The 72,089-nt window shown below is 36.1% G+C and overlaps 3 protein-coding genes across 9 annotated transcripts; 1 reads left to right on the top strand and 2 right to left on the bottom strand.

Moving 5' to 3' along the window:
* The first annotated feature begins 29,652 nt into the window (after positions 1–29,652).
* Positions 29,653–31,251, top strand: LOC107807083 (uncharacterized). Its single transcript, XM_016631372.2, has one exon. The coding sequence runs from the start codon at positions 29,764–29,766 to the stop codon at positions 30,940–30,942; it is 1,179 nt and encodes a 392-aa protein (XP_016486858.1). The 5' UTR covers positions 29,653–29,763; the 3' UTR covers positions 30,943–31,251.
* An 8,397-nt stretch (positions 31,252–39,648) lies between these two features.
* Positions 39,649–43,917, bottom strand: LOC107807081 (uncharacterized). Of its 7 annotated transcripts, XM_075217615.1 has the most exons (6): positions 43,698–43,917; positions 43,541–43,599; positions 41,670–41,752; positions 40,952–41,539; positions 40,679–40,754; positions 39,649–40,039 (listed from the first exon to the last, which is right to left on the bottom strand). In XM_075217615.1, the coding sequence occupies exons 3-5, from the start codon at positions 41,707–41,709 to the stop codon at positions 40,723–40,725; spliced, it is 660 nt and encodes a 219-aa protein (XP_075073716.1). In that variant the 5' UTR covers positions 41,710–41,752; positions 43,541–43,599; positions 43,698–43,917; the 3' UTR covers positions 39,649–40,039; positions 40,679–40,722. The 7 variants fall into 7 exon arrangements, with proteins under 7 accessions (XP_075073716.1, XP_016486852.1, XP_016486854.1 ...); XM_016631366.2 differs by lacking the exon at positions 39,649–40,039 and having other exon boundaries at positions 40,526–40,754; XM_016631368.2 differs by lacking the exon at positions 39,649–40,039 and having other exon boundaries at positions 40,526–40,754; positions 41,670–41,723.
* Positions 43,918–45,574: 1,657 nt separating this feature from the next.
* LOC107807082 (putative protein disulfide-isomerase A6) lies at positions 45,575–51,259 on the bottom strand. Its single transcript, XM_016631371.2, has 11 exons — positions 50,935–51,259; positions 50,269–50,353; positions 49,227–49,324; positions 49,065–49,120; positions 48,449–48,566; positions 48,274–48,301; positions 48,098–48,189; positions 46,915–47,071; positions 46,698–46,822; positions 46,407–46,506; positions 45,575–45,941 (listed from the first exon to the last, which is right to left on the bottom strand). The coding sequence occupies exons 1-11, from the start codon at positions 51,087–51,089 to the stop codon at positions 45,876–45,878; spliced, it is 1,080 nt and encodes a 359-aa protein (XP_016486857.1). The 5' UTR covers positions 51,090–51,259; the 3' UTR covers positions 45,575–45,875.
* Positions 51,260–72,089: the final 20,830 nt, after the last annotated feature.

Here is a 72,089-nt window from a genome sequence, read left to right as displayed (position 1 = left end):
AAACTACTACGAAACCCTTCTCTTCTCATCTTCGGGGATGTGATCGCTGGTCGAGACTCCCTATTCTGTTAGTGTCATATCTTAAAATAAGAAAGAGGCTCGGACAAGTTACTAAGCCGGATGGCCTTTTGGTTCCCGGTACGTGGCCCTCTCCTCGGCTCGAGTTGTCCGCTCAGGTACACAGTCTAGACACATACCCAGGTTTTGAACCTAGAATAACTCAGCCTCATACCGAATTCCTAGTAGGAACGCTTGTTTGCATCATGTACATTTGACTTTGGAGACTCAACACAGGGGCTGGGTCTGTCTAGGACAGGTGTACGTGGAATGAAAAGACCATCCTGATGCATCTTACTTGCTACTTGTGCATTCATTTGCTTCGGATTTGCATGTTGACCGGCTCATAGAGGAAAAGTTGAAAAGGAAAGTCCATGTGGGGACTGAGAGAGATAATTGTCTGTTTTTGAAAACCAATGTCCCAAATATACCGAAACTCTGCCGAAATCTTGAAAAAAAAAAGAAATTTTTTATGTTTTAAAAAAAAAGAAAAAGAGTTGGTTTTTGTTTTGTCAGAATTGCCCGTACTACGCTAGTTTGATTCTCACCGAATGTGGGATATGTAGACAACCCCCATCGGGTCACTTTCCTTTTGCAAAAAATTGCCTAAAAAAACCAAAAAAATTTTTGTTGTAAATAAGTAAGGGGATGCCATTCTTGTCAAAATAGCCGAATGTCCCCAAAAGGACGCCAGAGGGCTGTTTTTGCAAGAACATCCGCCTTTGGTCTCTTTCTCAAATTTTTGGGCCGTTTAGCAAGTACAACCTTAAAATCTTCCTCCGGAAGTGCTGAAAGGCCGTATTTGCAAAGCCGGGTTTATACTTTGAAGGTCTGAAAAAAAGTGTTTGCTTTGAGTTTGAGTCAAAATGAATTGTGATTTTTGCTTAATCACCATAATAAATGTGTAGAATGAGCACGAGTAAAAATTTGCCAATAACATTCATGAACAAGATCCCTTTGGAGTTTCATATGTGGTGGGATGATCTGGGTAAATCAAGGCAAGACAAGGTCAATCATTATTTGGGAGGTCTCACCGTGTTGTTGAAGATTAGGCCTAGAGGAGATACCATAAAGGCGTTGGTTACATTCTGGAACTCGGCCCACAACGTGTTTCATTTATCGGATTTTGAACTCACCCCAACTTTGGAAGAATAGCTGGTTATATTGGGAGCGCTGAGCTTCCTCTAAGACACAAGTATCTGGTTGCTCCAAGAGTCGTCACTGTGCACAGATTCTTAGACTCCTTAAAGATAAGCAGGGGGTCCACAACCCAGATTTGGCAGCCGATTTTTCTACTCCGCAGTTCATATACCAGAGATACAGCCACATATGAGGGTTTAATAATCCAGAAAACAAAACTTGTAGCAAGGGTAACCGCCTCAAATGGGAAGAACACAAGTGTTTTGATTTTATGGTGGTCTTCTTGGGACTTTTGGTGTTTCCTAGGAAAGATGGAAATATCAACATACGAATAGCTGGGGTTGTCAGTACTTTGTTTACTCAAGCCAAAAGCACCCTCGCACCCATGATAGTAGCTAAAATCTTCCGTGCTCTCACAACCTGCAAAGCGGGAGGAGACTTTTTTGAGGGGTGCAACTTGTTGCTGCAGATGTGGATGATTGAACATCTATGCCATCGTCCTTAATTCCTGAGTTATGGGTCGACAGCGAAAACCTGCGTAGAGGAATTTTATACGAGGGTTGATGGGATAAGCTTTCCAGAAGGGGTTATAGAATGGGTATCGCATCTGTGTTCGCTCAGTGCAAGTCAAATAGAGTGGATGTTTTGGGTAGCTTCCCGTAGATGAGATCATATACATGCCAGCTACCGGGCCTCATTTCCTTTTGATAGGTCTTAGGAGTATCCAGCCTTATACCCCATACCGGGTTTTGAGACAATTAGGGAGATGTCAAATGGTTCCCAGGGATGAAGACATTAGTCGCCATGTGGTCGAGATTGGTCCCGATGGTCAGTTTCATGAAGCAGTAGTCCACCAAATTTGGAGCGAATATCAGTACATGACGGCGAACACTCGAGTGCGTGATCTGTCCAGAGGTGAAATTGCACCAGGATATCTTGCCTGGTATAAAAGGGAAGTTGAGTTTGGAAGGCCGGCCAAAAGACCCCATCTTCAAGAATTTGTCGGAGCATCACAAGAGCAATGGGATTGGCTGGCCAAAGAAAATGAGTACAGAGACACCATAGGCAGGCTAGAAAAGCAAGTCATGGACCTTCAATTTTAGAATGGTTTACAAGCCACCGCAGATGAAGGCGAGAAGAAAACGCTAACTCGGGAAAATGAAGCCCTCAAAGCCCAAATTCAGAAAATGAGAACAGTTGCTAGAAACCCGGAAAGAAGCCGAGCGGATGAAAGGCTTATAAACGATCTTAAAAACAAAGCCCTTGAGTGTCAAGATGACCTGGAAAAGTCTGAGGCCAACCTAGCCAAAGTCTGGGCACAATGGGCAAAGGAGGCGTAAGACCGGGCAAAGTTGTTCAACAAATGAAAAGAAAGTATGAAGGGACAATCACCAGCCTGAAGAGAAAAATGACTACCCTCGAGAATGAGGAAGCCAAGTAGGCCAAGGACTTTAAAGCTGATAGGGAACACTGCTATAATTTGATGGCTCAGATGGAGGAAGAAATGCAACAGTTGCAAAATCAACATCTTCACGACACTCAGGTGTTAGAAGCCTGGAATCAACAGGTCGGGCGTCTGCTTCAGGAAAAGGGTAGAATCCGAGAGCGGGTCAGCGTCATTGCCGACAACATTGTTATGAAATGCCAAGCATATGAGGATATGACTCGCACCACTTTCTTCGTGGCAGTGATGATGTTTGTCCGACAGATAATGAGTGACTTAGAGAGGTTTCAAAGGGATCTTGCATATAGGCCCGTGGCGAGACCGAATGATGTCATGCGGGCCCCAGGAGCATTTGAGGCATTAATGTATTCATGATTTTTACTTGAGTCTGTATTTTCTTTCTATTGGAGTCTGTCAGTTTGTTTTCGAGCCTATATTTACTTTTGTTGAAGTATGTTAGTTCGTTTTTTTGTCTTTTCATCAGAGTCTGTTAGTTTCTTGTTGAGTCTGTTAGTTATTGAGTCATTATAATCAAAGTATTTGTTTTTTTTTTAAATCCCAAAAATATTTTACTACTTATTTTTATACTTATACCCCAAAACTACACTCGGTCTGATTCATGCGGGGTCATGATACGTAGGCAATCTCCATAGGATTCGACCGAAACCCAAAAGAAAAGAGAAAGAAAATAAGAAACCGTGAGAAAGAAACGATGGCAAAATAAGAGAGGGAAATGAGAGAGTAAAAACAAAATAAGTCAAGCAAAGAAAGGCATGAATGAAAAAAAAGAAGGAAAGTTGCAAATGGAAATAAGGAAAAGCCGGGATGACACAAGCAATCGAACAAATACATGATAGAAATGATTAATTACTTAGGTGCATTGCATTCCACAAATATGTGGTTACCAATCTGTTAAGCTCTAATCACTAACGAATTTGCTGTTGATATCAGAACTAAGGCAGGTGGTTAGTTTGTTGAGCATTCTGGCAACCCATCTATACAACACCAGGTCCAAAGGCAAATTGATCATGTCTAACCAAGAACTTGATGCAAGTGTCATCGATCCTTCAAGAGAGGTGGAAGAGTTGGATGTTAATTCGATGAAATTAGAGATGTATAAGCTGAAGCAGCAGATGGCCGAAATATACCATGCCTGGGCAAAAGGGCAACCACCACCAACTTACCCCGCCAACCCTGCCTTCATCCCGCCCCTAGCTCAGTCTCAAGGTCATCCTGCCACCGATTCGTCCCCGAGTTTTCCCATTTACCAACACTACCAGAGCACAACTTCCCAAACACCACCAGCTCCACCAGCCAAACCAGTTCTACACCCTTCTCCACCAGCCACTCGTGTCTTCGTGGCTCCCCCTCCCGCTACACTCTATAGATCCTCCAGCGAGCCTTTATTCCAAGCTCATGATAACCAGTATTACCCCCCGGAGCCCACTTTCAAAGCTCTGGGACCCTATTCTTACACTCCTCGTTTTGATATTCCTGTGGAAGCTGAGAAACTATCCAAAAATCCCAAACAGGAGGAGATGTTCAGGAAAGTTAAAAGCTTAGAACAGTCATTCAGAGACATGCAAGTGTTGGGAGGTCAAGTAAGTGTGGCTTACAAAGACCTATGTCTGTTTCCAGATGTGCAATTGTCAGCAAGGTTTAAGATGCCCAAGTTTGATTTGTACAATGAGCATGGTGATCCAGTAGTGCACTTGAGAGGGTTTTATAGCAAAATGAGGGGAGCTGGAGGGAAAAATGAATTGCTAATGGCATATTTCAGTCAAAGTCTGAGTGGTTCAGCGTTGGAATGGTATACCCGGCAGGATCACGGAAGATGGTACAGATGGGATGATCTAGCCCAAGCATTCGCTTGTCACTTCCAGTATAATCTTGAGATTGTCCCAGATCGTCTGTCTTTGACAAAGATTGAGAAAAGGCACAATGGAAGCTTAAGGGAGTATGGCTTTCGGTGGAGAGAACAGGCAGCGAGGGTTGACCCTCCAATGAAAGAAAGCGAAATGGTAGATTATTTTCTGCAGGCCTTAGAACCTACTTATTACGGCCATCAATCAGCTATAGGCAAGTCCTTCAATGAAGTAGTAAAGATGGGCGGTATGGTAGAAGAAGGGCTCAAGTCGAACAAGATCATGAGCTATTCTGCTATTAAGGCAACTACTCAGGCCATTCAGGGCGGCACCGAAGGAATAATCGGAAAGAAAAGGAGAGAGGATGTGGCGACGATTGATTCAGGAGCTTGGTTTGGACCTAGGGTCTCATATCACCACTATAATCAGCTTCGACCCCACCAGCAAACTTACCCCCATACCCCATATAATCCACCCTAACACTACTACCCTCCACCAGACCATCATTTTTCTGTCCACCACGCCCAAACATACAACTAACCCCCCACCCATGCACAATGGTGTGCGCCCATTCCACAAAACACTTACCCACCCCCACGAGCCTACCAAAACCCTCCTGGACCAGGTTTCCAGCCCAACCAAGCATTTAAGAGTGAAAGGTTGTAGAAAAAGAAAACCTTTACTCCATTGGGAGAGTCATATACCAGTTTATTCCACAGGCTAAGACAATTGTATATGCTAAGGCCGATTGAGTCGAAACTGCCAAATCCTTCCCCAAAAAATCAGGATTTTTCTGTAAGTTGCGAATATTGTTCTGGTACTCCGGGTCATGACACGTAGAAGTGTTGGAACCTAAAAAGTACTATCCAAGAGCTCATTGATATTAATAGAATTGAAGTTCAAGCTCCAGAAGCACCCAATATCAACTGGAATCCGATGCCAACCCACCAGGAGACAAATATGATTGAAATAATGCATAAGAGAGGGGAGCCCAAGAAACCTTCACAGACCGTCATAATGATTTGGTCTAGTGAGGTCAAGCCAATTGAACAATCAACAAGTGAAAGATCAGTGCTCAAGTCGAGCGAGAGGAACGGTGAATCATCTATGATAGTTAAGAAAGGGTCTTCAAGTGATGTGGCAGAAAAACAAGAAAGGTTGAAAGTGGTTGTGCCAGGAGTGGAGAACAAACCTGTCGTAATCGTGGAGGTTGCCCGTATAGATCATGTCATTATCAAGCCGGTAACCCAGTTACCGATAGTCAACAACAGGGATATTCCGTGGAATTATGAACGGGTGACAATGACTTACAAAGGAAAAGAAGTTAAAGAAGAAGTCTATGAAACCCAGGGTTTGACTCGTTCGGGGAGATGCTTTGCCCCCGAAGAGTTAAAAAAAGCTAAGAACTCCAAAGATAACCCAGTGCTAGTGAAGAAAGTCGTAACTGAAGAAGAGGTAGAGGAATTTTTGAGAAAGATGAAGATGCAAGACTATTCAATAGTGGAACAATTGAAAAAGACGCCTGCTCAGATTTCACTGTTGTCATTGTTAACCCACTCAGATGAGCACCGTCGAGCCTTAATGAAAATCCTGAATGAGGCTCACATTCCCAATAAGATCTCAGTGAACCATATGGAAAAGATAGCCAACAAAATCTTTGAAGTAAACAGAGTCACTTTTTTCGATGATGAATTGCCTGTAGAGGGTACTGAGCATAACAGAGCACTTTACCTTACAGTGAAATGTGGGGACTCTGTGGTTACCCGGGTATCGGTCTATAATGGTTCCAGTGCGAACATTTTCCCTCTCTCCACTCTGAGCAAGTTGAAAGTAAAAGATGAGAGGATTCATAAGAACAATATCTGCGTGGGGGGATTTGATGGCAGAGGCAAAGATTCAGTTGGTGATATAGTGCTAGAGCTGACGATAGGACCAGTTCAGTTCACGATGGAGTTCCAGGTGTTGGATATAGCTGTTTCCTACAATCTACTGTTAGGACGACCCTGGATTCACGCCGCTAAAGTAGTCCCATCTACATTACACCAGATGGTAAAATTTGAATGGGATAGACAGGAAATTGTTATGCACGGCAAGGATAATTTGTGCGCTCATAGCAATGTCGTTGTACCGTTCATTTAAGTGGAATATGACAAGGGGCTGTGGGTCAACCAGGTTTTTGACACGATGTTGGTCGAGAAAATTCCAGAGGGGAAATACATTCCAAATCCGAAGATAACCGCCGCATCAGTCATGGTGGCCTTTGAAATGTTAAAGAATGGTTTCGTACCAGGCAAGGGTTTGGGTTCATCTCTGCAGGGCATCATACAGCCAGTATCTCTCCCTAAAAACTTGGGAACATTTGGTCTGTGATTCAAGCCCATAGCCACAGACATAAAAAGAGCCAGAAAATTGAAACATAGGGCATGGGTCCTTCCAAAGCCGGTCCCACGTCTCTCCAGATCATTTGTCAAGCCCGATACCAGAAGTCGCCTAGTAACAACAATTTCCAGTTATGTGATTGATCCTGACAAGGAATTAATTGAAAAATTCGAGAAGTTGTTCGACGATATAAACATGGTGGAAATTGGAGAAGGTACTAGCAACGCGGAAGTGCAATTTGTCGGGCCAGAAACAAAGCTTAACAATTGGAAGGCTACTTCTCTCCCCACTCGGAAAGAGTTTTGGTAGTTTGTTTTGATTTTCCTTTAGTTTGTCTGGGTTATTTCGGGGTTGTAATACAGATTTTTATCTTTCAGTCTGTTTGAGTGTGCCAACCTTATTATCTTTTATCCTTCAATGAAATGCAATTTCCCTTCTTCATCATTCCTGATAGTTTTCTTTTTTTTTTCTTTTTTGTACAGTTCTTTTTACGCTGGTTCTAGTGATATGACATGCGTAAGGAATCCTCAACCCAGTCTTAAAAATCAATCTGATTCTAATAATATTCAAGAAGTAGAGTGTGGTGACGAATCAGAATATGATGAGGATGAGGCCTTTGAAGAGATTAGTAAGGAATTAAATCACTTTGAAGGAAAACCCAAACCCAACCTGAATAATACTGAAGCCATCAATTTAGGGGACACAGATAATATCTGAGAGACTAAAATAAGCATCCACATTGAACCAAAGATCAGGGAAGAGATAATCAAAGCACTGATTGAATACAAAGATATTTTTGCATGGTCATATGACGACATGCCAGGTTTGAGCACTGATTTGGTGGTCCACAAATTACCCACTAACCCGGCATTCCCTCCCATCAAGCAAAAATTGAGAAAGTTTAAAACTGATATGAGTGTGAAGATTAAGGAAAAAATTACCAAAAAATTGGATGCAAAGGTCATTCGGGTCACACGATATCCCATTTGGTTAGCTAATGTTGTGCCAGTACCAAAGAAGGACGACAAAATCAGAGTATGCGTTGATTACCGCAATCTCAATAATGCAAGTCCAAAGGATAATTTCCCACTACCCAACATCCATATTTTGATCAATAATTGCGCCAAGCATGAGATTGGATATTTTGTGGATTGCTATGCAGGATATCATCAGATCAATAGATGAGGAAGATGCGGAAAAGACAACATTTATCACGCCATGGGGAACTTACTGTTATCGGGTAATGCCATTTGGTTTGAAAAATGCTGGGGCAACTTACATGAGGGCAATGACTACTGTGTTCCATGATATGATACACAAGGAGATTGAGGTATACATAGATAATGTAATCATAAGTCGAAGCAGCAGGCCGACCACATCGGAGATTTGAGGAAATTTTTCCAGAGGCTTCGCAGGTACAACATCAAACTTAACCCTGCCAAGTGCGCATTTGGTGTTCCATCCGGAAAATTGTTAGGATTCATAGTTAGCTTTCGAGGCATTGAGTTGGACCCATCAAAGATCAAAGCTATCCAAGAATTGCCGCATCCGAGGAACAAGACTGAGGTGATGAGTCTGTTAGGGAGGTTGAACTACATCAGCAGGTTTATTGCTCAGCACACGACAACTTGTGAGCCTATTTTCAAGTTGCTAAAGAAGGATGCTACGGTCAAGTGGACTGATGAGTGTCAAGAAGCATTTGATAAGACAAAAGGATACTTGTCAAACCCACCTGTGTTGGTTCCACCAGAACCAGGGAGACCTTTGATTATTTACTTGACTGTCCTGTAAAATTCATTTGGTTGTATATTGGGTCAGCATGACATCACTGGCAGGAAGGAACAAGCCATCTACTATCTTAGCAAGAAATTCACGGCTTATGAGGTTAAGTACACTCACCTGGAAAGGACATGTTGCGCCCTAACTTGGGTAGCACAGAAATTGAAACATTATTTGTCATCCTACACTACTTACCTCATTTCGCGTTTGGATCCGTTGAAGTATATCTTTCCAAAGCCTATGCCCACAGGAAGACTTGCGAAGTGGCAGATTTTGCTCACAGAGTTTGACATCATCTATGTGACTCGGACTGCAATGAAAACCCAAGCATTGGCCGATCATTTGGCCAAGAACCCGGTCGATGAAGAGTACGAGCCATTGAGAACTTATTTTCTCGATGAAGAGGTGATGCATATCGACAAACTAGAGCAGATTGAAAAACCAGGTTGGAAACGTTTCTTTGATGGGGCTGCCAACATGAAAGGAGTTGTAATAGGGGCTGTGCTTATTTCTGAAACAGGGCATCACTATCCTGTTACGGGTCAGCTTCGTTTCTATTGTACCAACAATATGGCTGAGTACGAGGCATGCATTTTGGGTTTAAGGCTAGCTGCAGACGTGAATGTTTAGGAAGTCTTGGTCTTGGGAGACTCGAATCTTCTGGTGCACCAGATTCAAGGAGAATGGGAAACACGGGATTTAAAGCTCATACCATACCGACAATGTTTGCATGATCTTTGTCAACAGTTTCGATTAGTAGAGTTCAGGAATATTCCAAGGGTCCATAATGAGGTGGTAGATGCTTTGGATACCTTGGAATCAATGTTGCACCATCCGGACAAAGCTTATGTCGATCCTCTACATATTCAAGTCCGAGATCAACATGCTTACTATAACATGGTGGAAGAAGAACTTGATGGTGAACCGTGGTTTCATGATATCAGGGAGTACATCAGAATGGGGGTATATCTGGTGCAAGCCACGGGGGATCAAAAGAGAACAATTCGATGGTTGGCAAGTGGATTTTTCTTCAGTGGAGGAGTTTTGTATAAAAGAACAACAGACCTTGGATTGTTAAGATGCATAGATTCTAGACAAGCTACGACTGTCATGTCCGAAGTACATTCGGGAGTCTGCGGACCACAAATGAGCGGATATGTGTTGGCAAAGAAAATTCTCCGAGCAAGTTATTATTTGCTTACCATGGAGCGATATTGTATCAGTTTTGTGCGTAAATGTCATCAGTGCCAGATACACGGATATTTGATTCATTCTCAACCATCGGAATTGCACACAATGTCAGCACCATGGCCCTTCGTTGCTTGGGGCATGGATGTCATTGGACCAATTGAGCCAGCAGCATCCAACGGGCACAAAGTTCATTTTGGTAGCCATTGATTATTTCACCAAGTGGGTTGAGGCTAAAACTTTCAAGTCTATAACCAAGAAAGCAGTGGTTGATTTTGTTCACTCAAATATCAACTGTTGATTTGGAATCCCAAAGGTGATCATCACGGATAATGGTGCTAATCTTAACAGTAATTTAATGAAAGAGGTATGTCAACAGTTTAAGATTACACATCGCAATTCCACCCCATATCGTCGTAAGGCGAATGGAGCAGTCGAGGCAGCCAACAAAAATATAAAGAAGATACTTCGGAAAATGGTAAAAGGTTCCAGGAAATGGCATGAAAAATTACCATTGGCGTTGCTGGGTTATCGCACTATTGTCCGTACTTCAGTAGGTGCAACTCCTTATTTGTTGGTATATAGCACTGAAGCAGTGATACCTGTGGAAGTTGAAATCCCGTCCTTTCGGATTGTCGATGAGGCTGAGATTGATGATGATGAGTGGGTCAAAACCCGTTTGGAGTAGTTAAGTTTGATCGATGAGAAAAGATAAACAGTAGTGTGTCATGGGCAGTTATATCAAAAGAGAATGGCAAGAGCGTACAACAAAAAGGTGCGTCCCCGAAAGTTTGAAGTGGGTCAACAAGTATTAAAGCGCATCCTTCCACACCAGGCCGAAGCGAAGGGCAAGTTCGCCCCAAATTGGCAAGGGCCATTAATTGTGATGAGAGTATTGTCCAATGGTGCTTTGTATCTAACAGATATCGAAGGTAAATGTGTAGACATGGCTATCAATTCAGATGCAGTCAAGAGATATTATGTATGATTTCTTTGGTTCAATTGTCGATTGTTTGTACTTGGCATTGTTTCGAAGATTGGAATGACGAAGGCAATTTGTTCTTCTATCTAAACACTTTACCCTATGTTACCCCTTTGAGCCGTATTTAATTCATTTCATACCCCTCTTTTGGAATCAGTAGCGAAATTCAGCAAAGAAGCAAAGAAGAAAAAAAAGATAAAAAAAATATAATATAAAAACAAAGCAATTTCTAATTATGAACTACGTTCGACCTGATTCCTTTAAAAGATACGTAGGTAGCCTCACGGTTCGGTCCCATCAAAATAAAAATTCAAAAGTCCCCAAGCAAATAAACTAGGGGCAGAAGTTGCGGTTGTTGTAAAAAAATCTGATTTCAAAAATTGTAATGTTGAACCCAGTTGAGTTACTTTGAGTCTTTTTGATACCTTTTCTTTCTAACCCTATCCAAAAAACCCACATTACGGTCCAAATAAAGACCTTCCGATCAGTTTTCGAGAGATGCCAAGTCAAGCAAGTATAAGTGATCCATATCAAGGGCAACACTCTGGTCCAAACAAGGAAAATGAAAAATGAAAGAGTCTTATTGGTGAAAACCCTCACGGGCACTGTAAGGCGATGAAACCGAGAGAAATAAAAAATGAGAGAGTCTTATTGGTGAAAACCTTCATGGGCACCTTAAGGCAAAAGTGAGTCGAGAGATGAACAAATGAGAGAGGTTTGTTGGTGAAAACCCTTCAGGGCACTGCAGGCCGAATAAGGTCAAAGTTTTGGTAAAGAAATTGGGTTTTGAAGATCTCGGGGCGTAAAGTACAACAATTAAAAGTTGATTGGTTGGACAGACTGGGCCGATTAATCGGACATGCATGTCATGATCATTGATGTCAGCTGCTCCACTCAGATAAGTCTCTTTTTCTATTTCCCCTTCAGATAGTCTTCCAGTTGATTTTTTTTATCCTTAACTCTCAAAGTCATTGCATTTCATTTCTTTTGGGTTTATTTCTCTAAAATGTTTCCAATGTCAGTTCTGTTTAAGCAAACAAGAAAGGATTTCAAAGCTCATTACCAACTTCCAAAGTTGCACGAAGCACAGGACGGTCAAGGCACTACTAAAGATAGTATGGTATGATATGGGACACAAAAGGTCATTGAAAGTTCTATTGGTGAAATGGTTTAGTAATCTCGTGGGAGATACAGAGGTTCAAACAGATAGTTCAGGGATGTAAAACAACGGTTGGGTATAGAACACTCGGGTCATCCAAGGTCATGTGGTATAGAATAACGGTTCTTGGCCAGTTCGGGGAAGCCAGTCGAAATAAAGCACGACGGCAAAGAGACCTTCAGCAAAAATTGCCGCAAACTAACCACCACATTTTAAAACTGACAAGATTTTTCTTTGATTGAAACATGGGCAGAAAATTTCGTTTGTTTCGGAGAAACCATCCATAGGGGAAAAGCAAGCACCAGACAGGTTTGACAATAAATTCTTAGGACCTTCCTGAAAAATGGGACCTAGTTTAAAAATTCAAGACAATCATGAGTAGCAAAATCTAGCATAAATATACCCCAAAGGAAAATAAGTTGGCTTCAAAGTTTACATGTTTGAGATAGGATTCAATTAGGAGTTTTCAGGACCCTCCTGGATAATGGGATGTAGTTTTAAGATTTCCATTAAATAATAAGATTTAGCGTAAGTTTTGCTGTAAGGAAGTATAATTCAGCCTTAAAAATTGTCACTCTTAGGATAAGACTTGATTTTGATTTTCAGGACCCTCTTGGATAATGGGATGTAGTTTTAAGACCCTCTTAGATAATAAGATTTGGCGGAAATCATACCTTTAGAAGATATAATTTAGCTTTGAAAGTGTCATTTAACTAGGAGTTTTCAGGACCCTCCTGGATAATGAGATTTAACTTTCAAATTCTTAGAGATATTTGGTAATATGATTCAATTAACACTCACAGATGTGCCCAACGACCAAACTGGGGTAGAAAATTTTCTTTGTTTTGTTTATTTTTTTGAAATCAGGCACTCACCTGGAGAGCAGGGGAGAATAACACGGGTTTTAAGGATAGAAAGCAGTTCAGGGTCAAGCAAGCAAGCACTCATTTGAGGAAACAAGGAAAGATAATTCAAAGGAAAAGCAATCGCAAGGGGAAATAATTCAAGTTAAGCAATCAGGATCCCACCTGAAGAACGAAGGGAAGCAGCAATTCAAGTGTTGGTAATCAGGAGCTCACCTAAAGAATAAAGGGAAGCAGTTTAAGTTTTGGTAATCAGGAGCCCACCTGAAGAATGAAGGGAGAAGTAGTTCAAGTGATGGTAATAAGGAGCCCACCTGAAGAACGAAGGGAAACAGTTTAAATTTTGGTAATCAGGAGCCCACTTGAAGAACGAAGGGAAGCAATTTAAGTGTTGGTAATCAGGAGCCCACCTGAAGAACGAAGGGAAAACAAATCAAGTTTAAAGGGAGATTGACACAAGTATTGGTAATCAGGCACCCACCTGGAGGAACAAGGGAGAACAAGTCAAAGAAAAGCAGTTTCAAGAAGAAGATGGACCAAGTTTCAGAAATCAGGCATCCACCTAGAAAACAAGGAGAAATAGTTAAAGATTCATTAATCACGCGCCCACCTGGAGAGCAAGGGAATACATTTCAAGTTTCAGCAATCAGGCGCCCACTTATAGAGAATGGGAATACATTTCGAGTTTCATGAATCAGGAGCCTGCCTGGAGAATGAAGGAAAGAAGCAATTCAAGTTCGGCAATCAGGAGCCCACCTGGAGAACAAAGGGAAGGCAATAATAATCACAAGATCAAGCTTGAGAAGTATAGAGTAGATCTTTGTAATGCATAGATTATAGTTTAGTCTAACTTCTTTATTTTGTCATGGTGTAATAAGGAGGTCAGTAAGCAGCAGCAACGACAACAGTGAAATCAAGCTTCATGGTAGTCCCAGCTACCGAAACTTTCCGAACTACATTGACCTGATTCCTTTATAGCCAAGGGTATGTAGGAAACTTTTGAAGCAGAGGTTCGGTCAAATCTTTCAAAAATTCTTCCCGTGGAGTATTCAAACGGGCAAAAATCGCTCGTATCCGCTCACTTTATCTTTGCACGAAAACTCTTCATATTTTCGAACAAAGAGGGGCAGTTGTGAGCACGTGATTTTTGCCTCACATGAATTACTTCAAAGAATTCCCAAAATTTAAATTTTTATTTTATTTAATTATTTGCTATTCTAGGAATTATTGTAGATTTTTCCTGATTATTAAAAAATAGAAAAGATCAAAACTATAGCCATGTTGCATTTTTTGCATTTCTATTTCGAATTTTGGAAGTTTTTTTTAATTTGGTACTTAATTAATTGTGGTAATTATTGTTTAGAAATAATTAAGTTAATTTGGTAGAATAATTTGATTTAGGGATTAAGTTAAGATTTTATTTTAAAAAGGGGGATTTAAAATTGAATTTTTTTTTAGAGGGGATCAGATTTTTTGGGCCAATCCCAATTCAATTCACCCAAGCCCAAACATACCCGTCCAAACCCGTTCAAAACTGGCCCAGATCTGCCCCCAACCCGATCTGACCCCGTCCATAGCCAAACGACACCGTCTTGAACCCCTTTTCATCATATCCGTTGATCTCATTCAATCCGACGGCTAAGATCTCCCTCTCTTTAAATAAAAAACCTAGAACGATCCCACCCTTCAGAACCCCCCTCCTCTCATCGTCTCTCTCTCTCACCCCTCTCTCTCAGAGACCAACCCCCAAACCCTAGCGCTGCCACCATTCCTTCACCGCCTTAGAGTGGCGGAGCCACCTCCAAACACCTCCACAATTACACCCCTTAACCACCCAGACCCCCTTTTCCCAAATCTTTACTCCATCCTCGAACATGGCCTGAACTCTTCGAATTTCAAATCTAGGGTTCGACCCTTAGAAGCCATAGCAAGTTCGTTCATGCAAAGACATCTCTCGAAGTTTTACTCAGCATTCAAGGTCTATTTAGTCCTGAAATAACATTGTTCGCTTGTTCTTGGCAAAGAACAAGCGGATGACATTATTTGGGGATTAAATTAGAGGGTCAGTCATGAGGTCAAGCCGAATCGGTGAGTTTCTTCATTTTTCATTTTGTTCTTCTTAGCTTCCTCTCCTCTTCTCTTCTTCTCTTTCTTTCCGATTGAATAAATTAAAACTGGAACAAATTTTAGCTAAAATTGATTGTTGGTTATGTTGTTCCTTTCCCGTTTTTCTTCTCCAAGTTTTGTTCTGTGATTTTTCTTGTTTGGTCTATTTGATTCTATCATTAACAACATGTTTAAATTCTGATTTTTTCAGTCATATAAATAGTTTAATTTAAATCTTGCTAATCTGATAGTATAGTCTAATTACAGCTCCCTAATCAATTTTAAAAGGAGAATCAGTCATTTAGCTAGAATTTTTTTTTGAAACTCGTTTAGTTGTTTCACTCGTCCGGTCTTTCATAAAGTAGTCGAGATAGAATTTGAATTCTGTGTGGGCCCTGGGTTCAGTTCCGACCTATTTATTTCAAAGAACAACCCATTCATTTGGGTTTAGTTTGGTCCATTTGGTTTTGAAGCAATTAGCAGGGAGTCTCACCTAATTTAGGAAGCTTCCCATAGTGGTAGGGTTTAGGAAAATGCACTACTAAGTAATTTAAAGAACTAAGTTAAGTGGAGTTAATTAAAAATTGTTAAAAGGGCATTTTGTGAATCCAAAAGGGCATTTTCTACTGCCTATATAGAGGATCACACAGGGAGAAGAGAGGGAAGGAGATGGAAAGAACAAATGAGAATTAAGAAAAAAAAGAGATAGTTGAGAGAGATAACTGAATTCTTTGGTTTGGTTGAAAATTGCTCCAAATGGGGTTTTGTTTCTGGTTGTCTGGCTTTCTTGTTTAGCTATAAACTTCTGAAAAATCACAAATCCTTGTATCTGGGAAGAATAGTTTGAGTTTTGGGTATTTGGAAGTTTGGTATAAGCTGCTTTGGTCCTGGGGTCCTGTTATCGTTGTTATTGTTTTACTGTTGCTTCTACTCTTGTTGTTTCGCTTTTCAGCTCACTTCACTTATTTCCATTTGTTGTCATCAGGTACACTTCTGCATTTCACATAAAGTAAAGTTTGATTTGGTTCATGATTTAGCTTACTTGGTTTACTTGCTTAAGTTTATAGTTTATGATATATGGCATCTTGCTAGTTGTTAATAAACACTATGTTGTGAGCTGCATCTGGTTGTAAATCAGTGCGGTAATTCAGTTTCTCATTTAGATCCATCCTAGTTGATTATTGGCAATTTAAAAGAGTGCTGAACTTGGGAATCAGCTCTTATAAAATAATGTAATGGCAATGTGTTGCACCTGAATTGCTCTGCCTGTTAGTTCATTAAGTTCTGCTGTAATTTTAGTTTAGTAGTATTCTGTTTGGATACGATGTATAAAGATATATGTGATGTCCGCTTTATGAACCATATTTAATTCAATAGAAGTGTTATTTTATTCAATTTTGTATGAAGTTAATTGATCGTTGTTTATCATAAAAGAGAAGTTAAAGCTGTTGTTTACATGTATTCAATGTATAACTACAAATGCAAAAGATGGACAGTAGACGTATTAATATTATTATTTTTTAGTCATTATACTTTTTTAGTCATAAAGTGTGGTTAAGCTCAATGATTAAGGGTATGCTTCTGCTCTGAAATATCAAATTCAAGCAGCCTGTTGAATTGTTTGACTGATTATAAAAATTCACAAAAATTCCGATTGTCGTTTAATGTTCAAACGCTGAGGCAGAATATGTTGTTGAAAGAGCATTTTGTGAATCCAAGGGGGCATTTTCTGCTGCCTATATAGAGGATCGCACTGGGAGAAGAGAGGGAAGGAGATGGAAAGAACAAATGAGAATTAAGAAAAAAAAAGATAGTTGAGAGAGATAACTGAATTCTTTGGTTTGGTTGAAAATTGCTCTAAATTGGGTTTTGTTTCTGGTTGTCTGGCTTTCTTGTTTAGCTATAAACTTCTGAAAAATCACAAATTCTTGTATCTGGGAAGAATAGTTTGAGTTTTGGGTATTTGGAAGTTTGGTATAAGCTGCTTTGGTCCTGGGGTCCTGTTATCGTTGTTATTTTTTCACTGCTGCTTCGACTCTTGTTGTTTCGCTTTTCAACTCACTTCACTTATTTCCATTTGATGTCATCAGGTACACTTCTGCATTTCACATAAAGTAAAGTTTGATTTGGTTCATGATTTAGCTTACTTGGTTTACTTGCTTAAGTTTATAGTTTATGATATATGGCATCTTGCTAGTTGTTAATAAACACTATGTTGTGAGCTGCATCTGGTTGTAAATCAGTGCAGTAATTCAGTTTTTCATTTAAATCCATCCTAGTTGATTATTGGCAATTTGAACAGGGTGCTGAACTTGGGAATCAGCTCTTATAAAATAATGTAATGGCAATGTGTTGCACCTGAATTGCTCTGCCTGTTAGTTCATTAAGTTCTGCTGTAATTTTAGTTTAGTAGTATTCTGTTTGGATACGATGTATAAAGATATAGGTGATGTCCGCTTTATGAACCATATTTAATTCAATAGAAGTGTTATTTTATTCAATTTTGTATGAAGTTAATTGATCGTTGCTTATCATAAAAGAGAAGTTAAAGATGTTGTTTACATGTATTCAATGTATAACTGCAAATGCAAAAGATAGACAGTAGACATATTAATATTATTATTTTTTAGTCACTATACTTGTTTTAGTCATAAAGTGTGGTTAAGCTCAATGATTAAGGGTATGCTTCTGCTCTGAAATATCAAATTCAAGCAGCCTGTTGAATTGTTTGACTGATTATAAAAATTCACAAAAATTTCGATTGTCGTTTACTGTTCAAACGCTGAAGCAGAATATGTTATTCTCAATTCTCCATCTGTTGAAAGGTGTGTGGCTTGATGAATGTGTGATTTTGTATATGTAATGCGTAAATCAGAGGGAGTACGTAAGTCAATAGGTGCAAAGAATTAAAATGTGTGTGTAAGTGCTAATGGATAAGATAGTAAAAATGTGTAATTAGATCATAACAATGTTGGCAGTAACGTTTTTTGTGCCATGAGATTGTAAGTACAAATGATTATCATATTGAGACTACAAATGATTGGAAGATTGATAATCTTCATGTTTCCACAATCATAGGGGGTAAAATAATATGTATGTGAGAAGTTACCCGCCTTATTCTTTAATTTGTACTATATCATGTATCACAGTAAATCAGAAGTTTACTAAAGCAAAAGTTTATGCCATAATAAACCAGAAGTTTACTAAGAGATAGTACATGACATGATAAACTTGAAGTTTTCATTTGCCATTTTTAAATGAGCTATTTGAGAATTCAGATAAGCATATACTAAAGAACTAGAAGATTCTTCAGGAATTCTCATGTGTTGCTTGTTCTCATAATGAATTAATTATACCAGCTAAAGTTGGGGCTAAGACCCCTGATTCTGAAATATATAAAAGGTGAATATGGGCCCGTTCACCTATCATGTGAACCACTTATAGGTGCATATATGAGATGGTTACATGTGTAATTATTATCAACCTGCAGTTTGGCATTTGGAATTGCTTTTCTCGATTAAGAGCAAAATTTTCAGATTATGAAATCAAGACAGTTCATCTTGATAATGCCGGTTTATATCCAAGCTGGTTTAGCATTGAATACCTCCTATTAATGGCTAAACATTGCTTATGAGAACAAAGCTTCATGTGTTGGTCTAAGATTTTTTAAATTGCATATAGCAGCACTTGTATGCATTAGATCAACAACATATGATAAGTCCTCCATTCACAATTGGTTTAGGATCATAAACCAAATATTTTTACTATATTTTGTTGTGTGGTATATGATTAATTTCTCTACCATAATACACAAAGATATATTTCCTAAAGATGATTGGGGATATATGTTAGTTTTTCTAACATTTGGGGAATGAAATAAACAGTTGAAAAATATGCTATATGAATCGAATTATCATGATCCTCACTAGAAGATAATTCAAGTCGAATGCCAGAAGCATTTGCTGATCCAAAATTAAATATCATATTTCAGCTGCAAATGCTCATATTAAAATTAAAGTCCCTGAAGGATAGAGTTTACTGTACGCATGAAGCGTGGTAGACCAATCGGTTCCAAAGGTAACAATCCTTGAAAAATAGTAGGAGCTAATGATCAAAATGAGGAGGAAATAAGCTCTAGAAGAGCCCACGATATAACATTTCATGAAACACCCGAAAAAGTTTAGGTACCTGAAAATAAAGAAAGTGATGAGATCTCCACAAGTTATGTCGCTTCGGAACTGACATAAAATAATCGTCGACGATATATTTGATACAATATAGTGCACAATATTATAAAAGATTGTGAGGATCGGACCAGCAGTCCAGACACTTGAAGATGTCATATCATTTAGATACAAGTCTTAACCTATATGACTTATTTGGCTAAATCTATATGAAGATCCTTGAAGAATTGAAAATGCCCGAAGCATATAATTCAAAGTCTTGAGAAATGTACTCGATCAAATTATTTGTACGGTTTAAAGCAATCTGTGCGTGTGTAGTATAATCGCCTCAGTAAATATTTGCTGAAAGAAAGTTACATAAATTATGTTATTTGTCCGTGTATTTTTATAAAGAAAATGTCATCAAAATTTGTTACACTTGCTGTTTATGTTGGTGACATAAATCTTATTGGAACTCCGGAAGAGCTCCAAGAAGGTCTTAAAAATACTTTTACATGGACAAAGTGTACCCATTAAGTACACCAATGAATATTCAATCACTTGAAGTGAATAAGGATCTGTTCCAACGTCTAGAAGAGGATGAGGAGCTCCTTGGTCCTGAAATACTCTATCTCGGTGTAGATGGTGCACTTATTTATCTTGCTAATGCTAACAAAAGTGTTGCAGATCGTATTGGTAATGCAGATGCAGGTTATTTATCCGATACCCATAAAGCTCGATTTCAAACCGGCAAGCATGGAGTGCATATGATTGAGATTAGTGATTCATTCGAGAAACATGTGGGTTGGAATGTGATAAAAGACCCACAATATTATACGTAGACAATGTTTCATGCATAGCACTATTAAAGGGAGGATTTATAAAAGGAGATAGAACGAAGAACGTTTCACCAGAATTATTCTACACACAAGATCTTCAGAAAAGTGGTGACATTGATGTGCAACAAATCCGTTCAAGTGATAATCCAGCAGATTTATTCACTAAATCTTTGCAAACTTCAACTTTTGAGAAGATGGTATACAAGATTGGAATGCGGAGACTCAAATATTTGAAACAAGGTTTTCATCAGGGGAGTAAAATACGCGATGCACTCTTTTTCCCTTACTAAGGTTTTTTCCCATGGGGTTTTCCTTATAAGGTTTTTAATGAGGCACCTAGCAATGCGTATTACTAAATATGTGTACTCTTTTTCCTTCACTAGAATTTTTTCCCACGTGATTTTTCCTAGTAAGGTTTTAATGAGACACATTATCTTTTAATGAACATCCAAGGGAGAGTGTTATAAATATATTATATTATGGATGTTCATTTAGTACTCCGTTGTAAATAATCTTCCTGAAAAAGCTTATCCATATGGGACGCCACCGCAATTATGTTTATCTATTTAGTACTCTATTGGAAATAAGCTTCCTGAAGAAGTTTATCACTTCAGTACCCGGTTATGGATAAACATTATCCTAGGTAGAAGATTATCCATACCGGGTATAATAAACTTATCCATTCAGTAGTCCGTTATGGATAAACATTGCTCTCAGTAGAAGATTATCCATATCTGATATAGTAGCAGCTTACACAGCAACTTGCAGTAGCAGCTTACACAACAGCTTGTGTAGCAGCTTACACAGCAGCTTCCTTTCTTCTATAAATAGAAGAGATTTCAGTTTATTATGTACATCAGTTTGAATTCGGATAATATATCAGTTTCCCTCCATACTTGTCTTTATTTTATAACAGTTTCCCTAATGTAACTCTGTTTTGAACTGGATTTTTTTAATAAACATTCGTTGCCTTCCCCCCCCCCCCAAAAAAAAATAGGATTTTATAGATGAAAGTAATTAAAGACACCTTCAAAAATTTGCGTGCAAGTTTTTTAACATAATGTGCTGAGAGTTTGTTGGATAGTCCATAATGATATAACAAGAAGGTACAGTTGCAGCACATGCAAACAGATCTCACATTAATATATGTGACTAAAGATGTATTTAGTTTAAGAACAAGTGGAGAAGGAGAAGCAAGATGGGAATATTGTTGTAGTTAGAGTCTTAGAGACTCTCCATACTTTGCCAAACACCTCATGTGCCCTTTTTGGCATTTGCTTATGGGAACTATAAAACAAAAAATAAAATTCACACGCTAAATATCACATGCTCCATCCTTTCATGCATTTCTCTTCAATTCCCTTTTTTCTAATAGTAGTATTTCCCTATTTATTTATTTCTTCAATTTTATTTTTACTCTGAACTTGGTAACCAAATTATCCTAAGTGGATCTATGACATGTATTATGACTAGTTCTTAGTAAACTGTAGTATTGTATTAATTTACAAACAAATGATTTAATCAAAATAATAAATAAATGAGTAAATAAGTAAATTACTATGCAATTCCAATCAAAACCACACTTCAATCAGTATATCGCTATTACTTTTATCTCATTTTATTCTTTTAATTAGTTAATTGTTACTTTTAGCAGGGTCAAATATTTTTACTTGATTCTCAATTAACTTTTGTGACAATTTCTAACTTAATATTGTTCATAAACTTTCTACATGTAGAACTTCACTTTGGAGCGTTAGAAATCAACAAGAAATAAATCAATTTCAAAGGGAGAATTCGAATACATATTTATTGTATGAGAGATTTATATCAGTACCACTAATTCGTAAGTCTGGATAATTTTAGAGCGCATTTAAGATAAAATGGTGAGATTATTTTACAAAAGGATAAAGTTAAATAACTTTTTTTTAATAAACTAAACCTGTCAAACAGTGATTGGCTATGACAATCCTCTCCGCACAATACTGGGTGACCAACTCATTCGTTCTTTTCTTGGGGATAGGAAAGCTGAAAAGTGTCTTCGTATTATGCACTAATACGTTCAGACTTCAGATTAATGGTATGCTACTGCATCTTACTCTTATTCAGATTAATAACAGATTTAATAATAGAATTAATGTTGACAGTTTATAGAATATTGTTCATCAATGATTAATTATTAATTGCACTAACCTTATAGCCTCGTACTGGCTGCATGCCCTAAATCAGAATCCTATGGAAGTTTTGTTCACCTGCTTCTCGAGTGTATGTTTATCCCTTCATTCCCAAGTTATTCAAGGGCTTGTTTGTATAATCATGGGTTCTTTATATTTTGCTTTTTTAATTAGGTTAATTTTTTTTTTCATTCATTCGGTGTCTAGTATCCATTTCAGGGCCCAATTGTTTCGTATTTGCACAAATAAGCCTGATCTTGCGGGTAAAGGATGACTTTATACTTAGAGTTTGCACCACCACGTGGTTAACCATAAATGAGTACTTGCCACTCCACCACCACCTATGATGATCAATGTTTTCTATAGTACTTCCCGAATGAGAATTTTAGACTATTTGCGTGACATGTTTTCACTAGTTTTCCAATAATAACCAATTAAACATTACTGAAACGTATCTTTGTCGAAATATCTTGAGATAGCTTAATTTTTAAGAGATTATCATTCGAATAAGAGTTCATTCGATAAGAGTGTGACTTTTGCCAGTTAAATTTTCTCCAACCACTTACAATTGTGTAAAAGAGAAAAAGAAAAAAAAAACATTTTATTCTAGAATTGAAATATTAGTACTCCAAGGTCCAAACAGTCCTTTAACAGAAAACGTGCATGCACGAAAGGATATGATCTTATGCGACTACGGGGGATGAAGTAGGAAGCAGGGGAAGTTATGGTGAGGCTGCATAACAGAGGAACAAAAACCGTGGAACTTTTTGGCCGCAGGGGAACGTGCCGGCCTCTGTTATTTGCAGGCTAATATTTGTGTGGCCCATTGTCCTTTTTCCCAATTCCCCAAGTCTAACTTTATTCTACTCTATTATGACCCCCTAAACTCTTCTCCCTATGCTCTTTTACTCCTTTTTTAATCTTTTCATGCCAATTTGCCCACGTTGCAGTTCTAAACTAGTGTATTTACCATATTTAACCCTATTCCCCTACCATTAACCGTCCTAGTCATATCCAAAAATTTTATGCTATTTCCAATTAACCCTACAAGCTAGGGAAAATAGGGTTCTAAAACCAACCAAATTCATGGGTAGGACTAGTGGAGTAGTTATCTTTCCAAAAGTCAAAATCATCCCAATTGAACTTAGAAAATTGATGCAATATTTCCTTTGTTTTTCCTAGTTCAAGAATATTTGCAGTGAGTATTTAGTAAACCAATTTGGCTTGATTAATGATGTGATCCACTTGATAACTTTTCCGGTTTTCCCCCCTTCTTTAAATTTTGCTGTTAGTATGAGTTTATTCAGTTGACTGAAAAACCTTATACTATTTGGTAAAGATTATTCAAGAAGGAAAAAGAAAGTGGCCAAGATAATAATCAATTTGTCTTAGAGTTCTAAATTATATCTAGTTCAGTCTAATCTAGGAGTGACAAACGGGCCGGTCGGATCGGATATGGTTCCGGTCGAAAACGTGTAATGAAAAAACGAATCAATTATCTGACCCGATTAATATTTAATACGGATTAAAAAATGGGTTAACCGGCGGATAATATGGGTTACCCATATTATTCATGACTTCTTGTATATGATCACTTTTGGGCGAATTCTTAGTCTCCCTAACTTGGGTAACCCCCTGAGGTTTCACAAATGTAAAAGTTAGATTCATTGGTTATTCATTGGTTACTCATTTTCTAAATGGATAATATGGTTTTTATCCATATTTGACCCGTTTTTAAAAAGTTCATTATCTATCCCATTTTTTAGTGGACAATATGGGTGGTTAACTGTTTTCTTTGAATCATTTTGCTACCCCTAGTCTAATCTTAACATTCCAAACGTATAATAGGCGTAGTTTTTGTTAGTAATCTGTGTTCAAAATCGAAAAATCAAAAATAGTTAGTTCAATAATTAAAACATAAAATAATTTCGAGCCCACAAGTTGTTTGTGTGTCCTTAAGAAATTTAATCTCCTTACTATTGCCGAGGGTTATGGATTAATTCCTCCCGTGATACAACGGAATAACTATTCTGCGATAGTAGCACTACAAATCACAGAACTTCAACAAACTCTACAAACGGAGCAAATCACAGATGACTCTTATATTTATTTGGAAAATAATGCAACTATGTAGAAAAGAAGAGAGAAGTTTTCAGATTTTTTATATATGAAAAATGAGGTTAAGCCTATAAATTTATAGATAATGAAAGGGTGAGATGAAGTGGTGCAATTCAAAAGGCGCCTCTTCCATCTCCCATTCACACTTATTCACGAAACCTAACCGTTTTTTTAGTTTGTCTTTTAAAAAAAGGAAATTTTACCTCATATGGCATAGGTATGCACCATATTTATTTTAAATCAAAATTATTTAAAAATATTATTTTCTATAGCTACCTTTTATATTTTAAAGCAAACTAAGTATTTATGGTATATACTACCATTGAGGTAGGAAATAAGGCATGAAATACGCTATTTATGTTTTTCCTCTCTTTTATACAGTTGGACATACCTATTTTTAAGGTGATTGATGTTGTTGTATTTGTGAATACATGACGCGAATACATGTGAATACATGCGCATATAACTTGACTGCCCTGATTTTAAGCATTTTTTTTATTGTTGTATTCATGAATACATGGCGCGGATACATGTGAATACATGCGCGTACAGCTGGACTGCCCTGATTTTAGGCACTTTTTACTGATGTATTCATAAATACAGCTGCGTGAATACATATGAATACATGCGCGTACAGCCGGACTGCCCTGATTTTAGTCATATTTTGCTGCTGTATTCATGAATATATGGCGCGAATACATGTGAATACATGCTCGTACAGCCGGACTGCCCTGATTTTAGTCATATTTTGCTGCTGTATTCATGAATATATGGCGCGAATACATGTGAATACATGCTCGTACAGCTGTACTACTCTAATTTTAAGCGCTTTTTGCTATTGTATTCATAAATACAACGAATATACTACCGTAACAACTGAACAGTAGCTATATAAAATAATTATGAATATAATACCTTTTGGAAATTAATAACCACTAACTCAGAGTGATTTCTGAAAATTCATCTATAAAAAATCCAAACAATCATTTGGACTCGGGAGACTCTGGAAGTTTGACAAACACTTTGTTAATTGCCTTCTTTCGTTTGTTGTTAATTTCTCTCTTGTTTTTTTTTTTTTTTGACCAAAAAACAAAGTTGTATGAATTACTTAATTAGTATTCCATCTCTTTATTGTAAATTTCATTCATGAAGAACAAAAGTATTTAAATAATACTATGTAAAACACATATATTTCTTTTCAAAATATGGCTTGTATGTATCTATCTTTTTTCTCTTTTTTTTTTTTTAATGTATGAATGTAAATATAAATTCCAATTTATTTAATTAAATCCTTGGAGTGGCATTTTCCACAAATAAGAAAAAGTAGAGGAAGAGTAAGAGACAAGAGGGGAAGAAAGATTATTTGGGAGGAGCAATAATTTAGGCCTTTTCCTAATGTTGGGACATGGCATGGCAAGAGTACTTGGAATAGTTTAGCACAAGAAATGGAGTACCTTTTCCACATTTCCGGAAAGCAAAATCAACCTTTTATGGATCTAATCTATAGTATACTTCTCACCATCATTTGCTTTTGTCTTACCGCATAATAATTCATACCAAATATTCATGCATGCTATATATCCATCATCTCTAAGATGTTTTACTACTTCTTCTTGATCATCAAACAGTTTAGACACTCTAATTGGTCAAAAAGAAGTCTAGTCCCCTTGACTATCATTAGGTCTAGTCCCCTTGACTATATACTAATGATGAATCCCAAATCTAACCTATTTGACTCAAAAGTATAGAAGAACTAGTACAAAAAATTCACCATTCATTGCTTTGAGATATTGCAACAACTAGTATCTAAAAGTTTGTGCAGTATTATCTTTCATCAAGTGTTGCTTCCTTTGAGAAGAAGAAATCAATTGTTCTTGCTGCGCCCCAAAAATTTTAGAACTTATCTTTTGAAATAGAGATATTAAGCCCCATTCGGCCATAGATTTTGTTAAGTTTTTTAATTTTTTTTTGGTAAAACCTATTTGTTTATTGATGTTATTCATATTTTGACAGTTTTTGAAAATAAAATTTTCAAATCTCACTACTAGCTCTACACATTTTTTTGTCGAAAAAGTTACCTTTGGATGTTTTAAATATTTCAAAAATTACCCCAAACTTTTATCTTTTATAAAAAACTCTTCCAACTAATCCACGAGCTAGTTTACGATCAATTTTTTTTGAAGTGGTGGATCTTGTAATATTATTGTAATTTGACGAATTGTTGTAGCTAGTGATTGTATTTTTAGCAGTTGATATTAAAATATCTGGTTATGATTTTAGGATAGTGTATTATGTGGGAGTTTGAATATAAGAATTGTAAATTTTCAAAAAAAAAAAGTGAATTTTTTTTCAAGTGAAAATGGTATTTGAAAATTAGAGTTGTGATTGGACATGAATATAATTTTGGGTTGTTTTTGAAGTTTTGTGAGTGATCTGAGTGAAAATTTTGAAAAATAGCTTTTTGGAGTTTTTCAAATTTTCGAAAAATTCCAAAATGCATCTTCAAGTGAAAATTAGAAATTTTATGAACAAACGTTGATTTTGAATAACAGTGAAAAAATTTCGAAAAGAAAGAAAGAAAAATTTCTTATGTGCCAAACTTATATATTCAAGACTATGGTTTGTGATAATGATAATGAGCAACATTGATGAAGGTTCTGCATTTACAAGATTAGCAAGTTTGTTTGTTTAATATTGTTAGGCATTTTTTATATTATTTAGAACTTATGGGTATAAGTCATATTTCATTTTTTTAAATGTGAAATACATTTTGAAAAATGATGTCCAGACAAGTTTTCATCTTCAAATCAAACTTCACATAAATCAGATTTTTTAATATAAATTTGAAAATTTATGGCCAAAACGCTAGCTAAAACCGGTTACTCCTATGGTATCATTTAATTGTCGCTTTAAGTATTTTCACGCTCATTAGGAAAGTAATAAATACAATATACTATAGTTTATTATGTTATCCCTTTTAAATTTCTTTTGAGAATTAAGTACTATTAAAGAAAATTACTAATTCTTAATACTAAGGATATAATTGAAAATAAATGTAACAGATTTAGTTTTGAATTTCTAATGTAACAATTTTGGTATAATTTTCTGAATAAAGTAAATGTTAATTTGGGACGGAAGGAGTAAATGTCTTGCCAAAATTAGAACTATGTTTCACTGGTGTTACTGATTCGACTAACTAACCATCTTGAGACTAGAGACTGGAAACTTTTATTGGTTTAAAATCTGAAACTACAGAAAATATCCGGTTTTACATTTCAAAATGTTTTCTTTAAATAATTAAATGTTTTCTTAGCCTGTTTATCTGGTACAAATAATATAGCCGAAAATGTGAGCTGTTTGAAATGTTATTCATTTCGGAAAATCTACTTCTTTATGAATTTATGTTGACATATCAACAACTTTTCTGAAAAAACCAAACATTTATAGCATGCTTATGCTTCGCCATAAAAGGAAGTCACATTTATTAAAAAAATTCCAGCACAAACTTTTCCTTTGATTACATTTGTCATTAAATTATTTTAATTTCCAATTCATTAACTTAGTAACTTTCTAGATGGTGGTTGTATCACTAAGTACTTGTCTTCTATTTGCACCAAAATAGATTGTAGGTGCATCGTGTTTCTAGCATGGAATGATTAAAACTTCCTTTTAACGGAAAATTGTCACAATTTGAGTCAGGCAAATAACAGAATTTCCTATTTCTACATAGAAATAATCCAATGTTTCATTATGTACAAATTCCAGGATTTAGAACTTGGATTACTCAGAACATAGTGGAAATACTTGTGTTTACCCCGTACAACATTATAGTTGAATTTATTATATGTATAGACAAGCAAATAGATAAACATGATTAAAAATGAGATTTAGCGGTTAAAATTGAAGGAAACGACAAGTGTGGCTCCGAGAGCAATGTCTTAGAGGAAAGAAATAAGAATAATATAAAAGAGCAAATAAAGTTATCTCATTAAGCTTGAGAATGAAATATAGCATAAGTTCTGCCAAGAATTTCGTGTCCTTATAATGGCCATTGAGCCTATTATTTATAGTTATACCTAGGAAACAAGATCCTAGGATCAAGCCTTAAATGCAACGACATGTCATTGATGAATATGTAACGGCAGACCATAAATACAAATATTCTTTGCAACGACTGTCATTTAATATAAGGAAATATTCTTTATTGAATGTTGTCCGATGACAAACATTCAAACTGCCCTTTGGCTAGGCTCCTTGCGGGGTTTATCCGATACTAACTGCAATTTGTTGTTCCGTATACTGGTAGTTACTTGACTTCGCCTTTTACATGTCTTCGATTTTATGTGGCACGTGGTCATTCGACCATTTATTACGAACCAATTTTACCCTATACAATTTTGCTGGCATTTAAACTTACCTTTTATTTATTAGCTTTTGAATTTAACTATTAGCGTTCTAGTCTCAATTAGTTTTTTAGAAAATATTTTTAGCTACCATTTTTGCTAATTTCTGTAAAAACTTACAATTATTTTTAGAAATGAAACTCCTATTTAGGGCTGTGCATAATTTGGTAAATATCGAATTATCGTACCGATATCGAAAATTTTGATATTTGGTATACAATATTTTGGCATTTGGTATGGTATTTGGTTTAAGTTTTTAAAAAAATTGTTATTAGGTATGGTATTTGGTATTTTAAAATAAAATACCGACATATCGATACCGTACCGAAATATATATTATATTACACAAACACATATTATCAATTATAACATAAATATAAAAAATCTAAAATTTTATTTTCCTTTATTCTCTAAGTTCATCAATTAACTCTAAACAAGTAACAAGATATTTCTAATGATCAAATATTCTTTTATATATAATTTTTTCTATTTGAGTCGATATTTGCTAGTTTTGGACAAAATTTTTGTCAACAAATATTTTCAGTTTTATATTTTTTAGTACTTTAATTAAAAATATTAAAGTCTACGGCTCTATGCACTAGTTAATTTTCAAACCAAATAAATCGTAACCGAAAGGAGAAAAACCGAATCATACCGAATTTAATTAGGTATGATATTAATATAAAATTTTAAAAAATTAAATATCGAAAATAATAAAGTGAAATATCTAAATACCGTACGGTACGATCCGAGGGATACCCCTACTCCTATTTCCAGTTCAAAATGCTATAGCTTTTGAATTTATGATAAGAGTCATTTTAAAAAAGAAACATAAATGTAGAAACATCCGTGCAGGGCACTCAATTAATGCTCATGCCTCATGTAAATTTAACAGTTTTCAAAAATACATCGCATCAATCAATTTTTTAGAAGAGGAGGCCAGCAGTACCATTTTCTGACTCACTACTGCTAGTGGCATTGTCGTTATATATCACAACATTTAAGGTCATTTCTCTTACGTTACTCTCTTCCCCAAAAAGTCCCTTTTTTCTCTCTATTTTTTGCACACATCACTCCCATTTCAGCACAAACCTTTCACAGAAAATTATGAAACCCCTCGAAAATCACACCTCCTCTGCTGCCACAGCTACCACTTCCTCCGCCGTGCCGGAACCCGATATCGGAACCGAAACCGGTTCTGCGGTAGAGTCCGGCATATTCTCTGACGATATTGATAGTTCATGTTCCACTCCGTACGTTAGTGCTCCTTCAAGTCCAGGCCGTGGCCAACCAAATAGTGGCTTCTATTATAGTGCTCCGGCGAGTCCTATGCACTTCGTTTTGTCAACTACTTGTGTGAAGAAGAATGTTGCTAGCACTTCAATTTCTTCTCCTTCCGAAGATTTCGACTTCTCCGCTAGGCTTATTACCGACGGCGCCGCCGCGGATGGATCCATGAGCTCTGCCGACGAGTTATTTCTGAATGGCCAGATCCGGCCGATGAAGCTTTCTACTCACCTTAAACGCCCACAAATCCTCGCACCATTGCTTGATATCGACGAAAATGAGGATGAAGAGGAGAAAGGCTGTAGGGGAAGAGATATGAAGCTGCGTAATAGATCGTTGAGAAGAAGGACTAGATCCATGTCACCACTTCGAACGACGTCGTATGAGTGGCACGAGGATTATGAAGAAGAGGAGGAATTAGAAGTTGTCAAGGAGAAGATAAACGAGAAGAATGAAATAGAAGAGATAATAAAACAATTAGATGAGGAAGAAACTTCGAATGAAACGACGCCGTGTCCTTCTGGCTCTTCTTCGAGGTCGTCATCAGTTGGGAGGAGCTCAAAAAGATGGGTATTCTTAAAGGAGTTTTTATATAGAAGTAAAAGTGAAGGAAGAAACAACGGTCACAAGTTTTGGAGTGGGATCTCGTTTTCACCTGTGAAAGACAAGAAACCGGAGAAAATTTCAGCCCACAAAACTCCAGAAAACTCTGCAACTGACTATGCAAACACCGCTGAAACTAAGAAAGTGAAACAAACAAAAGAAGGGAAGAAGAAGCCTGTGAATGGAAATGTAGCAAATGGGATAGGGAAGAGAAGAGTGCCGCCGTCCCCTCATGAGTTGCACTACACTACAAATAGAGCACAAGCAGAGGAAATGAGGAAGAAGACATTTTTGCCGTACAGGCAAGGTTTGCTTGGATGTTTAGGTTTCAGTTCAAAGAGTTATGGAGCAATGAATGGTTTTGCTAAAGCTTTGAACCCTGTTTCTTCAAGGTAATAAAATTTGTATATCTAATCATTATTATTATTATTACTACTATATCTACTATCATCCGTCAGAATTGATAGATATTTTTAAGTGATTGTATAGATTTTTCTTTTCATTTTATGGTAATGTTTTTTATGTTATTCTGTTATCTATTTTGTATGTAGTAATTGATGGCAAATCCTCTACTGCTTATTGTGATGGGATTTTGTTTAGCCATTCATGGAAACTTTTTGTTAGATCTTCTAATTTTGCTTGTAAAAAAGAGTTTCATGAGATCATCTTTTTCTCCCATGAGATCTTTGGCTATGGAAAGTTAGCATGGACAATGCAGTGCTAAAATACAAATTGCTTAGGTAAGCAATGAAAAGGGTAGTAAATATTCCCCAGGACTCCTCATCTGTTATTCTAGTAGATTTGTCCTTTTCACTTTATCAGATTCCCGAGCAATACCGATTAGTTTTAATTATTTTTTGGATCTTTTCCAAAGGAGCTATTTTGCATATATTGTCCCTAATTTTCTGTTTTCTCCTCTATTGTTAATGTTATTACTTCCTCCGTTTTAATTTAAATAATACATTTTCCTTATTAGTTCCTTCTAAAAGGATAATACATTTTTATATTTAAAAATAATTTAACTTCAAATTTTTTATTTTATCCATTTACCTTAATGATCACACAAAGTTTTTGCATATTTGAAAAGTATCTTTTTTTACTTGAAACGGAGGAATTATATGTTATTATGATTGTGGTACAATGAAAGAAGAGATTCAGCCCAGCCTCTTAATGAGGTAGGCATAAATTCCGGACATAACTCTTACTGAAAAAAATTATGAGGTATGATTTTAAACGGTCGTTTCGGTGAGTTGACTGTTTTACTTTTATTTTCTGGGTTCTGTTAATAATGTGGTGGTTCCACCAGGATCTTATTTGAAGGAAGGCTACATTAAACTGTAATTGGGTGAAGTGTAAAGTCTGGTCCCTAAAAGTTGTTGGAATTATAGGAGGTGATAGGACGCAAGATATACGCATTATTTACATGGTGATATTCCATTTCTTAAAAACCTATGATTTGATGCACATGGCCATGGAACAGAGCCATTTGGCAGGTATAGTAGAGGAGGCCCCTACACCCACACCAAACCCAGACCCGCCTATTGCAAAAGATGGGCCTGTTGCCTTTTGTCAACAATATCATCAGAAGCTTGAGCTGTTCTTGGCTGTATCTTCTGAGGGCCAGCCTTGTATTGAAATACTTAAGCATATGCATATGCATATGCACTCTAGTGATTAAGATGGCTGGTTACATTCCAAGATAAATGGGAGGCGTAATACCACTCTTGAAAAAGCAAAACTAAAAAAGAAAAAGAAAATGTTTGGATGTGATGTATAATACCATAATGGCCTAAGTTGCGTTTGTTTTCCTCTTTGCATCTTAGTGTGATGTCCAAAAGGTGCTTGAAGTTGAAGAAGCAGTTTTTGTCTCATCTTCTTATTAGTTTATAGTCTTGATACATGGACAAAGCAGATCTAGATTAAATTAAAAAAATTGGGATGTCATGGGGTCTCTTTGTTCCTAGATGTTGACATAAAGTAGTTTCAGGTTAAGCAACATACTAACATGGCCTTTTGGCTAATGATATATCTGTTGTCAATGTAGCATACAGTATTTCTTTTCCATTTCCCTTTGCAATTAATATTCACCAGATATTTCTTCCTCTTAACATTTAATATTGTAATCCAACTACTTTAACATCTTTTTACAACCTTTCCTCTGCTTCCCCTCCACAAGAGGAAATTAATTAATTAAAAGCGACCCCCACAGAAAAATAAAAAAGTTATCGTGCTCCATCAGAGCTTATACTCTAATGTTGGGCGAGAGTCTCTCAAATAAGAGGTGTAGATTCCATTGTCCTCCTCCTTCATCAGTCCTCCTATATAATAGTAAAATAAGTTTTATGAGGAAAAAAAACGTATTACTTGTCATATTTCAATGGTCCTTGTAATATGGCCAAATACATAGACGGACACCGGAACTTGGCACCGACTTTCTTAAAGTCGGTTTTTACCGTTGGAATCCTTTTTTATTAAAGTCACGCTATATTACAAGTCAGAAGTTTGTGTTTAATTGGCACACTTGGAAGGATGCTCGAGTGCCTAATAGAAAAGACCCAAATTTTTGGTGCCCATGTAAAAATCGGTGCCAAGTTCTGGTTATATTTGGCCTTGTAATATTAAATGAAGTAGAATATGTACTCAAAATGTTATCCTTGTGTTATATATCTGTCAGTTAATTTAGATGATAGTTGTTGGAGCATAGTACTTGTCATATTAAAATGGTCCTTGATGTAATACTAATCATGATTCTACATAGTACTCTTTCACTTTGTATAGAGATAGTAAATATCTGGTTTTGGGACCATTAAAAAACCAACCACCATACTTGTCTAGATTTGTTTTTCCTGAATTAAATGAATAGGCATAGCTGAAGTAAAATCACTTAATAAAATCACCTGATATACTGTTTCTATGTTTTAGATATAAATGCAAGTCCTTTAATGAATTATTTTTCGAAAAGTTAACCAATAAAAGGAAGACACTTGTTTTTCTAGAAGAAAACTAGGTATATATATTTTGGAAAGTGCCTTCTGATAGATTCACATTTCAGATGAAAGTGCCAGTTTTACTTATGTTACTAACTGATTTTTGATTTGTTGGCCTGAATGCCTGACCAGAAATTAGCTGGAAAAATCTGGCACAAGGGCCTACTACTTTTTTTGTGTGATTGCATCCTCCTGTTTAATTTTGTTTTCTTCTGAATTTACAATGTTGGTTAAGGTCTTAATTTATACCAGGTCAACAAAGACTATAAATACTTATTAAAAAAGACGAAAAATATGTGGGTTAGGTGCATATGTCACGAGTTTAAATTCTATCACAAATAAAACTTGGTATTTAAGTCGGGAGGAGGGTAGAAGGACGAGCCCTTACCCTTTGAGTTATAAAATTGTGAACCAATTTGAAAAAAATGATAATTTTTCGTTAAACTAATTAATCAGTTATTAAGAAGGGTTAATCCTAGTTAAAGTTGATAACCTCAGATTTTGATTTGAAAGTATGAACGGTATGAGCAGTGAAGAAATGAAATTAATGTGCTAACAATAAATGTGTCAAATGTAATAACGTGTATGGAGTATCAAGTACTAAATAATAATCAATGGCATTAAATGTAAATAAGGAGGAAGATTCACCCAATCTTGAATGAGGTGAATGATTCCTCCGTGTGACAATGATAAATGACAAAAATATAAGAGAATGTTGAGTACTTTCTCGGATGTGGTGAAAATGACTATAGATAATCCAAAAAGGTCCAATCTCTCCATAAAGTTATACTTTGTATTTATCTAGAGAGCTTACTTTTCAAAAGTGTTTTTATTATCTACACCCTTTTGCCTTTATCTCTCATACTATTTATATAGGGTATTCTCAAACAACCCTGAAAAGTAAAAATAGAGAGAATATCTAATAGAATATTCCTCTGAAGATCCCAAAATAAAACTAGCCGTTACTCCTATTTATGCTGCTCGACCTCGACTCTAACGAACCGCTCAACGGCTCGTTTTGTTGATTACTGGTCGACCTCGGCTACACTGCTCGCGTTGATGTGCAAATCACTCATGGTAATCATCTCTGCCGAATTTCTTTGGTCTGATTTTAACCCATAAACCAATTGGAGTCGGATCAGAAGCTCAATAGACATTTCTTTAATATAAATAATTTTTTGTAAAAAGGAAAAAAATTACCGGCTCAAAGGTAGGAGAAGGCTGAGTTAAAAAGGAAAAGAGGAAGAGTGAGAATGTAAAAATAAAATAAAAAGGAAGTGTGGCGTACAGGGTTGGTAATTTTCAAGGAGAATATATATATATATATATATATGAAGTAAAGCCTTTAGGAATTTCAACAATTTACACAGTAACAGTACACAACTTTTGTAGCAAGAAAATGTTTAGCACATGCACATGACATGATGTATGATAGAAATAAACTTATATTAATTCTTACAAGCAACTTGTTATCCTTAGGAAGAACAAAACAAAACGAGGATAGTGAAACCATTGTTTGTTTGGTTGCAGTATATATGGTGGAATGACGACTCACATGAAACTGAAAAGTATGAAAAGAGCAGAGGACTAAGGCCAAGTTGAAGCTGTCGAGTAATAATAGATCTGCTTTTGATTTTTCTTTTGTCCTTTAATTGTACTCAGCGGGAAATAAATTGTTCAAAGTCAGTGCTAAGCCAAAGCACATTAATTTACTTTGTTGAAATATTAAATTCGATCATATATATTTATATGACCCAAAAGTTCATCTCGTATTTTAAAACCTAATTCGGGGTTCCGAGGCCTTCAAAATCTCATCTTACCTCACTTCTATTTTCGTGCGCATTTCAGGAAAGCCTTAATGTGAAAAATTTGAGAAAATAATAATTTTTGCCTTTAAAAGTGATTTTAGTTGACTTCGGTCAACATTTTGAGTGAACGAACCTGGACCATTTTGACGGTCCCGGAGGGTCCGTAGTAAAATATGGGGCTTGTGTGTATGCCCGGAATCAAACCCATGTTTGCTGAGAAGCTGGGTCAACCCATGTTCGCAATTGCGAACAGCCCTTCACATATGCAAAGTGAGTTTGGGGGAGGGACCTTCGCATTTTCGACCAAATGGTTCGCATTTGCGACAACAACAGAAATGCGACAGATTCTCGCAAATGCAAAACTCTGGTCGCAAATGCGACATCTGCAGCTGATAAGTTTTGGACTTAGACGGGATTTTTCATTCATTTTCCCATTTTTCAAAACCTGAACTTCAAGAGGCGATTTTTCAAGGGCTAGTTCTTCCCTAAATCATAGGTAAATGATTCTTAACTTATTTCTTTCAATCTATTACATCTTTTTATAAGATTTCTTCCTAAAATCTAGGGTTTTTCATGGTGGAATTGGGTGTTTTTGGGTAGAACTTAGAAATTTCAAAATTTGGGGATATAGACCTCAAATTGAGGTAGGAATCCAAAACCAATTATCTGGGCTCGGGGGGTGAATGGGCAATCGAATTTTGGTCCAAACTTCGGGTTTTGATCAAGCGGGCCCGGGGTCAATTTTTGACTTTTTGGAAAAAATGTTAGAAAATCTATAATTGTGTATTCGAATTGATTTATTTAGCAATAACTGATGTTATTAAGTTAACTATGACTAGATGCGAGTGACTTGGAGGTGGAATCTAGAGAAAAAGCGGTGATTGAGGCATGATTTTGGTCGTGGAGTCGAGGTAACTGTTGTGGCTAACCTTCGCTTGAGGGATTAGGTGTTGTTGTCTTATTTGCTATGTGTTTGGTTGTTGAATACGACGTATAGGTGAAGTGACGAGTACCTGTTGTCGGGTCATAGCATGTGAGTGAGTCTTATACTTGTGACCGTTGTATTCTTTATTCATATTGTTCATGCTTAAACTGGTTATTCTTCATGTTAAACAAATCTTATCATGTTTTCCTGAAATTAGATATTGGTTGAGTATTGACTCAAGTTGAGATTTATATTTTGAAATTTAACATTGAAACGAGGTTGGTTATTGATGATTTTCCTTGTCGGGTTGTTATTGTTCTGTTGTTTAGGTGAGTAAGTGTAAAGTACGAAGGGTGATGCCGTGCAATATTTTGTGAGTGAGTGATAATGCATGAAGGGTGATGTCGTGCCATATCCTGTGAGTGTTAATGCACGAAAGGTGATGTCGTGCCATGTTATGAGAGAGTAAAAGCATGAAGGGTGATGCCGTGTCGTTTCTATTGTTTCTTATGGTGAGAATGAGAGTAAAAGCACGAAGGGTTATGTCGTGCACTTGTTTGCAATGTTATTACTTTCGTTGGTGCAAGGCATGATATTTACTATGTTCCTTTAATATACTATTTTCAGGATTTGATATTCCCCTCAGCATGTTTTCTCCCTTCCCGTTATTATCTATTAAATTTCCATTTGTTGCTATTTTCTCGTATATGATTTAACTGCACAGGTTCATGTTATTGTCGTGTCCTAGCCTCGTCACTACTTGTAGAAATAGGAAGAAGGAAGTGAGCAACTTGTAGAAAAATTTTCCACCTTGCTCCTAGTGTGTTCTTTCCTCCTTAGGTCGAATCCCCGGTCTCCTTAGCCTCCTTAGATCTAAATTATATCAAAAGTATGTCAAAGGTGCTCAAAATACCATTTACCATATTTATATACCAAGTAGGGTAGGGCCCAAATAATTATACCTTCTCCTACGCGAAAAAGGACACTTTTCCAGGCTAGGACATTCGCGGTCGCGGATTTGGCCGTGGATTTTGGCTAGTTTCTGCCTCACATCCGCATCTAGTGCGCGGCCGCACACTTATAACGCATTTTCACCCTGTTCTATTTAGAATTTGGAAAAACGTAAAACATGAAAGTTGTAGTCCTTTCAATTAGCTCTCCAACCATAAATTGTGGAGATCAAATAGAATTCTGAGCAAAAGGTTATGTGCATTTTACTAGACAGTGCGCAATATGCCTACTCGATTCTTCGTTCGTTATTAACTATCATCCGTTGATCCTCAAACACGATCCCGACTTAATTTCTTGGGCTTTTACTCAGACTTCAAAACTCCAAATCACTTGAATTCATTTTATAACAACTACATGGCTTGGAATCACTTCTACAAGGCAAAAAATACACAATTAGTGCAAAACACTAGCGATTAAAGCTCAAACTCAATTAAAGTGCAGTAAATTAGAGTGTAGCCACTAAATACGCAATTACAGCCTATCATCAGAGCCCCATTCGGAAGAAACCGCTCCCTACCAAGGATTTCACAGCTCTCTTTTAACTTGGCAACACATAGATAGGGGGTACAATAGATAAATTAGATCGTTTCAATAATGAACACCTTTTGCAGAGAAAATCAACACGAAAAAAAGGCGATACTATCAAATCATATCATATCATACTAAAAGTGGGAAGCTCTTACCTTCTAAGTTGGATTACGATTTTGCCCCTGTTGTAAATTAATTTTAGGTAAAATGTAATAAAACATTAAACATTTTATATAATAAGAAGAAATAGTAATATTATAATTACACGAAGGTTAATCACGTTCAAGAGTATTTAAGTTATTCACTTCTTCCTAAACATGTGCAACTAATTCCTAATTAAATATTTAATTTAGCCACTGTCACCTCTTTGGTTTAACGTAAATTGAAACTAAACACACAACCTTATATTTCCAAGTATTCAAAACCGTAAACATCAGTTATTATTTCTGTTTTCTAATCATTTAATAAAATTAAATGATGCAATAAAATCAAAAAAAAAAAACAACTCATTGATCCCTTAGCTTTCATCTATGACGAATTTAGATAGCTAATTCCTTTACATATATACTGTGGATTGGTAATCATTTCCTTACCTCCTGTCCTTTTGTAGTTCTCTTTCTTGCATTTGTTTTGCTCTAATATATGAAATTTTCTTGAGTTTTGTTTACTAACTAATTTTAATTTCAGATTTTACTTTGCAGTTATGCAGTTTTCACTTTTCAATCACATCATCAGGTACATAATAGTATGATGTTTACAGTACTCCCTTTCTTTAAAAAAAATTCATAGAAATATATAATGAATCTGTAGGGGAGACAGTGATATATTAATATGTATGAAAATTTTGAGAAATATAAAAGATATAGACTTAAGATGCAATACATAATTATTAGCTCATTGAGAAATCATTTGGATACTTTTTTTTTTATAGATATTTACATCCATTATTTTCAAACAACTTTTACGTATTTGAACAGTTTATATCAAGTTCTTGTAAGCGCGAGACAGTATTCAATCATTTTAACCTCAACAAACACATTACTATATGATGACATCACTATTCATGCATTAACAGAAACTATTGTTTTATTTTTTTCATGCGTAATAATTTATTTGAAGTTTTGTTTTAATAACATTAATAATTTTACAATGTCGTACAATACAAGTTTTGACATACACGTGCAACGCACGTGCCGAAAAATTAGTATGATTTTAATGTGTCTTTACTATTTCCTACTTTTGACAAATTTTGTATGGGAGGAACACCTCCGATACATCAACTATTCAAGTTGTTTGCTATTTGTCTTGAAATTTCATTATCTAGCAAGGCGACAGCACAAATCTAGGATTTTAGGTCGGTGAGTGTGACTGTCACCTCAATCACTGTTACTTTGTGTTTAAACAATTCAACTCATATTCTGTCAAAATTTGACAAAATTATTCATAATCGGATCAAACAATGGATACTTGTACATGCAATTTATTATTTTTATAAATTGATTAAATTTTCTAATATCAGTAATACAATTATTAACTATCTCTATCACGATAACTACTATTTTTTTCCAAAGTGGAGACCATGAAACTAATAATGATATACTAGACATCTTAAAGAAGATAAATGTTGGTGTGATCGTAAAAAGGAGGAGGCTGCATTTTCTTAAAGATAAGATGCAAACTTTAAGACATGAAGCATTTATGAACATTGATGACGTTACTCATATTCACATCTATACTATGTGTTGTTGAAATATCAAAAAAAGAAAATGTCACAGATATATTAGAACTACATAAGAAAAAAGTTATACCAATTCAAATGATTGTGTGTAACTACATACTATTGTACTTTCCTTTGAAATTTCAGTTATACCAATTCAAATGTTCCTTCCATTCCCAAAAACAATAACCAGCAGTAACCATTGTCACTCAACAGTCCACTAAGAAGGTCTCAGTTGACCTGACAACGCTTAGATCAAAAAACGAGTAAGGCTTGAAACCACCATAGCACATATCAATGGCATGAGGTGCAAATGATATGATAATGTTTTGCATTTTTCAGTCAGAACCAAAGAACACTGCCACAACAAAACTTAAGTATTTAAATCTCATTAAATGAAAATGCTGATCCACTGCCACTACTACTGTATACTAATGCAGAACTTGAACATCTCATACTTGAACAGACATCCCTGGTTTAGAGAGAATACAGATATTGCTCCATGTACTTCCCATCTCTGCAAGTGAAATTTAGACCAAAAGAAGGAAACTAACATCGTATTTGCAAATCCATTATACGCATAAACAAGCTTAGAGATGAACATAGATCTATAGATCGAATAATAAGTTCTTCCCAGATGAGTAATTAAGGAATTTTATGTTTGGACACTTAATTGGGGGAGGGGTAACAAAAATAGGACAGCTGCCTAAAAGAGAGTCCATGTTGAGTTCAGCGAACAGGTGTTTCTTGGTCACTGTTAGTTTTCAATAGGACAGATTAATATCTGTGAAGCATACTTTATATTAATGAAAAAGATGAATAACTCAGACAACAAAAGAAAGTAATGGGTAAGAGGTTGACTGGTCAATCTGCATAATCAGTTCAAGAAGTCAAGAAAGAAGGCCGATGCAAGAAAGAGAGCAACCATGGAGAAGAAATGAAGTCCTCCATAAAGACGAACACGCAGCCTATGTATTTGACAAGTTCATATTGACATGCTGTGAGGAAAAAAAATTTGTTTGATGAAAGCATTTATACTCCACTATTTAGTGTCCGTGTTGCAGAAATTATAGAAAATAAACTCGCCTCCTTGGCATCTAACAATGTTTTTGAATCAGAAGCCTAATGCTCCTGAAAAAAAAAAACAGGGTTTTACCATCAAAGACCCAAATATTCAACCACTAAGTTGCAAGTTGGCAGCTAGTCAGAGAATGAATAATCCTGTCCTTGCTCTGTAATTGAAAAACAAATAGAATGGTTAGAATTGTTGAGAAACTGCATTTATTTAGTATAAAAAAGATCTATAATTCTGCAAGATCACGCTTTAGCATGCACCAACCTCGAATTCTTTTACAAATTCATTTAGTAAAACTGTGAGATTTTTTCTCTGTATTATGTTAAAAAAATCATAGGAAAAGAAAATACTCACTGTAGTAATAGTTGAAGAATGCAATGATCAGCACAAAAAGAACGTAGACACCTCCGAGCACCCAAGACAAGTTGATCTTCTTATGGTAAACTTTCAGAAAGTCATAAAAATCTGCAGCATCATAAATCGTCTTACATCTGGTCATAAAGGAAGCCATGTCTATGAGAGGACCTTCACTATTATCCGCAATATTGGCTGCTAGCCTTCTTCTTCTCCTGTTGTTTTCCAATTCCACTAGAATTCGTGCATCTACTCTCAATCTTTTATGCCTTTCTGCAAAAAACTCGATGTAGCCGTCCCTTCTTGTAATCATCGATTTTGCCCAGCTCGTATGAAAGAACAGTCCAGTCATAAACAAACACATTGATAGAATGGAGACATTAAAGGCAATAGCAGATGGTAACTCAGTGGTATGAAAATAGATGATTCCTCCTGTGTACGCCACATACAAGAGGATGTTCTTGTACAAAGAAGATATGGCACTGTCAGCTTGTTGTTGTAACTCATTTTTCTGCGAGTCTAATTTATTCCTTTTCTGTTCCACCTTTAACAACTTCAAGACATTTGCAGGAGATGCATATAAAGGAACTACCAAATAAAAAAAGAAGAAACAAACAAAAGAAGCAAGCAAATTAGAGAGAATTAGATTTCAGAATATCTTAAACCAGTACTACGATATAATCATATATGTACTTGTCTAAACCAATACATTGCTTACCTTCAACATCATCATTAGCTATATCTTCTGTTCCAGCCATGAGGAAACCAATACCTTGAAGATTTTCAATATCATCAATTTCTCTATCTCGGTCCAGTCATGAAAAAATCAAACACCGATGAAATTAACTTCCCAAAACAACCCAAAAACAAAGTATGACAAGTCAAATAGAGGAAGTTTCACCCCCAAAGCAAGAAGCATATGTTTCCATAATGTAACTTCTCCAACTTTGCAGATGAATGACTATTGTACATTCTTTTTCATGTTTAACCAAAATAAAATGATGTTCATTCTTGACTTGAATATAAATAAAATTGCATAAAGTTTCCGCAGTGGAGGATTGGAGATTCATTCCCGGAGATAAATAAATGAGCTCGACTACAAGCTCTAGTGGCACTCATGGCCTCAGTACTATGGAACTCACATAAAGATGGCTCTTAAAACATCTAACAGAGCACATTCTTTCCACCCGCCGCAATATCTCCATCTTCCATAACTATAGTCAGAAAGACTTTTGGACTATTAAAGAAAAAAAGTATAAGGCGGAATCTCGAGTTCTGTTTTTTTTTTCTTCCTGATAATCGAGAAACCCCTCATGTCCAACTGGCACACAGTTCTAAACTCGATGGATAATGGGTACTCTTCAACACTTAAATACAAGGCTTTTGTTAGCGGCAGCACCTAATTCATACATCAAGAACTATGGTCTTACCTCTACTGACTACACCAAAGGCCTAGGGGGCAGTCTATTGATATTATTATTCACTCATATCAGAAGTAGTTTCAAAATATAAATTAAAATCTTAGAGTCAATACTGTTAGCTACCGACTGTATATTTGCAACTGATAATAGCTGCAATGCTCCAGGTGAATTGGTAGTACAAGCAACATCTGTAGAACTATCATGCATATACCCTAATTGACTTGTTGAGCTCAATATGTCAAGTCTGTCTACAAACTAGTGAGTATGGACAGATAGCATATGTCATCACAAAGAGGAATAAGAATCATAACAATTATTTAAAGGATTTTTTTGTAAGGTAAGAATTATTTAAAGGATTAAAAGGAATTGATAGTGACAATACTATTGATAAATTTCTACAGCTCATCCAACTGATTTAAAGGGCAGGAGATATATCAAAAAGGTTCCATCATTTTCCCAGTAAGAGAACTATGTAAACCAGAATAAGTATCCAACAAATTGCTAGGTCATCCATGCTTTCAGCTTTTAGTAATAGGTGAATGTCTCCGGGCAAGTGGCATCACAAGATGCACGATAGAAGCAAATTATAGAATACGACCTAGTGAATAGGATGGAAATGCTTATCAAGAAAGGGGAAAAAAAGTGAAGAAAACAATTAAAGTATAAAGAGCTCACCAACGAACAAAGATAATTCAAATTGGTACTTGTGTCCAAATTTCGGAACCATGGCAAGATATAATCAATCAGCTAAAAAATCACACTGTCAGAGGCGAACCTAAGACTGGTAGCCAATTGGTGCACATCTACTAAAATTTGATATTGACAACTACTCAAAGAACAAACAAAAAACTAGGAGTAACTTTTTTCCCTACTGGAAGGCCTTGAAATGTGTTTGCTTAAAAGGTAACAAGCAATAAAGGAGAGTGCAGTTGCGTATTTGGAGCCAAAAAAACAGTGGTGTAAATGCCAGAGAAGAAAAGTCCAAACAAACAACATTTGAATCCAAATGTGGATAGACAATAATATCTAGCAAGTATATAAAAGTACAACTATTAGATAAATAAGTTGTTTAAATGCAAATGTCAGCTAGTAAAATACAACACGAACTGCAAACCCTATTGAGAAGATAACAAATACTGTACAGTATAATTTAGTTGAGAATGATTACCTGAGCAAGTCTAGCAACAATTACTCCTCCCAAACCCAAAACTTAGTCCTCTAGCTTTACTGAAGAAGAAGCAAATACATAAACTGATGCAGGTAAAAGAAATATTCAAAAAAGACTAAAAACAATATATCCACAAGTGATCGGAGTTCGGACTAACACAACTAGACACGAGCTAGAGCTGGACTAGGGTTTACAATAAGCTGTGAGTCTTTTTATTTCTCTGTGAATGGATTGGGTGCCAATTGATTGCCCTAATCTACCGCTTGAGCTTCTATTCGTGGTCCACTGCTCCTTACTGTTCTACTATGCTTCACCATTTCCTACATCCCTTCCCTTGGTTTTTCAAAATATATGTCCACACTTGAAACACTTTCTTCATGTCTCAAATAGTCAAAATGTTCTTTAAAAGGTTGAAGAACAAGAATTATAATTACTTGATTATGATAAATTGAATAACAATTACTTAATCATTTGACTTGCCATATGTTATGTAATCCTATAAAAATTATCAGTAATTTTTTTATAATATTAACACATGTGCTCCGTTTAAACGGATATAAATTATTTTCAGATATCATGTGTGACTAATAATTAGTACGTACATGATAGTTTATTATCCATTTTTACTACCTTGCACGAAGGTAATAAAAATTTAAATATATATTATGACATGAGATATTAATTTCCTATATGAATAATTTATTTTTAAAATAATTCTACACACTATAGATTAATAGTACAGACATTCAAAATAAGAAATAATGAGCAATCTACAGATAAATTTTATCTCACATTTGATTTACCTCTTAAATATTGTTAGTTGCAATTGGTCCGTTTATTGAAAAAATCAAAACCTATCAACACCAGGACAATAATATACCTTTAGTCTTTTACATACAAGTTATCACCTAAATGACTAATTAGTACTATATATTTTCATTTCAGTTTATCACTTAATTATGATTACCAAATGTGATTTGGTATGAACATGAGTGTGGATAAATATTTTCTTGCATAATAAACTCAATTTGGATATGTATTTTCCCCCATAATAGACTCACAAGCGTATTTTAGGTGGCTTAGCATGCTGTTGCAAAGACTCAAGATTGTTGATCAGTTGACACGATTTAGGAGTATGGTCCTTCATCGCCTGAACTGATCCTTTGAATGACTTGAATTTTTGTATTTAATAAATTCTTTTATTGCAAAATCTGAATTAAAAGTAGTTTTGCTTGGACGTGATGAATGTGAAGACTTTCTTTCAGAAATCCTTTTCATCCTATGCTTTTCGTTAGCAATGAAGAATTTATGAGTTTTTGGCTAAAAACATCCTTTAACTATATCCCAAATTTAAGGCACATCCTTGTGTTACCTCAGTTAATAGACAATATCGGTGTACTACCCAGGAGGCAAACATTCTACTTCTACAAGAAAATTTGACGAGGAAAGATAATGTCAGATTAACAAGGTTGCGACTCTTGGGAAAACACAGGAGGAAGATCAAGATTGAAATGTAACCAATGTATATTTTCGATTTCTTTTGAACTTTTCACTTTTTATTTTTGAGTAACGGGGGAAGAGAGGGAGGGGAACGAGCAAGCAAGTATAGTCGCAGACATTAATTTAAGCAACTAAAAAATGTGTATGCGCTTGTGCAGTGAAGTACTATTCCTGGCACTTTGTTGTAATTTTCCTATTTAGTTTAGGAGAAAAACATCTTTACTTCACATGGTATACCCTTATGAAAAGCCTCCACATACTAGAATCATAATGACGAAGTTTTCTGTACATCCTAGTGCAGAGATGTGCCTAAACAAGAAAAGGCACGGAAAGATCTCGCTTTGAGCACTGCTAGGCGCTGGATAATGGCTCTTACAGCTATTACGCCTCAATCCCAAGCAAGTTTGGATCAACTATATGAATTCTCATTGGCAATCTCATTTTATTTAAGCTCATCTCAATCCAACAACAATAACTTTAACAAACAGTAAAGCGGACAGTGGAATGTCTACTTGTATATAAAGCATGAAGAAGTGAGATGAAATCTAGTATAATGCAGTTAAAGTTAGAAGATTAACATGAAGTCATGACGTGATGATAATGCTTTACTAATTGTTTGTCAAAGAAGCTGATAATCATAAGAGACATAATGTCTAGGTTTGACATAGCTACTGGTATAAAATAAAATGCCTAAATAGATCTGTCGTGTGCAATACTTCCGAGTACAAAAATGTGCAACAGAAGATCAACCAGATAATGCATTTCTCGACCTTGGGCAAAACTCCAGGTGACGCCAAGCCTGGAGGCATCACAAGCTGCAACACTAGCAAGGACTTCATGCAAACGTCGCCAAGATGTTCTTCTTGAGGGTGAACTCATCAGATTTAGCCGGGCTGATTGACTGTAGCATTCAATATACAAAAGAGAAGTCAGCTTCTGTTATACAATTAAAAGCAGGAACTTCAAAATTTTCTCCATCCAAAAAGGAAAGACGCGGAACTTAGTTAAAACAATTCAGAACTTTACACATCAATAGATTATTAAAAAGCCTTTATCAACATATTACTGTAATAATTAAGAGAATTCAAATTGAAGAGAATAAACTAGTAGAGTAATGTTGCCATTCATGCTCCATAGTTAATCCCTATTCCTCCTACACCCCTTTTCATCTAGCCCAGGTGGATTATTAACAAGAAATTGGAGCAATACCACAACTCATGCCAACTGATCAACATTATGTGGGATACAAAAAACAGAGATAGGGCAGAGGGGATGTTTGCGAAGGTGACATTATAAGGTCACTTATAGCTGCTGCACATATTTATGATGGATAAGAAAAGCATGAAGAGAAAAGGTGCAGTTATACCTTGGCAAGCATGCGCTCTAACCGCTGAATTTCATTCTTGGCATAATCAGCTCCTTTTTCCATGGAACTCTTGGCAACCTTTAGGTAAATCTTGCCATATCTAGAAAGATGATTTAGAAAGGAGTTGAGAAAAAGGCACAAACAAGACGTTCACCCAAAGGCAACAAGTCCCAGGTGCAGAACATCAATTTTTCCTGTTGCTAGAATAACATAACAATACAACTGCAAGTATGCTACACCTCCAAAATATAAGGTAAATCAATACAACTATATACTCCAGTATAATCCTACCTTGCAGCAGAACCGTTCAGCTTCCCAGCTTCATCTTCCATCTTGCTAAACAAAGCTTTTTTCTCCTCGTTTGTGGCACTGACAAACTCCTTCACCAATGTATCCAGGGACTCAACAATACCCGCCTATTGCCATAAGGTACAAAAGAGAGTTAAAAATGCAAGGACAATTTTTTTTTATAATGTTGTAATCAACCACTTTATTCAGCATTACAAACCTTTGAAGTAAATTGCCCTTTCGAATCACGGCTAGTGCCAGACTTCTCATTAATAAAGTTGACAAAGTCATCTAAGTCTCGGCCGCCATCATAATCTTCACCAGCTTTGTTTCCCTTTGGGAAGAATTTCAGTGTGGGAAAGCCACTTACGCCATACCTGGCAGGCATAATTTTGCGTTACACGGATGCACATGTGCATGAAAGAATGTACGAGTGTTCAAGAGAGAGCGAGAAAGAAAGAAAGGAAGGAAGGAGGACTTGGTTTAGCTGGATAGAGGCACCACAAAACTACCAAAAAATAAAGGGCAACCGGGTGCACAAAGCATCCCGTTTTCATGCATGATCAGGGGAAGGGCTGAACCCTAAGGGGGTGTGATGCAAGCAACCTATCCTAATCCTAAAGGTCACACAAAGACAACTTTATCGTTGCTTCAAGGCTCCCCCTTCCACCACAAACAGTAACAAAAAAGGGTATCTTCGAGAAACATAATTCCTGAAACCGAAGGAATGTAAATTTAGGGAAGAACTATTTCCACAGCTAACATACTCGATTGAAACTCATAAATGAGGAATGGACCAAAGTACCCTTTTAAGGAAAAAGGAAAAAATGCAATGACTTCATCTCACCTCTGTCTCTCTTTATATTCCTTCATGTTCTCAGTTTTTGGGAGTTAACTAGACTACAAGATGTAATATAGCTTAAGAAATGCTTGAAGTTGCTATTGGAAGCCATATTTTTTTCCCAAGCCAGATGCTGCCGGAGACTCTACAGTCTACACAACTCATCTTTCCTCACACATTTTGTCTATCATCTAAGTCACCCAAAAAAATAAGCCCTACATTGTCGCATCTCCAATATACTCCTTTTGCGATAAGCAGGATAGCTACGATTATATTTTACATTGTGTTGTTTCAGCGAAAAAAGTAATAATGGGCCAGGTAGTTGGAGTATCTTGAAGAATTAGCAGATGATGGTAACTTCATGAAGTTATTCTTTAGGTTCATACATACACAAACACGCTGGGGGGGGGGGGGAGGATTGTCATGCCAGGGCAATGATGCAGAAAGCAAGCACAACCATCTGATTTTGATGGGTAATTTGACATTTCGATATGCTAGAGTTGGTAAGCACTTCAAGGAGTGAAAATATGCCTCCTGTGATGTTATCAAGTGGAAAACTTACTTCTCTCCTAGATCCCTGTGCTTATCGGCATCAAGATTGGCAATAACCACACCTTCCTCTTGTTTGAACGCTGTAGCTACCTTTTCATAAATCTGCATTCATAAAGAGATAGGAATTCAGATCTCTTCACGTACTCAGTTCTCAGAAGTTTCAAAATAAGACAGTAATGCACTTACAGGAGCAAGGCTTTTGCAATGACCACACCTACACAAAGTAGAGCATAAATCAGAGATGCAGATGGAGAAAGATGATCCTTGGCACACTAGACTCAGAACCAGCTATATTGAACTCCCAGCACCTTATTTTGTTTAAAATTTACTTATTCTGAAGCAGATAATCATAAACTTTTACCATGGTGCATAAAATTCAACTAATACATCCTTGGTCTCATCCAGAACAATTTCATCAAAGTTATCTGGAGATAGCACCACAACGCTTGACGGGGTCGAGGCAAGCTTCACATTAGTCCCTAAAATGGGATAATAAAGTGTCAGAACTGCATATTTTGGAACGTCTGGAAATATATGCCTTTACCATGTTTTCTAAAATTAAAAAAAAATAACATAATCATCAATTCCTCGTGTCTAGTATAATTCCTCATCATCATCAACAAGTAAAATCGATTGAAAGCCTGTAACATTATGCTTTACAAGTAGCAAGTACTAAGCAGCAACACTATCGTATACTACTTGCCGTACCATTCATAGATTAGTGTCCTTAACAGAACGGAAAAAAACAGAAATAAACGAAGATTGGAAACTTAAAAACAAGCTCAAACAGATCCATGGCAGAAACGTCAACATAAGTAGTGGCATATTATGTCCTGAATTGGAGTCTAAATAGGGAGGAAATGATGAACAAACCCCTGAGGTAATTAAACAGAGCAAAAATCACCACAGACTAATATACACAATCCTCTAACTCATTCAAGTGGTATAAACTAAGGTTACAAAGGCAAGTTTAATACCTCCTTCACTGTTCACAAACTCAGCAAGGGCTTCAGCAGTTCGTCCACCTTCATATCTGTGATAAGGAAAATTTTAAGTAGGACAAAAAAATCACAAAGAACAAAGCAATCAGAACTCATCAAAAGCTGATTCGGTAAGAAAACCAGATTTTATAAACATACTTTTTTGGCTCCAGTGATCCCTTTGGAAACCATTGGATAGTGGGGTACCCTTGAACCCCATATTTGCTGCAAACGCTCTTATGTTCATCACAGTCAACCTACAGAATATTGTTTCTAGAAACAATCAGTTTTCCGTTACAAACTTGGCAAAACATAAATTAAAAAAGAACTCAAAAGCGATCAAAAATTTGTCCAAACTAAACAAAAAACAACAACGAACAAAACTATATTGAAAATGGCATTTTCATCATGATTGGCTTTTTAAATTACCTCAGAGAAATGAAGAAGCTGGCAAACAAGTTGAAGATGTTTTATAGAAGATAATCAATAGTTACCAGGTATTCTCTTACATTTTTTCCATTAAAAAAAAAATAGTTACCAGGTATTCTCAGCTCAACTTCTACCCAATGATATGTTGCAAAAAATAAAATGAACTGATAGATAATTTAGACAGCTGTTACCTAATTGCAATAGCTACACTGAGCCATCAGATTGTCGTGCCGCATATTATTCATCAGTATACAGCTTATAGTAAAAGAGAAGAAGAAAATCCACCAAATTAGGCGAAAGACATTCTTTGGAATATTGACTAACAAATCAAAATTCCCTTTGCTAATACAGGTAAAGAAAACAATGAACCCAGTGTTCCATCAGACTAAACTTGAACGACATTCAAAGTATAAATTTGCTTCTCTTATGGGTGAAACAGGTATACAGATCATTTTTTTTCTTTTTTCTTTCTTTGCTTGCTTCACTACATTCTCATCAGATAAAACCAAGATAATCAACTGGAATCAGGCACAAATCACAACTGCCTCCTTAGTTAAAAAACTAAAATTCTCCACAAAGTAAAATGCAGGTGTGGCAAACATAGGACCATTTGGCAATTTCTTCAAGGAAATAGAAATATTATACAATTAGGAATAAACACAAAAAGGAAGGAAAATTTTTTACAGTCTCAGCTGCAAAAAGAGCTCCAATTTCATATGATTCTAGCACAATGAAAAGCTGAGAGGGGAATTTCATATCCAGAAGGACTAACCTTTCCGATCAAAATAGATTTCGCCTTCTTGAAACTTGCACCAAGCTTTTCATACTCGGGAGCAAGCTTTTTACAGTGGCCACACCTGCCCATATATAAATCCAATTAGTCCACCGCATAGCCTATAATTATATCTCATTGCAGAACAGCCTTACATTTTTCAAACTCGCACATCTCAATTATTACAAACCAACCAAACTCATATATCAAAGCATGATTTGCACTCATATAACACTATACTCAGATCAATCTCATATACACTCCTAGGATATTTGTTTAGGATCTATAATTGTGTTAGCAAACAACACATTTATATCCAATCATTAGTAACTCGAACATCTAAAACCTTCAGGAAGCAAGAAACAAAATCATTTTGTAGCTACATATAACACGTATTAAGATCATGGGAATTAAAACAACTCTACGGAACTATCAAATTACTCAAAACTATTATATTACGAAGTAATAACTCAAACTTAGCTATTTTCATTCAAATCTAGATCAAACTAGCACAGATCTAATTACCGAATCACACAATCAACGCCTTTTTAACAGATTAAGCATTCACAACACACTGCATCTATGAAGAAATTTCAAATCATAAATCCAAAAGGGAAATATAGCAACATAATTGGTAAATAAAAGAATCAGAGGAAGTGTGCGAACCAAGGAGCGTAGAACTCAACGAGAGCGGCGCGATCTTGACCGATCTCCTTCTCGAAGTTTTCTTCGGTCAAAACGACGACATCATCTGCCAACGCTGAAGAGAACAAAAACAGAGCTAAAATTGCTAATGTATTACAGATCCGTGATCTCCCCATTTTTTTTTACTAGCTTCAAAAGCTCCTTCTCTTCTTCTTTGTGAGTTTTTCAAAAGCCAGGGGAAGAAACAATAGTGTCAAATCGCTCCGTTAGGTAAATTTATATAAAAACCTTTTGATACGTGTATTTCTTTTTTTAAGACTATCTTTTGCCTTTTTGTTTTTTGGTCGAAACTATCTTTTGCCTTTGCTGTGCTTAAATTTAAAATGAGCTTTTCCTGTATTTCGTAATCTACAAGCAAATTTTAGTTTATGATTATTTAAAGACCTCGTACAATTTTAATTTTGTATAATATGAGTTTTTTCCTGAAATATGATAATCCAGTGGTACTTTTTAAAGTTTTTTAATTATTAGTTTAACGTTCAAATACTCATTTTAAAGATTTAATTTTATCATTATGGTATTGAGATAACGAAGCAAAGCATAAAATAGGAATAATATGAAAATTGACAAATGTCAATTAAATTCTGAAAAGAGAAAAAGAAACAACAAGAGTATGCTTTGTCTATGACATGTTCTAACAAATAAGGCAACGACACGTTGATGAAAATTGGGAGTTGGGAGTTGGGAGTTGGGACTTTTAGATATACCAAATTGTCAAAATCAACTACACGTCTATATTTTTACCCCAAAACATACTATTAACATTGACTTTTACCTAATACTGTATTTGATGTCTAATAATAGTACGTTTGTTTGCAATGCACCAACTCCATTTCAATTTATTAAAAAAAATCAATATCTGTAATATCCAATTACTTGAGTTTTAAGCTAATCCTTTGAGAATGTAACGATTAGTAGAGAGAAACTATATAGCACGGCGATGTGTTATATTAATACTCATAGAGTATGCGGCGAATCTAGGATTCTAATACAATGCGGCACAATATTCTGTTAAATCAGTGCTTTACTATCCAAGGTACCAAGCTACTTAAACTAATCATTTTCAAGGTATATATATATATGTCAATGTTTACGGGATCCGGTGATCCCTTAATATTACACATAGATCTCTCTCGGTTCCCTCTTTTATTTTATGTGTCTTAGTTTGATCAGACACGAAATTTAAGAAAACAAAAAAAAAAAGATTTTTAACGTTATTTTCTTAAATTAAAGAAGAGTAATGTACCAAAATACAAATGCAATCTTAAAAATGTCGTACGAAATATTGTAGTTAAATAAGTACTAACTATAGAAAGAGATATCTTTTTGAAAGGGATAAAAAAAAATCGACATGTAAATTGAAATGATATAAGAATATTTAAGGTGATTTAGCATAATATACTAGCAGTCCATCTAACAATATTAAGGTCGGTACAGTTCCGTTTAGTTCCCTCCCTCCGTCAATATTTGACCCCTTCCGGTTTCCATATGTCTCCCCTCCTTTCATTCAAAATTCTTTTTTCAACATTCAAAATTCCAACTCTACTCTACAATCAGGTGTGGCTCAAGCGTAAGGCTGGTACATCGTTTGCTTTAGGCCCTAAAAAGTATTAATGTTGGAATTGTATAATAATATTTTCTCTTAAACAATATTGAAATTTGTAGAAAAAATAAAAAATTGTATTAAAAAGAACGAAACTAAAGAATGTCTATTTTTTACTATTAAAAATATTTTAGATGTTAGAATTATACTACTCAAATCTTCATATTAGTATATAAAGCTTTTTAAACAAGATACAAGGCAATATATTACAAATACATAGCTAACACATTATTAAATTTGAATTAAACCTTGCTAATATAAATAATGATATTACTATGTGAAGTTAAACTTTTATATGTGGTAAGAATATTGCATTACAAATAAGTACGGAAAGAAAAAGAAAGACAATATTAAATTTTTTGCATCTGTGTGAATGTATAAAATTTGGATTCTTATTAAAATTTGACTTTAGCCATTAATTTTGTTGAGTCATCCGCATCTACAATGACATTTCAAGATTTTGCTCTAAAATTACCTCAAGCTATACTTTTCTGGGGTCGTTGAACATTGTAAGTGATTATATATTTTCTTCTTTTCAAATTAGTGATAGTGAATGGTCGGGCTTTCTTCTTAAAGCTAGATGAAGTAGGATATCCCTTTCTTTAATGATAGATAGTATGTTGATTCATGATATTAATTTTTGAAAACTTACATATGTAAAAGGGACGAATCCTCCCTTTTTAATTCTATCTTTTAAAATGTACATCACTTTCCACTTAAGCAATTCTTTTGTAAGAATCTTATCACGTATTAGGGACAGTTTGGATGAGCTTGTTTTAAGTGACTTTTAAGCCAAAATAGCTTTTAAGTCATAAGTTAGGAATTCTAACTTTAAGCTTTTGACTAGTTTTTGTCATTTTAGCTTAAAAACAAGTGCTTAAACTTAAAAGCACTTTTTTACTTTATCCAAACGCTACAAAATAGCTTAAAAGTTATTTTGGCTTAAAAGCACTTAAAATAAGTCAATCCAAACCGGCTCTTAGACTTGCCAGATTGTAACTTCGATTTTGAGAAGATAAGTTATTGTATCCACTCCTTCAAGTATTTATCTTTTGGTTACATGTATATTGTAATGGTCTAGGCCAAACCCTTGTTCACCTGCCAAAGCTTGAGTTCCTTCCCAAGAACCATTAAGCTGATCTGAAATATAAAACCAAACTTAGAAATCGCATAGAAAAAGATTGGACTGAAGGGCTCAACCAATGGTATATTAGAGTCAGAGTTTAATAATGTATTGCTCTCATCCATATCTTTTAAGACAGGATGTGAAAAATTCTTGAGACCCATATTCCAGCTGAACTTTAAATCTGTGAAAAAGGAAATGCAATTTTATTGATCAAAATATTTATTTTAATAATTAAAGATAAGAGGCGCTAAGTTTTTTTTTATGTTTGTCACTTAGTTATTTTTAACCTTCCATTAGTTCTTGGTTGGATCAAAGGTGTAGATATTTTTGTGTTTTGTAGTTATAAAAATTCTTGCATATTGGCCTCTTATAGTCTTCTTCTATGTGGTTGTAGATGGAAGCTAGCCATGTCCCTTTCTCTGGGAGATTGTGTCATTAGAGACTTATCATGATCTCAGTAGCGGAAATTATATGCATGGTGATGTTGTGGCGTTTCAGCTTCTAACCCAACATGTCAAAGAGGATTGGTGGTTGGAATTAAAAGAAAATTTGATATTCGTAGTAATACTTGTTTAATAAAAAACGTCACATCTAGGGAGCTACAACTTGTTACAGATTCTACTGTTGGTGATTGTGTTATCGGCCACCATTGCAGATGTTCGTGAAGATGTGACGGTGAAATTTGATGATGGTTCCGTACGAATGTTTAGGGATCCTAACTGCTCTAGTCTTCCACTTGATGATTGGGAAGATGAATTAGACATCTCCCTTATCATCCAGGTTTGCAGGTATTAACTAACACCTTAAAAGGTGCAATAACAATTAAAGTTGTTGCTGGTTCTATTATAATCAATTGAATTATACTTATTGGATATGGGTCCGAGTCTTCCGCTGCTCCACCCGAAGAATAAGACCCAAATGACTTGAATTATAGCCCGTTTGGCCAAGCTGCAAAATTGCTTTCAAAAGTACTTTTGGGGAGAAACAGTTTGTATTTGGCTGATTTTTTTGAAAAATCACTTCTGAGCAGCAATTAGTGTTTGGTCAAGCTTTAAAAAATTGTTTCTAAGTGTATTTTTCTCAAAAACGCTTCTCAAAAAAGTGTTTTTGAAGAGAAGCTATTTTTTTCTGCTTCTCCTCAAAACTACTTTTTTTACTTTCAAAAGTTTAGCCAAACACCTCAATTTTTGGCCAAAATTGCTTTTGGCAAACAAAAAAACACTTTTTGCCAAAAATAAGCTTTTCTAATTGGGCGACTTCTGTCTTGGTCATGCTTCAGGTGATGACCCCCCGTAAAGGAACAGTTTTTCTAATTGTAAATATTAAAATATTCCTTGACGTCTCTTGGCAAAATTGAAGTGTACAGAAGGACTTAGAATCGACATCCGTAATTGAAGTCCATGAGAATCATGACTTTTTAGTTGAATAGTTTGTGGTAGACAAATATCCTGATGATGTTGGTAGTAGACATGTTGGAGTTGTGAAGGAACGTACGACAACAATGAGGTGGCTTAAGTCATATACTTGAGTAGAGGATCCCCTTAGGCTTGGTGATGAGAAACTGGTCAGCGTCTACGACTTGAAGTTGCATCCTATCTCGAACTATAGCTATGGAGTTGTTATTACTCGTCTGCAAGTCAAGAAATTCGACGTTTTCGATCTCTTGTGGATTGGAATTATCAATAGATTCCAAAATGGTGAGATCGAAGTCACGTGGGACGGTAATAACCATGGTATATCCCACACTTGTTTTATTCAGCTTTTGATATATCCCCACACTTGTTTTATCTTCTTTTTATGCATTTTCTAACTCATAACTGGACCAGGAAACAGAACCATTGTCATCACCCAATTCTTGCTATAGGTCTTGATGGCGCACATCATCGCCGTTAGGCAAATTAACTGTGAACTATCGTTTGAATTATTCATTTATTAATTTTAAAATTATTAAATTTTATTAAATAAAGAAATTTATGCATTAAAAATTATGGGTACATACATTATTAGTAAGATATAAAAATAAAATATAACAATATTATACAAATCCATAAACATCTACCAGAATATCCCAAAACTCAATGTCACAAGTGCACGCACATTTACTAGAAAGTATAACACTAATACAATATCTGTCTGGAATGTAAAATAGACAGAATAACATAAACGAATATGATGGAGACTTCGTGTGCTGTGATCGAAACATAGGATGCAGCTCAACGTAAAGTCACCTCAATAGCTACGCCAGAAATATACCTGCACAATAAGTGCAGAAATGTAGCATGAGTACGTAAATCAACGTGTACCTAGTAAGTATCTAGCCTAACTCTGGAGAAGTAGTAACAAGAGGTCGACATCGACACTTACTCGTGGTCCAATAAATCAATGTATTAAATTATAAATGAATAAGAAACACAACAACAATAATGAGGTAAGAATTGTAACTAGAAAAAATCCTCAAACATTATGACAATATAAATTTCTCAAATCTCATATGCTATTTCAACAGATACGAAATATCAAGTGCTATCTCAAACAGATAAGGAATACCATATAAATGTCAGGTCTCAATCAAAGGGAAATCTCATGAATATTCGGACTCTAGCGATATTGCGCACGAGTTATGCCAAGGTCGTATGGTCCGATCCAGAATAGTGTGTACACTGCCGAGGATCGACCGGCGCAAACCATAAATGCATCTCCATATACTGTCGAGGCATTCAGCCCGATCCACATGAAGAGAAGAAACTTATCGAATTGCAGGCCACGTGTTTGCAACACATGAACATGAGTATAAAGTAAACATGGCCTTTACTAACAATCAAATATCTCGCCAAACAACTCAAGGTAATGAAGATCGGTCTAACATAATCCAAATCAATTTTCAACTATAAATTCAAGTTATTTATTTAACAAATTGAATTCAAATATTGCATGATAAAGTCTTAAGTCTACCCGAACATAAATGTCTTGTTAGCTACGTACGGACTCTCGTCACCTCGTGCATACGTATCACTCACAACTAGTAGCACATAACAATATAATGCCTACGAGGTAGTTCCCCCATCACAAGGTTAGACAGGAGACTTACCTCGCTCCGAAATCTGATAACCGACTCCAGCGCCTTTCTAACACTTCAAACCGATGCCAAACAATCTGAAACTAATCAAACAACGTGCAAACCAATTAAAATATACTCCAATACTCGTAATTTAATAATTACAAATAAATTTTCAACTCCTCACGAAAAGACAACAAAGTTAACCTCGCGGGCCCATGCGCACGGATTCCCAAAATTAACGAAAATAAATATTATCCATAACTTATATAATATATATCCAAAAAATCATCCAATTTCGTCTATGAATTAACCCTCAAATCAAGAATTTACCATTTCATAACCTCGGGCTCAAAATCGCAATTTCTACTATCCAAATACGGATAAAATGATAACTAACAAAAATAATCATGGGAAAATATCAAAATAAAGGTTAGATATTTACCCCTTGCTGAGACGAGAATAACGTTGCGAAAATTACCTCAAACGGAGCTCTAGAAATCAAGATATGCTCAAATTACTAAAATGCCCGGTCTGCCCATTTAAAACACTTGCTAGTTGGTTTTTGTCCTTCGTCTTCACGAAGAGAATTCTTTTGCGTTAACCGATCAACCCAAAAATCCTTCTTCATGTTCGCGGAACCTCTCTCGCGTTCGACCACAAACCAACAATCTTTCTCGATACGGAAATGGGCATAACTCTCTCATACGATCTCGAAATTTGATGATTCTTATTGATATGGATTCGTAATTACGATACGGATATAATGGTTCAATGTAATCACAAATCAAGGCCGTTTTCTCAATATAGTATCCTTTATACCCAAAGAAACAACGCTGAAACATCAAATAAGAGTGCGACACAACCCAAACATATCTGCAACACACCCGAGGCCCCTAGGACCCTGTCCAATCACACAAATCAGTCCCGAAACATAATACAAACCTACTCGAGGTCTCAAATCATACCAAAAAATACCAAAACCATGAATCACACATCAATTCAAGCCTAATGAACTAATGAACTTTTAAACTTCTAAAACTCATGCCGAACTATACCAAATAAACCCGGAATGACCTCAAATTTTGCATGCAAGTTCCAAATAATACAATGGACCTATACCAATTTTCGGAACTATAATCCGGATCTAATATCAATAAAGTCAACTATCGGTCAAACTTATGAACCTTCTAAACCTTCAATCTTTCAACTTCTGCCAAAAAGCATCAAATCAACCTACGGACCTCCAAATTCAAATCTAGTTATATGCCTAAGTCTAAAATAATTATCTGTCACGATCCAAAAATTCTTCCGAAGGAGTCATGATGGCACCTAGTCTCTAAACTAGGTAAGTCTAACATTAACTGAAATAACATTGATATTTGCCAATTTTAAGTTCAATAACTCTTAACAATTTACAATTCCCAAAACTGGTGGTATAAGTCACAAGCCTTTCTAAGAGTAGTTATACAAAATAAATACATCACTGCTCCGAAACAAAAAGGAACAAATGGAAATAAGTACAAATGAAGGTGACTCTGAGGCCCGCGAACGCTGTAGCAGGTTTACCTTGAGTCTCCACCACAACAACCCGCACAGCTACTACCGTTCAAATACCTATATCTGTACACAAAAATATACATAAGTGTAGTATGAGCACACCACGGCGGTGCCCAGTAAGTATCAAGACTAACACCGGTGGGGTAGTGACGAGGAACAGTCCAGACACCTTCTGGTCAAATAAATTGAACAGGATATAACGATAAACAATCGGGATACGATAACAAGGTAATAACAGTAACAGGGAGAAAACTCAACCACAAACAGTAGAAACAATAAGGGAAACACAGACGGAAACGAAGTTAACCAAGTAAATTAACACCAACATAGCTGGGACACAGACAAGTCAAAAATGTACTCAATTAAGAAAGACGAGGCCAACTCAATAAATCATATCATTTCTGATGCACAATTCCAGCCATCTCAAACTCGATATCTTATATCATAACCTCAACTATCAAACCTTTAGCACACCCGGTACCTCGTGCCCACATATTTCTATCTCACTTTGCGCAACGACGTTCTCATGCTACTCAGTACATAGGGCCATAATCAGTACAATTAAAATGTTCAAGGAGTCTCATTTACATAACATAAAGTAGGGTACAGTGTATAAACCAACTAGGAATTCAACGAGAAAAGATAAATTTATTATTAGAAATCATTTGAATAAAGAAGGTACCATTTTTAATTGAAATACAACATCGAATGATTTTCACCTTTAACAAGGGATTTAATAAATTAACTTAGTAGAAATTCCTTTTTAAGTAAAATACAACCTCAAACGCTTTAAGGAAAATTTAATTGAGAAATCAATTGAGTTAAAAATATAACAATTATTGAAATTTGAAGTATTGAAATATACATAAAATAAGGCGAGGTATTGTAAACACTATGGGTTCCAACACAAAGGATCACATCAGTAAAGGAATCTAAACCGTTAAAACACTTGAATTGATAACAACAATTACAACGGAGACAAAATGATCACAGTAGGAGTACAACTCAACGCAGAGATAATAACCAGGGATCTTCCAAGATACCGTCCTGTAGTCCCAAATGTAAATACTTGGGGATCTCTCAGTATCCTCCGTATACGAGCTAGGGATCTCTTGGTATCCCGAGGATCTCTTGGTATCCTCAATATAATTGCTGAGGATCTCTTGGTATCTCGAGGATCTCTTGGTATCCTCAATATAAATGTCAGGGATCTCTTGGTATCTCGAGGATCTCTTGGTATCCTCAATATATATGCTGGGGATCTCTTGGTATCTCGAGGATCTCTTGGTATCCTCAATATATGTGTTGGGGATCTCTTGGTATCCCGAGGATCTCTTGGTATCCTCAATATATATGTTGGGGATCTTCCGGAATATCGTCCCGTAGTCCCAAAGTAAACACATAGCAGCAACACGAAGAATACTCAAAAACAATCCAACAACCCAATCACAAGGAATTCAACCACCAGGAGTATGAATGCACAGCAACAAGAGAATCACAGGAAAACCAAGAAGTGCAATAACCTTAACAAAAAAATAAGACATAACAGGCACGTGATAACTACACCGACAACCATAACAATTTGGACACCTAGCTTATATACACGGAGTCATAGAGTAATTTACAATTTAGAGATAACAAAACCATAAGAAGAACAATCGCTTCAATTAAGGCAATTAAGGGTCAAGTAACACGTACGAATTTGAGGAAAGCTAATAACATCATATGGAGCATATAGAGGTAATTTAAGCAATTAGGAAACCCAACCATAACGGGATACTTTCCACATAATGAGCATAAAGATCTAAGAATCTTAAAAGGGCAATTCTCCCATAGATAAGATCGAGCACACACTCGTCACTTCGCGTGCACGGACTACAATTAGCATAGAGGACTCAAATCCTAAGGGGTAGTCCCCCACACAAGGTTAGACAAGATACTTACCTCAATCCGGCCAATTCAATACTCAATTTAGTTTTTACTTTTTCCAGTTCATCAATGCTCAGCTCAATCTAGCCAAAAACAACTTGAATACATCTAACAATGCAAGAGAAAATAATTCCAATTAACAAAGCTATGATTCTTATACAATTTGTGAAAAATCAACAAAAGTCAACTCCCAGGGCCCATACCTCGGAATCTGACAAAATTTACAAAAATCGAATACCCATTCCGATACGAGTTCACCCATATAAAAATTATCCAATTCCGATGTCATTTGGTCCTTCAAATCATCATTTTACATTTTTGAAAGATTTCACAATTTTTCCCAAATTCTATCTCAAATCATGAACTAAATAATGGATTCAATGATAGATTCATGTACTCTAGCCAAATATGAGTTAAAATCACTTACCCCGATGAATTTCTTGAAAAATCTTCGAAATAATCGCCAAAATCTGAGCTCTCTAGGTCAAAATATTAAATAAAACCCAAAACCTCGTATTTATAGAGCACCCCCCAGATTTCCACCACTGCGGACCGCACAAAAACGAGTGTTGTCCGCACAAAACCAATGCGGTCCGCACAAAAACGACAGTTGTCCGCACAGGTTTTGACTGCAGTGACAGGCTTAAATATTTTTGCCATAACTTTCTTTAAAGATGTTCAAATGCCTATTATAATATGTTTCTGAAAACTAGATTCACAGATCTACAACTTTCATTTTTGAATCCTCCTCATATTCCTTGTAGATAAAAAGATATGAGCTTCCGAAGTCGGACCAGCGATCTTGCAGACCATTTTTGGTGTGCGGTCCGCACTCCCCTATGTGGTATGCAAAATTTTGGTGCGGTCCGCACTCCCAAAAGTGTCAGAACCATCTCAGAGTTCCGAAACGTCCGGATTCGCTCAAAATTCATTCCAAACTCATTTGAGGCCTCCGGGACCTCAACCAAATGTACCAACACATCCCATAATATCATAAAAATTTAGTCGAGTCTTCGATTTACTCAAAACAACACCAAAACACCAAATCCACCTCGAGTTCAAGCCTAAGGATTTAGGAACTTTCAAATTCAACAAACAACGCCGATATCTATCAAATCAAGTCCGATTGACCCCAAATTTTGCACACAAGTCATAAATGACATAATGGAGTTATTCCAACTTCTTGAGTCGGATTTTGATCTCAATATCAAAAAGTCAACCCCTCGGTCAAACTCCCAAATTGTGACTTTCCGTTTTCGCCATTTCAAGCCTAATTAAACTACAAAGTTCCAAATAATTTTCCAAGCATGCGCCTAAATCTAAAATCACCATATAAAGCTATTGAAATCATCAAAAATCCATCCCGGATTCGTTTACTCATATTTCACCTTCCGGTCAATTTAATTCAACTTAAACTCTCTTCTTGGAGACTAAGTGTCCCAATTCCTTTCAAAAACCTTTCCGAACCCGAACCAATTTTTCCGACAAGTTACATAAGAACCGTGAAGCATGAATTTAGCAGTATATAGGGAGACGAGGTTGTACTTATTCAAAACGACCGCTCGGGTCGTTACATTCTCCACTTCTTAAACAAACGTTCGTCCTCGGACGTACTAAAATTATTCTGAGGTTTCAAACTTGATGTTTCTACTTTTACACATATACTCGTGGTTGATCCCATATTACCGCATTCAAAATAAGTCCGACAACACCATTTCAATTGAGATTATTTCCTTTATCCATATTTGTAAACTTTAAGACCAAATTTTTTACTCTCCAGTCATTTCCATAAGGGTCCGATCTTCACATCAACACATGATATTAATCTCGATTGGCTATAGAAACTCGTGTCTTTGCACCCCTCGAATCTGGAGTGTTACATTATCCCCCCCACTTAGGGTCATTCGTACTCAAATAATAAGTAGAGTCCATCCTCAAACACATAATGTAACTTATCTCTTTCTTTGCACAACTCAATGTCCTAAATTTTTCAGAAATTTGTGCAGAGTCTCCCCTGTAATTAGGCTTATCCACGTGTCAGAGTAACACCAAAACAACTCCTAGCAACACATCCACAACCCAACAAAGCACCGAAATGTATATATCAATAACACTAATCTCTACATTACAATCACGGTATTATCATAATGATATCCATGAAACGTATTATATGTATGACCATAACCACTTCTCTAATCTTAATAGTTGTTCATAATCGATTACAAATCGCCAATTAATCTCATGCCAACAAAAATCTCGTTTCAAACCTCCATTTTCTAACAACGAGGCATGAAGACCTCGTAATTAATTACCTGAATTAACGAGTCACATTTAACGCCACCTAGGCACTTATCTTGTGGGCTAAACTCAATAGTTACAATACAATTTGGCAAATTATGCACAAAAATATTCATACAAAATTTTCAAATAAGCCTCATAGGCATGACTCCCTATAAGTACTATAGTACAAATTTTTAATTTCACAAGGGAGAATTTAAACACATAAATTTTTCACCACAAGGACCTCGTCCTTATATAACATCTACCGCAGCTTGTAGCTAGTTTAAATATCTCACATCATATAAAAATACGAGGATCCCATCCTCAACTCCGTATCACAAATAATATGCACATTGCGCCAACTGAAATTTTCCATTTCCTTTCTTTTTCTTCTAAATAAATTCCGTCGAACAAAATCACAACATATAATGAACCCTCATACCGATAGGGAATGAAATTCACAATTTAAATCAATTTTCCTGAAATTACATCAAAACCCACATCGCAAGTATTTTTTTTAATGACTAACACATAATGATAGACATAGTTATCTCCATATAATCTACCAACAGGAGTATTCACATAAGTAAATTTAAGATTTCGAAGCTCGCTCATGAGTAGAGCATATTAGGAGGACTTTCCTCGATACTCATAACCGAATCAAGTTAAGGAAATTGTTACTTTATAATAACTCGAGATCATACTTGTAACGACACCATCTGGTGTAGCGACCTCAGCTATACCATAGCAAATATATCAGTGGGTCGGGCCTCCACCTCTTAGGCGCTATCTACCCGCTTGTCCTCCATCCCTAACTGGTAGTGTAAGTAGAGTAGTAATTGTAATGGAGTGTGTGGCACGTGTACTTTGATGGAATAGATTTCTCCAAAGTCTGGGACAATTTCTCTTGATGTTCCTAGTATCATCATATTCATAACAACCAATCTGCGGTCAAATTGCTCATACTGAATTTGTGTCGGATAACTAGGATATCCATTGTAGAAAATCCCATGCCAGTATTGCATTTAAAGATTACTGCCCTACGCGAGTGCCCTGATTAACTGGAGCACTATGAGTATACTAATATGTTTCCATGACCCTGTTGATACTGAAATGTAGAATTATTAAGGGCGCGGGAATATCACAAGTCTCATCATCATCCCATTCAAATCTCAGCTCTTGATCATATACAAGTTTTGGAAAACCTTTCAATACCACATAAATACATCTCGGGCCAAAATTAGTATAACACATGACCACGCAATTTGATCGTTAATAGTGGACTCCCCTCACTTGGAATGAAGCCATAGGTCGCAACATCCGATAATCCACAATGTTAACCTTCACAGCTCATATAAGTCAACCAGACGCCAGGGTCCATTTCACCCCTACATGATTCACTAGGTGATCTCTCAATACTTCCGCATCTTCAATCTTGGCAACACCTGGTAACAATGATTGAGCAATCCTGGCTCCCTTATAACCCCTCGGTGGTACTACTAACCGTTGGCGCATAGTTATTACCGAGTGCGCAATTTCATACACGATTGGATGTAAAACAACATAAGTTATACGCTTCAAGTTGAATAAACGCCACACGATAAGGAATGAAAGAAGTGAGGTTATCCTAATAGTTCTGTAACCTCTCGAAGATAAGTACAGACGTCTCCGTACTGATCTGCAATACTCTACTAAACTCTAGCACCTATGAACCTAAAGCTCTGATACCAACTTGTCACGACCCAAAAATCCCTCTGAAGGAGTCGTGATGTCACCTAGTCTCTAAACTAGGTAAGCCTAATATTAACTGAAATAACATTGATATTTTCCAACTTTAAGTTCAATAACTCTTAATAATTTACAATTCCCAAAATCGGTAGTACATGTCACAAGCCTTTTTAGAGTAGTTATACAAAATAAATACATCACTGCTCCGAAACAAAAAGGAACAAATGGAAATAAGTACAAATGAAGGTGACTCCGAGGCCCGTGAACGCTGTAGAAGGTTTACCTTGAGTCTCTACCACAACAACTCGCATAGCTACTACCGATCAAATACCTGAATCTGTACACAAAAATGTACAGAAGTATAGTATGAGCACACCACGGCGATGCCCAGTAAGTATCAAGACTAACCTCGGTAGGGTAGTGACGAGGAACAGTCCAGACACCTACTGGTCAAATAAATTGAACATGATATAACGATAAACAATCGGGATACGATAACAAGTTAATATCAACAACAGGGAGAAAACTCAACCACAAACAGTAGAAACAATAAGGGAAACACAGATGGAAACGAAGTTAACCAAGTAAATTAACACCAACATAGCTGGGACACAGACAAGTCAAAAATGTACTCAATTAAGAAAGGCGAGGTCAACTCAATAAATTATATCATTTCTGATGCACAATTCCAGCCATCTAAAACTCGATGTCTTATATCATAACCTCAACTATCAAACCTTTAGCACACCCGACACCTCATGCCCACATATTTCTATCTCACTTTACGCAACAACGTTCTCATGCTACTCAGTACATAGGGCCATAATCAATACAATTAAAATGTTCAAGGAGTCTCATTTACATAACATAAAGTAGGGTACAATGTATAAACCAACTAGGAATTCAACGAGAAAAGATAAAGTTATTATTAGAAATCATTTGAATAAAGAAGGTACCATTTTCAATTGAAATACAACATCGGATGATTTTCACCTTTAACAAGGGATTTAATAAATTAACTTAGTAGAAATTCCTTTTCAAGTAAAATACAACCTCAAATGCTTTAAGGAAAATTTAATTGAGAAATCAATTGAGTTAAAAATATAACAATTGTTGAAATTTGAAGTATTGAAATATACATAAAAATAAGGCGAGGTATTGTAAACACTATGGGTTCCAACACAAAGGATCACATCAGTAAAGAAATCTAAACCATTAAAACACTTGAATTGATAACAACAATTACAACGGAGACAAAATGATCACAGTAGGAGTACAACTCAACGCAGAGATAACAACCGGGGATCTCCCAGGATACCGTCCTGTAGACCCAAATGCAAATACTCAGGAATCTCTCAGTATCCTCCGAATATGAGCTAGGGATCTCTTGGTATCCCGAGGATCTCTTGGTATCCTCAATATATATATGCTGGGGATCTCTTAGTATTCCGAGAATCTCTTGGTATCCTCAATATATGTGTTGGGGATCTCTTGGTATCCCGAGGATCTCTTGGTATCCTCAATATAAATGTTGGGATCTCTTGGTATCCCGAGGATCTCTTGGTATCCTCAATATATGTGTTGGGGATCTCTTGGTATCCTCAATATATGTGTTGGGGATCTCTTGGTATCCCGAGGATCTCTTAGTATCCTCAATATAAATGTCAGGGATCTCTTGGTATCCCGAGGATCTCTTGGTATCCTCAATATAAATGCCAGGGATCTCTTGGTATCCCGAGGATATCTTGGTATCCTCAATATATGTATTGGGGATCTCTTGGTATTCCGAGGATCTCTTGTTATCCTCAATATATATGCTGGGAATCTCTCGGAATATCGTCCTGTAGTCCCAAAGTAAACACACAGCTATAGAGGTAACAAAACGATTTAGAGGAATTTACAATTTAGAGATAACAAAATGATAAGAAGAACAATCGCTTCAATTAAGGCAATTAAGGGTCAAGTAACACGTACGATTAGAGGAAAGGGAATAACATCATATGGAGCATATAGAGGTAATTTAAGCAATTAGGAAACCCAACCATAACGGGATACTTTCCACATAATGAGCATAAGGACCTAAGAATCTTAAAGGGCAATTCTCCCACAGATAAGACCGAGCACACGCTCGTCACCTTCGCGTGCACGGACTACAATTAACATAGAGGACTCAAATCCTAAGGGGTAGTCCCTCACACAAGGTTAGACAAGATACATACCTCAATTCGGCCAATTCAATAATCAATTTAGCTTTTCCTTTTTCCAGTTCATCAATGCTCGGCTCATTCTAGCCAAAAACGACTTGTATACATCTAAGAATGCAAGAGAAAATAATTCCAATTAACAAAGCTATGATTTTTATACAATTTGTGAAAAGCCAAGAAAAGTCAACTCCCCGGGCCCGCACCTCGAAATTTGACAAAATTTACAAAAATCGAATACCCATTCCGATACGAGTTCACCCATACAAAAATTAGCCAATTCCGATACCATTTGGTCCTTCAAATCATCATTTTACATTTTTGAAAGATTTCACAATTTTTCCCAAATTATATCCCAAATCACGAACTAAATGATAAATTCAATGATAGATTCATGTACTCTAGCCAAATCTGAGTTAGAATCACTTACCGCGATGAATTTCTTGAAAAACCTTTGAAAAAATCGCCAAAATCCGAGCTCTCTAGGTCAAAATATTAAATAAAACCCAAAACCTCATATTTATAGAGCACCCTCCGGATTTCCACCACTGCGGACCGCACAAAAACGAGTGTTGTCCGCAAAAAACCAGTGCGGTTCGCACAAAAATGACTGTTGTCCCCACAGGTTTTGACTGCAGTGATAAGCTTTAGTATTTTGGCCATAACTTTCTCTAAAGATGTCCAAATCCCTATTATAATATGTTTTGAAAACTAGATTCACAGATCTACAACCTTCGTTTTTGAATCCTCCCCAAATTCGATGTAGATCAAAAGATATGAGATTCCAAAGTCGGACCAGCGATCCTGCGGACCATTTTTGGTGTGCGGCCGCACACCATTTTGTGCGGTCCGCACTGAAGTCCACACAAAATGGTGTGCGGTCCGCACTTCCCTCTGTGGTATGCAAAATTTTGGTGCGGTCCGCACTCCCAAAGTGCCAGAACCATCTTAGAGTTCCGAAACGTTCGAACTCGCTCAAAATTTACTCTGAAACTCATCCGGGACCTCAACCAAATGTACCAACATATCCCATAACATCATAAAAATTTAGTCAAGTCTTTGAATTACTCAAAACAACACTAAAACACCAAATCCACCTCGGGTTCAAGCCTAAGGATTTAGGAACTTTCAAATTCCACAAACAACGCCGAAATCTATCAAATCAAGTCCGATTGACCCCAAATGTTGCACACAAGTCATAAATGACATAATGGAGCTATTCCAACTTCTTGAATCGGATTTTGATCTCGATATCAAAAAGTCAACCCCTCGGTCAAACTCCCAAATTGTGACTTCTCGTTTTCGCCATTTCAAGCCTACTTAAACTACAAACTTCTAAATAATTTTCGAGGCATGCTCCTCAATCCAAAATCACCATACAGAGCTATCGAAATCATCAAAAATCCATTCCGGATTCGTTTACTCATATTTCACCTTCCGGTCAATTTAATTCAACTTAAACTCTCTTCTTGGAGAGTAAGTGTCTCAATTCCTTTCATAAACCTTTCCGAACCCAAACCAATTTCCCCAACAAGTTACATAAGAACCGTGAAACATGAATTTAGTAGTATATGGGGAGACGAGATAGTACTTATTCAAAATGACCGGTCGGGTCATTACATTATCCGGACCAAACAGAACGGTCAAAACTCCGATCCAAGGTTGTTTACTCGAAAGTCAAACGTTGGTCAACTCTTCCAGCTTAAAGCTTTAGAATTGAGAATTATTCTTCCAAACCAACTCTGATCTTCCCGAAAATCTAATCTGACTACACATGCAAGTCATAATACATGAAGTGAAGCTACTCAAAGCCTCAAACCGCCGAATGACATACTAGAGTTCAAAATGACCGGTCCGATCCTTACATTCTCCCCCACTTAAATATATGTTCATCCTCGAACATGCCAAAAATTATTCCAAAGTTTTCCAAAATCACTGCATAACACATCGTGCACCTGTCTGTGCCACCACAGTCCATATGAGCACATTAGTGCAACCCCAACTGAAGATTCTTCCTGCTACCTTAGCTCACAAGCTTTGGCTTTGCTAAATAGTTGGGATTGTCGATACTAGAGGATGGTTTGTTGGTGGAAGAAATTTTTGGGGGAGAAGGTGGAAATAATTTGGAGGAAAAAAAATAAGAAAATGTGGTGTGTGTGCCAAACATAAAAATAAGTTAAACTGAAGAGAAAAAAGAAAACAATGTAATTGAAGTCCTCACGCGCTCAGTTTTTAATGAGACCCAATTGATTTGCCATGTCAATGCAAGGTGTTTACAAGACACATTTAATAGACACTTAAAGTATCAAAATGATAAATGGGTCAGTTAGGATGTTTGTCTGATCGTTAAGGACAACTTAAAGGGATCATTTATTTATTTCGCCAAAGAAAAATACAAAACATTATTAGCATCACATCTAGAAAAACTATAGTAGGCCAATACTAACGGGCTTGAACGCCGAAAGCAGCTTATGAAATAGTAAAAATAGGGCTCCCCTTTTTAACTTGTAGTCGCTTTGTCTTTCTGTTGCACCCGTACCCATTTTTATGTTAAAAGCCTTTTAAAAAGACTATTTTGCCCTTCTTTATTAAAAGACTACTTTCTCTCCAAGTATATGTTAGTTCTCTACTGTCTCTGTCTTTCTCTCCCGTTATTTGCATTTTTTGATTTGTTCTTCTCTAAAATCAAACGGTTTTCGTCATTGTTTTGAATTTTCAACTGCTAGTCGTCGTTGTTCCCACATTACGATTTAATTAAGGTACATTGCATTAACTTTTTGGGTTTTATTTTACGATTTCTGGGTTTTATTTCTGGTTTTGGTTTTGATATTCATGTATTTATGATTAAATAGTTTCTTAGGGTTTTAGTTTGATAAGTGCATTAGTTTTACTTTTACGATTGTGTTTTTAGGTTTTTTGAATGAGTTTTTATGTTATTGATGAAAATTCTATAAATTCTTCAGTGATTAGACGTCCAAATTTTTAAAAATTTTGAGAGTTAAATAGATGATACTATTAAAGTGATAATACCTTAGATAGGAGCTGAAGTTTTTTTCCCCATGTTTTGGCATTATTTTTGGATTTGAATTTGTGTTTTGTTTTTTGTAAAAACTACAACATATTTTTTTGCTGAATGTTTTGTGTTTTGTAACTAGTGAACTTCAGCTTTAGGAGCTGAAGTTTTTGATTTTGTTACTGGTGAACTTCAGCTCTAGAGCTGAAGTTTATGTTTTGTAACCGTCGAACTTTAGCTCTAGAGCTAAAGTTTTTGTTTTGTAACTGTCGAACTTCAGCTCTAGAGTTGAAGTTTTTGTTTTGTAACTGTCGAACTTCAGCCTTCTAAGAGATTGAAGTTTTAACTGATCTTTTTTGATAATGTCCCGATGTTATTTTTTGTATATTTTACTTTTTTTGAACAGGTGGCACCTAAAGCACCTAGACAACCTAAAGCACCTAGACAACCTATAATACCCCCAGATCCTTATGTCCCTGCCCCTCCACCTACAAGACCAGGGCAAAGATATTTTGAGTTTCGAGATTGGTTTAAATGTAGGGGTTATTGGAAGGGGAACCACGATTTGAAGAGTTTAATTGCAAATTTCTTGACTCCTACACAACAAGATAAGCTTAATAATGGTACATTTCGATACATTATGGCTATGGATAATTTCAAATGCAGCATGAAGTTGGTTCATTGTCTGTGTCTTTCTTGAATATTCACCAATGATCGAGACTCCATTAGTTTCAAGATATTTGGCCATGATGTTTCCTTCACCCTTGAAGACTTTCACATTATGTGCGGTTTGCGAATCACAGCACATAATGATGAAAAACCAATTAATCGAGAGAGCAATATTCTGAAGCGCTATTTTGGTAAGTCCAAGGGTGTGGCTTTGAAGGATATTCGAGATTTTATGACTCGGAATGAAATTCCAAAGATTGCTGTGAATCACATACACATATGCGAGAGCGATGATGATGTTGTGAAACTTATGGAAATTCTTGTTGTAGAGTCTATTTTATTTGGAAAAAAGACTGAGTCATCTGTGATGGAGGAGTATGCATCTATTGTTGAAGATGATAAGGTTTGTGCTGAATATCCTTGAGGTAATGTGGCTTATGAGAAGCTCATTTATTCACTAAAACATGCATTGGACAAGCATAACAAATTACGTTCAACTGAGTATAAACTTGGTGGATTTCCATAATGGTGCTTGGTTCTATGAGTGCTTCCCTGATATTCGGGAGAAGTATATAAGAGAGGATGAGTACCTTGATACCCCTCATGTTCCCAAGATGTTATGTTATGTATGTGTGGGAGAGCCTAAATTTTCCGAACTTTTTGATATGTTCAGTAGTCATGATGTAACTTAATTTTTTTTGTTTGTCTTTGTGTTTATATGTTGATGTATTAGTTTCCCCCCTTATAATATACTTTTTTGTATTAAATAGAATTATCGCAACTTTAGTGTATTGGATATAATTCCTACAGAAGAGGAATTGAATTCAATGCCTTTAATTGGACAATTACCATGCAGCCGTATTCGTTCAAAGGTACTTAACGCGGTTCCTTCAACTGGTGAATCACCACGTACTCTGAGTCGATCAAAAGAAGCGAATCGAACTCCTGTTATTGGTGAATCACCACGTAGTCAGAGTTGATCAAAAGAAGCGAATCGAACTCTTTTTATTGGTGAATCATCTCGTATCCAGAGTCGTTCTAACCGTTCTACAACTGACTTTGATGACAATGAATTACTCGACACAATATGTTCTGTAAGTTTTGATCTGAAGTTTTTTGGTTTTGTTTTTGTAAAAGTACAACATGTTTTTGAGCTGAAGTTTTCTTCTATATTTGAATTTTTGTTGTGTGTCTATTCTAGAGGTTAACGATGGAGGTTCAAAGGCATGCAGAAAAAGAAAGAAGAAAGGTCGTGAAAGAAGTTTTCGATAAGTTTAAAAAGGAGGAGCGATCTGCTATTGTGGATGCGATTTTTGTAAAAGTGAAGGTAAGCTAATTTATAGAGAAGTCTTTTTATTTCTGCTTATGTTATTCAGATTAACCATTGTTAGTAGTTTTTTTTCTAGGAATATTTCGGTGGGAAGTTTGAACAGTTGTTTAAGATTGTCAACAAATCAAATGGAATGGACGATGGCAATTTTGATTTGAGTAACCATCGAGAATATAATAGGGTGAACGACTGTTACGAACATCCATCGGATATTAATGTTGTTGATGATGTATCAGATAAATTCGCAAATGTAAATGCTATACGTGAGGAAGCGGCTTTTGAAAGCGATCAACATGTTCAAGAACAAGTTGAATAGGAACGTTCTAGTGCTGATAGATTGAGCAGAGATGGAAATGATGAAGCACAGTTATCAACTGAGAATATTGGAAGCAAGCAAGGTGCCAATAATCAAGTGGTTGAGACTGAAGAACATAGTACTCATGATGCATTGCATAATGTCGCAGATGATAATGCTACATGTAAGGAAGCGGCTGTTGAAGGCGATGAACATGTTCAACAACAAGGTGGAGAGGAACAATCCAGTGTTTGTAGATAGAGTAAAGATGGAAATGATGAAGAGTTAACGACTGAGAAAGGTGCAGATAATCAAGTTGTTGGTACT

This window comes from Nicotiana tabacum, chromosome 7 (assembly GCF_000715075.1).
Source record: "Nicotiana tabacum cultivar K326 chromosome 7, ASM71507v2, whole genome shotgun sequence".
NCBI lineage: Eukaryota > Viridiplantae > Streptophyta > Magnoliopsida > Solanales > Solanaceae > Nicotiana > Nicotiana tabacum.
Note: the sequence above shows the minus strand (reverse complement) of the source record. Positions and strands in the feature narration are given on the sequence as shown.

Coding starts and splice junctions, on each gene's coding strand:
- LOC107807083 (XM_016631372.2), top strand. CDS start 29,764: ATGAAACCCCTCGAAAATCACACCTCCTCTGCTGCCACAGCTACCACT.
- LOC107807081 (XM_075217615.1), bottom strand. CDS start 41,709: ATGGCTGGAACAGAAGATATAGCTAATGATGATGTTGAAG. Junction 41,540..41,669: donor AGCTAATGATGATGTTGAAG/GTAAGCAATGTA, acceptor TTTATTTGGTAG/TTCCTTTATATGCATCTCCT. Junction 40,755..40,951: donor ATTCTTCAACTATTACTACA/GTGAGTATTTTC, acceptor TTTCAATTACAG/AGCAAGGACAGGATTATTCA.
- LOC107807082 (XM_016631371.2), bottom strand. CDS start 51,089: ATGGGGAGATCACGGATCTGTAATACATTAGCAATTTTAGCTCTGTTT. Junction 49,121..49,226: donor GGATCACTGGAGCCAAAAAA/GTATGTTTATAA, acceptor TCCTTATCACAG/ATATGAAGGTGGACGAACTG. Junction 46,507..46,697: donor CTGAACGGTTCTGCTGCAAG/GTAGGATTATAC, acceptor TCATCTTTCTAG/ATATGGCAAGATTTACCTAA.